Raw genomic sequence first — 60,436 nt, 5'->3', positions numbered from 1 at the left:
CAGATACCTGCACACGTATGTTTATCGCAGCGTTGTTCACAATAGCAAGAACCTGGAAGCAACCATGCTGCCCATCAAAAGAGGACTGGATTAAAAAAATGTGGTACATATACACGATGGAATACTACGCAGCCATAAAAAAGAACAAAATCATGAATTTTGCAGCAACCTGGATGGAACTAGTGTCTATAATACTGAGTGACCTCTCACAAAAACAAAGATCCGAGTATCACATGTTCTCACTCATATAATGGACCTTGAACATCCAATGTAATACTATATGAAAATGACTGACAGTAGTGGGAAACTATGGGGGGGTAGGGAGATGGGATTAATGGTAGCAAATATCTGTCTGGGGACGGGCAAACCTCTTATAGACAGGGTGCCTGAATGAAATGGATTTGTATACCTAACACTTAACTGTACCCCACAACATCGTAATAAAAAATATTGATTAAAAAAAAAAGATAGCAGAATCTAAATTGTATCTCTCTGAAACATTTGGAACTTGTTTACATGGCTAAACCTTGTTTACCCTGATAAGTAATCTAATAAGCTGTGGATCAAAATTTGGGTAAAGAAAAACAAAATCTCTAAGTAACCTTAACACTAGTAACTTAATAATAGCAGATTCAGCCGGACGCAGTGGCTCACACCTGTAATCTCAGCACTTTGGGAGGTGGAGGTGAGAGGATTGTCTAAACTCAGGGGTTTAAGACGAGCCTGGGCAACTTGGCGAGACCTCGTCTCTACAATAAATCAAAAATTAACCGTGTGTTATAGTACACTCCTGTAGTTCTGGCTACTTGGAAGGCTGAGGTGGAAGGATCGCCAGAGCCCAGCAGGTTGACACTGGGGTGGCCGTGAGCATTCCACTGCACTCCAGCCAGGGCAACAGAGTGAGACTTCAACTCAAAAAAAACCCCCAAAACAAAAAACCCCCCAGCAGATTCAAAGCAGGCAGAAAAGAGAAAAATAGAAAGCTTTAGGCTATTTAACCCTATAGTTAGTTGTAAGTTAATTGAGCTCTGGATTTTTTTCTTACTGTAATGTGACCATCAGCTGAAAATATGCACAAAAACAGACCATAATATGTAACTAGCTGGAGTCCTAAAAAAAATCTGGTATGGCTTTGGACTTCTCTGTGTTTTAAAAATGTGCATAGCAATGGTTGAATCCCCCTTAGTGCCTCAGGTTTGAGGGAGTATTGTATCCTTGATTTATTGGGGGAATGTTTAGGGTTTTAATCTCCTGACTGAGTGCTCATAAGCAGATTTTTTAAAATTTCCTTTTGGCTCTGCTTTAACCTGAAGTTTTTGCCTTCTAGGGGAAGTGGTAGCTCTAATTTCACTTAATAAGTCTCTACTTAATAATGTGGCAGGACATTTAGGGACATATGAGAATGAGTAATCATACTAGACCCGGCCTCTTGCAAGCCAGAGGGAAAGTAAACTGCCTTACTGTAGGCCTTACTTTAGGTCTGTTATTTCCCTTTACCACGTAGTCACAGCTGGAGAGGGCCAGCAGGCCACGTAGAGACAGGGCAGGCAGCCTGTGGCATTTGGCTGCCTGGTCTTTTGGGCCTCTAGGATCACCCTGAGGCAGTGTATTAATTGTGGCAGCCAATGACTGCACTTTCTTGACCAAACTCTTATCTTGATTAACTTTTCTGTCCTGTCTCTTTTTTTTGAAAGTCTTAAAGGCCTCCTCCACCAAGGCCCACAGCTGGTTCTAGGGTCCTGCCTCCAATTTCTGTAACTTTCTTCTAATATCTGGAGCAGACTAAGTAATAAATGTATGGCAAGTATTGCCCTGCCTATTGCTGGCTCTGGGTCAGTGTTGGTGTATTTTTTTTTAACTACAATAGCTTTAGGGGGTACAAATAGTTTGGAGTTACATGGATGCATTATATGGTGGTAAAGAAGTCTGGACTTTAAATGTACCACCACCTCCACCTGTGCACATTGTACTTGATAAGTGAAGCTTCAGAGACTCCTGAGGAAACCCTCTGGGTTTTTCTCTTTCTCCTGAGTAATCTCCCTAACCCTATCATAGTTTACAGACTTTATTATGATGCATTTCTTATTGCTTTTACAGGCAGGTAACGAAATGGCCTATGCCTTGTCAATAGCATCTTTAAAATCCCACTAAGGGTCTTGGTCTGCCCACTCAGAAGATAGTGTGGCAGGGATTTATGGCCATGAGGCTTTCTGTATTTTCCTTGACCTTCCTTAGGATATAGTCCTTTTTATCAAAATCCTCAATCTTATACCAGATCCAAGTCCTGCTGACTTGGAGCCCATACTCCGTGGTAACTGAGAGACAACAATTGAGGTGTTACACACGATTGGACTCACGTACTGTTAATTTTTTTTACAAAGACAACATACAGAACTGACAGGACTACACATTCAGAAGGATAAAACATCAAAAAAAGATCACCCGCCTCTGCCCCCACAAGGAGTGGCAGAGAGAAAGAAAGTGCCAAGGGGTTGTAAATAGAAATACAAAATTGAAAGCCAAAGCACCAGCAGTCATTTTTCTTGCAGGGGGCAGGTAGGGAAGGTACAACCTGTCCTGCTGCCCACTGGGTGATTAGTCCACCCAAGGCATCACGAAGCAAAAAAGTTGATGAGGCCTCTTGTCATCTGTGAAGGGGGTCCTGTCAGGTAATCCGTTGACTCCGACAATCCCAGAAAGTGGTAAAAAGCCCTAACTCTTCTTGCAGTCCCGACAGAGTCACCAAAAAATATGTTACCTATAGGTTTTTAGGCTCTCATGTAATAGAAATTGACATGAGGCCAAACATTCTCAGACAAGACTTTATTGGGGGCTTGTACAAGGGAGGCAGCTCAGGAGGAAGAGCTCTCCTGCTAGCTCCCTGAAAGGTGTTGTCTGGGGCCTCTTATTAGATAAGAGGAGAGGTGCAAGGGATTAGGGAGGGGTTCTAGCTGCACAAGCGTGTTGTAGGTTCCTACTTCTTCACAGGTTGCATGCACAAAAACTGGTGGATGAACTGCACCTGGGGTGGGGATTTTAGTATTATAATGAAGCAATCAGACACTCTGGTCCTTGTGCACACGCAGGAGAGGGATGGACAAGGGGCTATTGTCACAAGCAAAATATATTGTCACAAGATTTATGGTGAAACATTTATTTTAATGGGTTTTTTTAAGACTGTGGTCTGTAGGATAACTCCAGTTAGAATGTTGGTTCAGTCTAGTTAAAATATGTGAGGGAGGCCAAGTCCCATCCCTGCTCTGTCTCAAAGGTTGCAGTACTATTACAAAGAAATGAAATTATATTTTTCACTTATCTGAGTATATAACTGAATATTTCATGCCCACTAGAAATAATTTGTACATTTTTCTGGTTATAAAAATATAATGCACGCCCATGGTAAAAAATGTGTACAACTTTGGAAAATATAAGAAATAAAATGAAAGTCATCCATAATTCAACTACTTATACATATCATTGTTAACATTTTAGTATATTCCCCCCAAGTTTTTTTTTTTAATTTACTGCATATGGCTTTTCATTATTGGAATTATAGTGCATCAGGCCATGGCCAGGCCTGTTGTGTTAAAAATTTAGGGAGGCCGTGTGGCTTATGCCTGTAATACTGGCACTTTGGGAGACTGAGGTGGGATGATCACTTGAAGCCAGAAATCTGATACCAGCTTGGGCAACAGAGCAAGACCTTGTTTATACAAAAAAAATTTTTTCTGAGTAGCCAGGAGTCGTGTGTACCTGTAATCCCAGATACAAGGGAAGCTGAGGCAAGAAGGATCACTTGAGCCCAGGGGTTCGAGGCTTTAGTGAGTTATTATCACACTGCTGCACCCCAGCCTGAGCAACAGAGAGAGACCTTGGGTTATAAAAAAAATTAGGAAGACCCAACACCAGAGAAAGACATAAAACTAGGACTATGTGTTACAGTGATGTGGCAGGAGAGAGGTTGGTAGCAGTTGAAGGTATTTCCTTTTGAAAGCCAAGTGGCAAGCTCTAAAGACCCGCCAGGCTGGTTTTGTTTGAAAAGGCCAAATGGCTAGAGACTGATGGCTCCCATGGAAATGCAAAAGAGTAACTAATTCACAGACTTATCCCAAACCCCTCTTCTGAAGTTGAAGGTTTATAACTCTGCAGTTCCTGGAAACCATTTGTTTTTTGAAAGATCTGATTTTTCTGAACACCACCTTGTAAATTCCAAAGGAGATGTGTAATTGCTCAACACGACCCCCCTTCCTTACCTAAATGAAGGTTTAAGACCTCGCTTCTCCCGTTCTGCGGGGCTCAGTTTGGACGCATTAGCCCCTCAAAGCCCGCCGGGCCCGCCAGCATAATAAAGTGCCACTTCCTATAATAGTCTCAGTGTCATGATCTCTCTGTCTTCCCACTACAACAGCATGTCATGAGTTTCTTTTTATGATGAGAAGGAAGATTCTTGGCAGTGGTGTGCTGGAGCCAGCTCTGACCAGCTCACTAGAGCCAAATGTGCACCTCTCTAGTAATTTCCTTATGTTTCATCTTGTATGAGTTGTTAAGATAGACTAGAAATAAATTAATAATGAATTGTTGCCATTGCTGCTACTGCTTAAAAACTTGAAATTATCAGTGTCTCCCCCACTAGCTACAGAATAAAGTCAACGCTTCTTTGCCTGGCATCTGAGAGTCTCCATAACCTGTCTTTTCCACTTTCTCATCCACTATACCCCAATACAGAGTTTTGCTCCAGAAACTTGTCAGTTTACCATCCCTTGGCCGGGTGCGGTGGCTCATGCCTATAATCCCAGTACTTTGGGAGGCCAAGGTGAGAGGATTGCCTGAGCCCATGGGTTTGAGACCAGCCTGGGCAACTTGGCGTGACCTCATCTCTATGATAAATCAAAAAATTAGCCGGGTGTGGTGGCACATGCCTGTAGTTCCAGCTACTTTGGAAGGTTAAGGCGGAAAGATCGCCTGAGCCCAGCAGGTTGAGGCTGCAGTGGCTGTGAGCGTGCCACTGCTCTCCAACCTGGGTGACGGAATGAGACTCCAACTCAAAAAAAAAGAAAATTACCATCCCTTACTGGGCCTGCTCCTTAGTACTTCCTGTCTTTATCCAGGTTGTAGTCCCTCTCAGATGCCTCAAAACTCAACTTTCTACCTACTCATAGTCTTGCTATCCTCTAAAGGCCATCCATCTCACTATATTGCCTACTCCAAAAAGCCCCCCAACCAGCTCAGCTGGCTCTATTGTTTCTGAGGCCCTATCAGGAATGAGAGTACAAGGGAAGGTGGGGCCTAATTAACACTGGTTGGGCCTGTGCTACCTGCCAGGTGCTTTACTTATTCTGCACAACTTGAGCAATTGTTTTTAATTTTAATTTTTTTATTTTAAAGATGTGGGGTACAAGCCGGGCTCGGTGGCTCAGCCTGTAATCCCGCGCCTTGGGAGGCTGAGGTGAGTGGACTGCCTGAGCCCGCAGGTTCAAGACCCGCCTGGGCAACTTGGTGAGACCTCATCTCTACAATAAATCAAAAAATCAGCTGGGTGTGGTAGCGCGTGCCTGTAGCTCCAGCTACTTGGAAGGCTGAGGCGGAAGGATCGCCGAAGCCCAGTGGTTCGAGGCTGCGGTGGCCGGGAGCGACCACTGCACTCCAGTCTGGGTGACAGAGTGAGACTCCAACTCAAAAAAAAAAGATGTGGGGTACAATTCAGGGTCAGGTATACAAACGTTGATTATGCAGGTACCCAACCACAGCAATTTTAATGAGGTGGCTCAAATTATTTTCTGAGTCGCAAACAGCCCAAGTGTCTTGCCTGGAATCACTGTGCTAGCGAGCAAGACTTGAGACGAGGTCAATCTGATTCCAAAATCCATGTGGTTTTTTTTTTCCCCAGTAGAGTATAATTTCCATCAGAACCAATAGATGCTGAACCATGTAAAGCACCATTTTGTTGTTACCCTGCTGGACTCCTCGGAAGGCAGAGATGTTCAAGGTGCTGAGAAAACATAGGAAAAGGACAATTTATGCTCTATTGATCACTTCTCGGTTTGTTTCTTTTTAAAAAATTTTTTAATTTTAAATATTTAGGGTCAGGTATATAAATGTTCGTTGTGCAGGCACCCTTATTGATGAGCTGTGCCCCCCACCCCAGCAGTTTCCCACTACTACCAATCCCTTTCTTATACTATTATGAAAGTTGTTCAGGGTCCACTTATGAGAACATGTGATACACAGTTCTTTGTTTCTGTGGTAGATCACTCTGTATTATAACCTCTAAGTCCATCCAAGTTGCTGCAAAGTTCATAATTTTGTCTTACTTTATGGCTGCATAATATTCCATCGTGTATATGTAACACATATTTTTTTATCCAGTCCTCTTTCGATGGGCAGCACAGTTGGTTCCTTGTTTTTGCTATTGTGAATAATACTGCAATAAACATGCATGTACAGGTATCTTTTTCACAGAGTGATTTGACCTCCTCCAGTACTGGGATTTTCCCAGTAGGGGGATTTTCCCAGTAGGGGGATTGCGGGGTCGTATGGGAGGTCAATTTTTAGATCTTTTCGGAATCACCAAACTGTTTTCCACAGAGGTTGTACTAGTTTACACTCCCACCAACAGTGTAGAAGTGTACCCTTTTCCCAGCATCCTCTCCAGCATCTGTTGTTTTTTGTTATTGATGATGGCCATCCTTACATTTCTCAGGGTAGAAAAAAACCACATGTGGCCATAGTGGTTACAGAGTCATGGAGCAGCAAGGTCTTGGTGGGCCTGGATCTGGAGGCAAAAGAACTGGGCTCCATTTCTGCCACCAACCTGTCATGAATCCCATCAAGTCACCCCTCCTCCCAGGGCTCAATTTCCTTATCAGTAAAGTGAAATGATATCGCTTGGATGGCTGTCCCCTCCAAATCTCATGTGGAAATGTGATCCCCAGCGCTGGAGGTAGGGCATAGTGGGAGGTGATTGGATCATGGAGCAAATCCTCATGAATGACTTGGTGACATTCTTGTGGTAATGAGTGAGTTTTTGCTCTATCAGTTCTCACAAGGGTTAGTTATTTAACAAGCTGGCATCTCCTCATCTCTCACTTGCTCCTGCTCTGGCCATATGACACGCTGACCCCCCTGGCCTTCCACCACAAGGTGGTTCACATCTGTAATCTCAGCACTTTGTGAGGCTGAGGCAAGAGGATTACTTGAGGTCGGGAGTTCAAAGACTCATCTAGCCTCACAATCCAACAATCTATAGGCTTCATACCTGGGCAGCAAGATACCTGCTTTTAGACAGGTCATTAATTTAATAGCTGTTGATCTCTTGCTATTGCAGTCCTTGAGTGTATTAGTTTCCTATTGCTATTGTAATAAGTTACAACAAACCTAATAGTTTAGAACTATATTAATGTATCATCTTACAGTTCTGAAGGTCAGAATCCTAAAGTTAGTTTCACTACGCTAAAATCAAGGTGTCAGCAAGCCTGTATGTCTTCTGAAGGTTCAAGGCAAGACTGCATTTCCTTGTCTTTTCCAGCTTCTAAAAGTCACCTGTATTCTTTGACTCGTGGCCTCTCCCCGAACCTTCAACGTCAGTGGCATAGAATCATTACATCTCCTTCACAAACCCTCCAGTCTTCTTCTTAAAAAAAAAAAAAAAAGACGGTAGATTTATTTATCAATTGTTTGAGAATTCCTGGCCTCATGACTTCCCCAGGGTTGATCAAGAGCCCTTGATGGAAGGAGTTTGTTCTACTTTGGGTGCTGAGAATTGGTGACTCTTTTTTTGTTGTTGTTGTTTTGTGTCAGGGTCTCTGCCACCCAGGCTGAAGTGCAGTGGAACACTTGTGGCTCACCGCAGCGTCAACCTCCCAAACGCAGGTGATCCTTCTGCCTCAACCTCCCAAGTAGCTGGGACTACAGGCAAGCACCACCATGCCCGACTAATTTTTTATTTTTTGTAGAGACAAGTTCTCACTATATTGCCTATACTGGTCTTCAACTCCTGGACTCAAGCAATCCTCCTGCCTTGGCCCCTACAGTGCTAGAATTACAGGCATGAGTCACCACGCCTGGTCCAGCCTTTTTTTTTTTGGAGTTGGAGTCTCACTTGTGTCGCCCAGACTAAAGTGCAGTGGCATGTTCACAGCCACTGCAGCCTCCACCTACTGAGCTTAGGCAATCCTTCTGCCTCAGCTTTAAAAGTTGCTGGAACTATAGATGCACACCATCATGCCTAGCTAGTTTTTGTGGTTTATTGCAGAGATGGGGGTCTCACCAAGTTGCCCAGGCTGGTCTCGAACCCCCGGGCACAGGCAATCCTCTTGCCTTGGCCTCCCAAAGTGCTGGGATTACACGCTGAGGCACTGCATCTGACCTCCAGCCTTCCTCTTATAAAAACTTGTGTGATTACATTGGACCCACCCAGATAATACGGGATAATCTCCCTATATTAAAATCCTCAATTTAGTCACATGTGCAAAGTCCCTTTTGCCATTTAAGGTACACATTCACAAGTTCTGGATATTAGGACCTGGATGTCTTTAGAAGGGACAGCCTATCATACTGAGCTTAGCCTCAACCTTCATTTATTAGGAGACCAAGAAGCCCTCTTCATATCTGAGCCCATATCTGAGCCCATACTCTCTTCCAGATATCATGTGGGGGTACCAATAAACTTTTAAGGTGAAAACTGCCACTCCAAGCCGAGCTCGGTGGCTCAGCCGTAATCCCACGCTTTGGGAGGCTGAGATGAGTGGATTGCCTGAGCCCGCAGGTTGGAGACCCGTCTGGGCAATTTGGCAAGACCTCATCTCTACAATAAGTCAAAAATTAGCCGGGCGTGGTAGCGCGCGCCTGTAGTTCCAGCTACTTGGAAGGCTGAGGTGGAAGGATCGCCAGAGCCCAGTTCGAGGCTGCAGTGGCCGGGAGCAGCCACTGCACTCCAGTCTGGACAACAGAGTGAGACTCCCAACTCAAAAAAAAAAAAAAAACTGTCACTCTGACTACTGTCACTGTCACTGTCACCAACAAGCAATATCTAGGCACAGACTTTGTAAAACTCAATCCCTGTTGCCAGCACCTGACTTCCACAAAGGCATAGGCAGACAAAATTTATGTTCAAACCTGTCAACGGCATTGTCTCAACATGATTTGCAATTGAGATAACATGAGGACAGACATCCAGGAGTGGCAGGGCAGGGAGTAGGTGCTAAAAAGAGGCAGGAGTTTGGAGGATTTCTCAAAATTTCCTCTAAACAGCGAGTTGAAGGTTCAGATATGATTTCTTTGGTTGTACTACTTTGGTAGGTTTGCCACAGGCCAGATCCAGTTATGCCACAAGAATGGAGTATGTCAATGTCCTGGGCTACTCGATAATTAAACCAAGAGACTCTAATAACGGGCCACTTGAACAGGGTGGACCTCTGCACCTTTAGCTTCATGAATGAGAATTATCCACGAACGCACTGGGGCTTAGCCATTGTTTGGCACTGACCCATAAGAGGAGGTCGCTCCTGCAACTCCTCTTTCCAACTGCAACTTCCTTTCTCTCCTCCCAGCTGTGTCTTATAAGTTGCTGTCCCTTTAACCACAGGTTGTCCAGAGAAACGAAAACTCTCCTCCCAGGGGATTATGATCCTGCCAACTGCACACCAGAGACTCTGGGCTACAATGGCATAGATGCCACCAAAAGAAAAGAAGGAAGGAAACTATTTTCTGGCAGGCGCTAAAGGCCTTTCTGGATCAATAACACCATTTTCTGGTAAGGAAAAAATGTGTCTGGTAACATGGAGGTGACTCTAGTAAATGAGAAGTTAAGAAAGTATATTTGAATCCATAGCACAGCAGTAAGAGATGAGGCATATTATCTTGCCATCATTGGGTAACTGCAGGCCCAACTCGGATACTTGTCCTTTTTTTTTTTTTTGAGTCGGAGTCTCACTCTGTCACCCAGACTGGAGTGCAGTGGCCGCTCCCGGCCACCGCAGCCTCGACCCACTGTGCTCCGGCGATCCTTCCGCCTCAGCCTTCCAAGTAGCTGGAATTACAGGCTTGCGCTACCACGCCCGGCTGATTTTTTGCTTTATTGTAGAGATGAGGTCTCGCCTGACCAGGCGGGTCTCGAACCCGCGGGCTCAGGCAATCCACTCACCTCAGCCTCCCAAAGGCGCGGGATTACAGGTTGAGCTACTGAGCCTGACTGGATACTTGTCCTTTTGACAGGAAAATGGGATACTGACTTTATGAGGGTTGGTAGAGATGTAGCAAAAATCTGTGATGGCATTTCCTAGCATGTGCTTTGAAGGCAACAAATGCGGGCTGAATTTCTGCTGCTTACTAGATGAATGACCTTTGGGAAATATCTTACCTTTCAGTGCCTCAGTTACTTTATGTGTATAATTATAAATTGTGTATATATGAAATACAATATCTGTCTCTGAGGGAAGTTGAAGGAATTAAACAAGATATTACACGGAAGTACTTAATGTAAGTGCACACCAATCGTTATAAATATTTTCACCGTAAAGCTTTCCCTTAACACTCTGGAAATCACTAATGTTTGTTTCTTTTTCTTTTTTTTTTTTCTTTTCTGAGTAAGGGTCTCACTCTGTTGCCCAGGCTGGAGTGCAGTGGCATGATCACAGCTCACCACAGCCTTGAACTCCTGGGCTCAAGCAATCTTCCTAACTCAGCTTCCTAAGTAGCTGGGCCAACAGGCACAAACCACTGTGCCCAGCAGGTTTTTTTTTTGTTTTTTGGTGGTTTTTTTTTTTTTTGGTAAAAACAAATTCTTGCTATTTTGCCTAGACTGGTCTCAAGCTCCTGGGCTCAGGCAATCCTCCTGCCTCAGCCTCCCAAAATGCTGGAATTACAGGCATGAGCCACCACACCCCCACTGTAAAATTATTTTAAATCATCTATTTCAACTCTCTCACTTTTACAGATATTTTCTGGAGATATTTTGTTAAGCATATTTATATGCAAATTTCTACAAGGATAATGTTTTGAACCAAAAGAGTCAATGAACCTTAGATCTGACCCTGGAATCATATGAACTTTCCACAGAACTCCAATTTTGGTTCTGTTCCAATTGGTTCTGTTCAATGCAAAATGGCAATTCTTCAGAGTTTTGTGGTCTTCTTAAAGACCTATCCATATCAAATCTATTCTGAAAAGCAAAGGCAGATCAAAAAAACAGAAGTAACATTATTGGCAAAAACATTTTTTTAGTTGAATGGAAAAATTCCATTTTGTAATTTCTTGATCCGGATTTTATTACTAACTAATGATCAGGTTTGCATATGCAAGATTATTTACTTTATTTATGCACATACAGGAAATGCTGAAATGTATATTCAGATCATATCTGTTTGCATTTAGTTTTAGACTAGTTGGTATGTTAATTTGGTGATTTAGTAAGATGTGAAAAATTTATCCAGGGAGGCATGGGAGAAAAATAGCAAATCATGAAAAATCATTTTTCAATTTGGAGGAGGAGATGAGAGGAGATTTGCATTTAAAACTATCTGCTATATATATTCTCTTCAATATTCTCCTTAGGAACCAAAAATGTTCCAGGTGCCCTATGTCTTGGAAGTATTTCCATTTTATCATCAAACTGAGACCAAGAAAGGATAAAATGATAAAAGTGAAAGTTAAAATGCTTCAGATTGGTGGGGGATAGGGTGAGCCTGGAGCATAGTGACAGGGCATTAAAGCAGGCAGAAATAAAATAAATGTTAGCAGCTCCAATCCAATAGTTTTTCGAGGGTCTCTGTTTTTTGTTTGTTCTGTGTTTGCATTTCAAGCAGCTATAGCTTTCTGCCACCTGTGATTTCGAGCTTTTTTTTTCATTTTAAAAAATATAGAATGCTTCATGAATTTGCATGGTATCCTTGCACAGGGGCCATGCTAATCTTGTCTGTACCGTTCCAATTTTAGTATATGTGCTGTTGAAGCAAGCACAATTTCAAACTTTGATTTTTAATATGCAAGATTTATTAATTCCTAGCGACATACCAAGCATTGTGCTAAGGTACTCACTTAACCCCTCAACTAGCCATTGAAGATGGTATTATTACGCTCATTGCATAAATGGAAATGAGACTTGGAGAGGTTAAGCCACATGGCAAAGGACATTCAAAGAAGCAAGTGCGAATGCAAGTGAGGTGTGCGTGTGTGTGTGTTTTAGGAGAGGGGTGGGGGGGTTCCACTTTTGGAAGAATGTTAACTTATAAGCATGGCTCACTCTGCTTCTCTTTTTTCCCTTTTCTTTACTCCTGCTACCTCCACCACACTTCCAGATAATTGATCAGATAAGGCATGATCCCTCTTCTTTCTACCTTAACATAACAGAGTTAACACCAACAGTTTTGCCAGAAATAACTCTTCCTGGGCTACAGTAAATTGCATTCACTTTTCCAGGCAGCATAGAGGACTGGCAACAACAATGGGGAGATGGTATACTCTGAATCCTTTGTTCTATTGTTTATTTGTTATCACCAAGCTGCAGACCCGGGCATCCTTTGCACCTGCAGATTTTTCCACTCCATGAAAAACAGCTATGTAGGACTGAAAGGCAAAAGGGTGAAGGTGTTCACTATCAACATGATACCTTTGTTGAAGAAGGCAGCCCAAAGGAAAGTGAATAGCTGAGAAGTTGAGTAGGTGAGCTCTGAAGTCAGGCTATAGAGGTTCAAACCTTGCCTCTGTTACCATGAGTTGGATGATTTTAGGCAAGTTCCTTAAGTTTACATGAGCCTCAGTATCTTCATCTGTAAAATGGAGATAATGATACCACCATTGAATGATATCAGGAATGCAAAATGCCTGGCCTATAGCAAGAACTTAATAAACATGGTATTTTATTACTGGGGATCCTCTACGAGTCATGGTTAGTGCTAAGGATAGCCTCTACCCACATCATCTGGGTGGGTTAGTTTTCCATATACAGGGCATGTATGAGAAAAACTATAATAATACAAGATGGACAACTGTCACATGAGTAGCATGTGACGTTTATAAAATTTCAAAGGAAGAAGTAATCACAGAATTCAGAAGGAAAAAAGTTAGATTACATAAGGTAGTCCAGAAAGGGTGGACTTTCCTAATGTCACAAAGCTAGTTTTGAAAGAGGAGCAAAATACAAATCTCCTGATTCATACTGTTAGATTGTTTCATGAACTGTTGCCACAACAATACTAACGAAAATAATCTTAACAATAGCAATAGTTAGCACATAGAAGATACGTTTTACAAGCTAGGTATTTTACACGCATTATTTTTTTGAATCCTCACAGTAACCCTGGAGGGAAGTACTATATTTTTCCCTGTTTTACAAATAAGAATATTGAAATGCAGGAAGATAAGTAATTTGCTCAAAATTCTTTAGCTAGAAAGTGGCTGAGCCAGGACTTGAACCCACGTTTCTAACCAACCACAATGGAGGACTGGGGGCAGAAAGAAGGCGAGGTAGCCAGAAGCAAGCTGAATGACAGCCAACTCTCAGTGGTGGAAATAGACATTCATGAAAAGTGAATGAGCTGCATTTACTGAAAGAGAAGATTCAAGTAAAGGAGTTAGCAGATACAGCTAGAGCAGAGTATAAGGCAAATGGAAGGAGGCTTTGAACACCAATCCAGGCAGCAAACTCCCTGTTTGTCTATTGTTTAGTTGAGGAGAGGGTAGGCACATAAGATGGGAGCTTGACATTTCTGTGGTTGTGGGGATTTTTAAGCTCATCTGATGACAGAATGAAGAGGAAGAGTGCAGTGGCAGGGAAATCTGTCAGTGGCTAATGGCAGCAGCTCTGAAGAAGAATGGGGTGTGTTCCAAGTGTTCTCCAGTCACAGGGGCACACAGTCACAAGTTCACTTCCCAGTCTCACCACAGGGCTTCGGGAAAGACTGACACTCTCCACTCCTCTCTCCCCACAGACTGCGGTACTTTGTCCATAGCAGTAGACAAAGTCCTCTGGGAATCATGAAGATTTTTTTCCGCTTCCAGACATTTAGATTTATCTGGCTCGCCAAGCCACCTGGCCAGCACTTTCACAGAGATCACCAGCTTTGGACACTGACTCTTGCTGACTTTGAAGCCATACATCGCTGTGACAGGTCGTTGCCTAAAAACTTTAACTTTGCTGGGGATGTGCTGGATCAATGGTCCCAAAAGGAGAAGGTATAAGATGATGGGCTTCCATTAGATGCTTGGTATCCACTTATTTCTCAATTATTCATTCCCTTGTTCTATGTCCACCGGTCAATTTCAATGCAATTCTTTCACCCTCTTGGTTTCCTTTGTTTGTTTTCCAATTGCCCTCCTCTCTCCCCAAGGAAGATCTTTGGTACTCAACTACATATGGCTATCTTCCTCTGGAGCATCCTGAGTTCCCCGTCTCCTCATTGTGGTTTCTCATAGAGTTATTACTCTTTTCCTTCTTTTTTCTCCAAGTCCTATACAACAGCTCTTTGTGTTCGGGCTGGTCACAACCTTATCCAAAAACTAGTAATTTGAGCTTCGGTTTTATGAATATAGTTATCATTGGAATAATTAGAAGAGAATCAGAGGTTGAAAAGAATACAGCAAGTCAGTCCTACAGAATGTTTGCAGTGCAGTTGCAGAACAAGTTTCCTGCTTAATGACCCCCCTACCCCATGCCACACACTGAGCTAAATACTTTACTTATCAGTACTTATCAAAGTACACTATAAGACCCATAGATCAGAAGATGATGTAAGGTACTTGATATATAACATTGAATCAATCCTTCCTGATAAATAGAGGGGGCCTTCCTTGAAAGCCAGTGTCTTTAACACCTAACACTTGCCAGACTCTCTTGAACAGAGACAGTAAGTAGAGGTGAATAATCTCTAGGTAAAATTTAAGGGCATAGTTTTTGTTATCAAAATATTCATTTTTCAGTAGGCTATTTTTAGCAAATGGTGCTGATTTTCCAATTATGGTGCTGATTAAATGCATCTTCCTTCTTAAGTAAATGTATACAAGTTAAAAGTGAATCAATGGCTGGGCATGGTGGCTCAAGCCTGTAATCCCAGCACTTTGGGAGCCAAAGTGAGAGGATTGCCTGAGTCCAGGGTTTGAGACCAGCCTGGACAACTTGGTGAGACCTCATATCTACAACAAATAAAAAAAATAAATAACCAAGTGTGGTGGCATGCACCTGTAGTTCCAGCTACTTGGAAGGCTGAGGTGGAGGGATTGCCTGAGGCCAGCAGGTCGAGACTGTGCCTCGTTTCTACAATCAATCAAAAAATTAGCCAGGCATAGTAGTGCAGACCTGTAGTTCTAGCTACATGGAAGGCTGAAGTGGAAGGATCGCCTGAGTCCAGCAGGTCAAGGCTGTGGTGGCCGTGAATGCACCATTGCATTCCAACCTGGGCGACAGAGTGAGACTCCAATTCAAAAAAAAAAAAGAGTGAGTCAATGTAAAGAAATATACACAGTCAAAAACAATAACACAGGTGTAGACAGACCTGGTAGAAATAGTGATACTCTAATGACTGAAGATTGAAAAATACTGACCTATATTATTTCAACAAATCCCCATAACCACCTTGGGGGTTTGCAAATATGAAACTTAACCTCATGGAAGTTAAGTTAAGCTACTTATCCAAGGTCACATGGGTCTAAAAGTACATAAACCAAGTTCTTGGCCTTACACAAGTGACATGAGAATTTAATGCAGTATAACAGAGTCACCTGGAGTGTGAGCACAATGCTGAAGGATCACACAGAAGTCAGGGGAAACAAAGAGGAAGTTAAGAAAAGTCCACAGATGAACTGAAATGTCAACTGGGCTTTGAAGTATTTTCCAACCAGAGAAAGTAAAAGGAGCACTCCAGATAGGGAGAGATGGGGATGGCCATTTTTTTTTCCAGGTAATACGTTAAAACAAAGAAGTTTTACCGTACAGATGACTCACTTTGTAGAATGAGGGGTGAGAAGTTTCCTCTAGAAATCAATCAATCAGTCAGTTGACACCCTCCTCCACCCTGCTCCTTGTGACTCATGAAACCCACACCTTAGCCTTTGGGTATAAACAGATGTCAGTTTCCTACTCAAACTGAGTATATCAATTAAGGTTATTCAGATAGGATGGAATTTAACTTAAGGAAGAAAGAAATGTATTTGAGGTATATGGAGGAGCTCACAAAATTAGGCTGGAATCTGGGGAGTCTACCCCAGTGAGGACAGGAACCAGGACAGCTCCCTGGGGTACATGAGCACCAATATCTCATAGACAGGCTTAGTTCCATTATTTTCTATCTGTCTTTTGGTTCTTCTCCAGAAACTCAAAGTCCAGAGAGAAAGTTTGATTGGCCCAACTATGGTCATATACCCACCCACTGACCAGGGAAGGGTAAGCAGCTGATGGGTTGTCTCACCAAGGTTGTATTCAATAGGAGAGGAGGAAAAACAAAGGAAAGTGCTATTCCTACAATGCACAGAACAGGCACTGAGAGGGAGAAATAGCAGGTGCCCATCTAACTTGTACCCAGTCATGTAAGCATACTCTTCTCTTTCCCATATGTCCCTGGCCAGACAGGAGAAAGACCAGCTAACCCAGCCCTCTGGTGGGTGAATGGCAAAGGGGACGAGGTGAAATGGAGCTTTAGAGAACTGGGCTCCTTGTCCCGGAAGGCAGCCAATGTGCTCACCAAGGCCTGTGGCCTGCGGAGAGGAGACCGAGTGGCTGTGATTCTGCCCCGAATCCCTGAGTGGTGGCTTGTAAATGTGTCTTGCATGCGAACAGGTCAGTGCCTGTATTTTACATTTCTAAATAATTAAGAAACATAGAGACTGAAACGCAAAGGTTTCTGAAATGTTAGCTCTGACTTAAGCTGTGCTTACAGAGAACAGAAAAAGAGTTGAAATTAAGACAATAATGATGTAATAACCACTAATGTATCCAATCCTGACTTGTACCCCACAACTTTAAAATTTTTAGAAATGATGTAATAATAATAACCATAAGACGTAGGTATTATTGTGATAACCATTTTGCAGGAGAAGAAACCAAGGCTCAGAGAGGTTAAGAAGTTTGCCAACAGTCACACGGCTAGAAAGCCATGCAATTAGGATTTAAACACAAAGCTCTATAAAAGCAAATGTGGGTATCTACACCTCTTTGCATATGACATCTTCATCCAGATGATCCAGAATTTACTTCTCTGAATATATTTGGATTCTCTTTAGCATGAAAATACAAAAAAAAGAAAAAGTATTTTAGAACACTAGGATTTGAAGAATCTGACTACAGCCCTGCACAGTGACTCATAACTGTAATCCCAGCACTTTGAGAGGCCGAGGTAGAAGAATAGCTTGAGACCAGGAGTTCAAGATCAGGCTGGGCTGGGCAGCTTAATGAGACCTCATCTCTACAGAAAACCAAAAAATTAGCCAGGCATGGTTGTACACACCTATAGTCCCAGCTACTTGGGAGGCTGAGGCTGGAGGACTGTTTGATGCTGCAGTGAGCTGTGATTGCACCACTGCACTCCAGCCTGGATGACAGAGTGGGACCCTAACTAAAAACAAAACAAAAAAACAAAAACAAAAACAAAAAGACTATTACTGCAGATAAACAATAGAAAACTTCTACCTCTTTTCAGACAAAAAACTTAATGTATTCAATGATACATTTTCTCCCAAAGTAGCAATTTATAATGTACCCCAAATAAAAACTCCAACAGAATTTTTTTCCCTCTCTAGGACAGGAGTTAGCAAACCATGGCCTGCAGAGTGGCCATCTGTTCTGTTGAATAAAGTTTTAATGGAATACAGCCATGTTCATTTATTCATATATTGTCTATGGCTCCTTTTGTTTTACAGCAGCAGAACTGCTCATTAAAACAGAGATACTCTGGCCCACAAAACCTAAAATATCTACTATCTGGTCCTTTATTGAAAAAGTTTGTCAATCCCTGCTCTAACATGCAACATAAGCCGGGCTCACTCAGCCTGTAATCCCGTGCTTTGAGAGGCTGAGGTGAATGGATTGCCTGAGCCCGCGGGTTCAAGACCTGCCTAGGCAACTTGGCGAGACCTTATCTCTACAATAAATCAAAAAATCAGCCGGGCACAGTAGTGCATGCCTGTAATTCCGGCTACTCGGAAGGCTGAGGCAGAAGGATCGCCGGAGCCCAGCAGGTCAAGGCTGCAGTGGCCGGGAGCAGCCACTGCACTCCAGTCTGGGTGACAGAGTGAGATGAGACTCCAACTCAAAAAAAAAAAAAAAAAAAATGTGACATACGTATTTATAAATCAATTAAAATTAAACAAAAATATCAATAGAATACCATAGAGAACCCAAAGATTTTGTTGCAATACCATCAATAATAAAAAATCATAGTAAAAAATTGGAAACAACTTAAATAGAAATAATTAAATTATAACAAAGTTTAGTTGAAGCATGTTTATTACTGATTGAAATTATGGTACCTCAACTTGATGGAATATTGCTAACAGGATAATTACAAGGATTTTGTAATGATGCTAGAAAATATTCTTAATGCCAATATTAAATAAAAACAGCAAAATACAAAATTCTTTTTGTACTCAATATTTTTTAAAAACTTGCAAATGTGAAACCAATTGTTGGTTAAGTGAAGATTAAGGGTGATTTGTCATAAAAATGTACTTAATGTTACTTAACATAAACTTATGTTATTTATGAAACACTAAAGCTGAAGTTTTTAAAAACCACTGTTAATTAAATGTAAAGCAAGAGCTAAGAATTATGTTTTCTAACTCAGCATTATAAACACTTTTGCGTGAATACTGAGATTGCTTGTACTATATCACATGGCAACATATTTTGGTTTTTATTGTAACGTGTATTCAGTAAAGCCTAAGGTATTCTCTACCTGAAATCACAAGAAGAAAACTTCCCCCCAATCCCCAAGTTAGAGGTCTACTCATTGAACACATTCACATCAAAAATATACCAAGAGCACTATTTGCAAGTCATTAAGATAAGTGGTTTGTCAAATAAATAATTTTATGTTTTTACATTGAGCGAACATTTTAAAATTCAATTTCCTTATCATCACATATGTACTCATTGTCTTAAGGGGGGATGACATTTAAAATCTTTTAAAATATATTCAATAGTTTGGACACGGTGGCTCACGCCTATAATCCCAGGACTTTGGGAGGCCAAGGTGAGAGGATTGCCTAAGCCCACACGTTTGAGACCAGCCTGGGCAACTTAGCGAGACCTCATCTCTACAATAAATCAAAAATTAGCTGGGCGTGGTTGGCACACACCTGTAATTCCAGCTACTTGGAAGACTGAGGCAGAAGGATCACCTGAGCCCAGCAGATTGAGGCTGCGGTGACCGTGAGCAGTGTGCCACTGCACTCCAGTCTGAGCAACAGAGTGAGACTCCAACTAAAAAATAATAATAAAATAAAATATATTCAATAAAATAAAGTATCCTTTCTAGAAATTCATCTTTACATCTCCCTATTTAGCTAACTTTAGGGAACTTACCAAGAAATAAGTAGTCTGGTATACAGCACAGGTCTTGGGAGTCTGAGAAACGTATCTTTGAGTCCTGACTCTGGCACTTATTGACTTTGTGACCCTTGGACAAGTTGTCATGTATACACTGAGATTAATTTTAATGAGCCATCAGGCACATAATAAGTGCTCAATAAATGGTAGTGGTTATCTGTAATATTATACATACATTCCACTTTCTTCTCATTAATTCACTTTAGAAAGTATAAACTTTCTTCTCATTAATTCACTTTAGAAAGTATAAACTACCTTCTCTCTTTCATCTAATTCTGCCATATATGTTCTTCTCTTAAAAAAAACAAGTACTTTAAAATCAGGCTCATCTCTGGCTAGTGTTTAGAATGAAGTGAGAGGGTGAGATAAATTAAGCAATGACAAAGTAGTCTCAGTAAACCTCAATGATGCCAGGCACTGGGCTCTACAGATTTGAGGGCTGCTTCTGCCACTCCCCAGCTCTGGCCAAATCTCATATTCCATCAGTGGCAACAATCACATGGACCAATCAGGGTTGCTTAAAACAGTATCTCCAGGCATTTTTGGCTATATAATCTATCAACAAAAATATGTAGGACATATAACCTTCCATCTAGCTATAGTTATTTCTGTTATTCTACCCTACTAATATAGTATGCATATTATAAAACATAAACAAAAATTAGATCAAAACATAAAAAGAATCTAGTATTGCAATAATTTTTAAATTCTATGTTCTTTTCTTATTCCCAGTGGAATGTCTTGAAAAACTCACTTTGGAGGCCTTTGGTTCAGAGGATCGAATGAGATAATATTCATGAAAATGTGTTAAAAGCTTAAGAGTACTATTTAAGTGTTACATAATCATGTTTCAAATATTACATTGAAATGTTTCACAATAATAGCCCATCATTATAATGCCTACTATGTGCCAGACACTATTATTATTCCCATTTCACAGATAAGGAAAGGAGGGCACAGACATATGAAGGTCACAGTCAGTATGTTGCAAGGCCAGGATTAGACCCGTGATCTGTCAGATTCTGAAGCCAGTACTCTAAAGATCTCTTAATGGTTGGGGTCCTGTGCCATGTCCCTGGGGATCAAGGTAAGGGTAGCTGAAGACTGGATCACAGTGCTTCTCCTCACCCAGGCACAAAGTCCAAGAGTCTTACCCAATGGACAGCAGTTCTGTTCACCTCTGTCCTTCCCAGGGCTTGTCTTCATGCCGGGAACAGTCCAGCTGACAGCAAAAGACATCCTCTATCGGCTTCGAGCATCCAAGGCCAGGTGCATTGTGGCTGGTGAGGAGGTGGCTCCGGCAGTGGAGTCCATTGTGTCAGAATGTCCTGACCTGAAGACCAAACTCCTGGTGTCTCCACACAGCAGAAATGGGTGGCTCAGCTTCCAGGAGTTATTTCAGTGAGTACTTTTCCCAGACTATCTGCAGCACCAGCAACCACATCAATTACAATTGTCTCTTGGAGTTCTTTGTTTTCAAGAACTCAGCAACACTATGAGTTAATCTGGGGTCCTTCCCAGAAAAAAATTACCTAATAAGAGGGTTTAAGGGCAGAAGGAAGGGATGTAACTCTTTCTCCATTCTCTTGCTTCCTACTGTGGCCTGTGATGAGTATCCTGCAGGGCTTAGTCTTTGCCTAGCTCCTGGACAACATCTCCCACCACTCTCCCTTTCATTCCTCAAACATGCCCTACCTTGGGGCCTTTGCCTCTACTGTTTCTTTTTCCTGGAATGCTCTTCCATATTCCTTTCCACAGCTGACTCCTTCCTGTCAGATTTCAGCTCACATATTTTATCCTAAGTGAAGCTTTCCTTGACCACCCTATCTAGAGTAGACCTACAAGCTACTCTATCATATCACCTTTTTGTTTTCTTGATATCACTCTTCACCATCTGAATTACCAAGTCCATACATTTGTCCCTTGATTTAAAGTTTGCTTTTCTCCTGTAGGGATTGACAAATGAGGGCCCACAGGCCAAATCTGACCCACCACTTGTTTTTGTAAATAAATTTTTATTGAAATACAGCCACACTGATTTGTTTCTACATCATTTATGACTGTTTTCCTGTTCCAACAGCAGAACTGAGTAGTTGCAACAGAAACTGTGTGGCCCACAAAGCCTAAGATACTTGCTTTCTGGCCTCTTACACAAAAAGTTTGCCAACTCCTGCCCTAAACTGTGAGCTCTAAGAAAGCAGAAACTTTGTCTGCTTGGTTGATCACCCTATCCCCAGTTCCTAACACATAATTGGTGCTTAATAAATATTTACTGAATGAAAGAATAAAACAGATCACTTAATCTCAGTTTTCTTCATATGCAAAATTAGGATATATGTGTGAGAATGTTCTTCTTAAGCAATAAAAAAAATGAGTAAAGTGTTAATAGTATTATCCTTCAAAGAGGTGTTAAATAGCTTATGCTTTTAAAAAATTCTCCCAGAAAAGTTTATAGAAAGAGGAAATATGTAAACCCTGTTGAATAATTGAGCAGTTTCCTTTGTTGGAATGAATTTTTATCCTACTAAATAATGTAAGCCAAATCCTATTGTCCAATTCCAAAATTCTCTCCCAAGGGCAATACCAATGAATCCTGTTTGTGTCTTCTATAAGCTGTGAAACCTTGAATAAGTCAAGTTACATTGCTGAAACTCTGTATCTTATACATAAAATGGAGATAACTATAGTATCTACCTCAGGGGGTTGTAGAAGAATAAAATGTGTTTAAAACATGCGAACTGCTGGGAAGTGTTCATAATGAAATACAGAAAAATGGAAGAAGCAAATAATATTTCTAAGCAGAATAATATTTCTCTTTTGCTATCCTAGTATAAAGGACCCTAATCTGTGAGTTTAGAACCTTGGATTCTGAGCTTGTGGGATCAAGATGGTGTTCCAGACACAGGATCAACATGAGCGAAAATATGAATGCAAAAAATACCCTAAGATGTGCAGGGAATGAGCTACAAGCACTTTGGGTCAGCAGACAAACAAAATACAGTCAGAGGGAAAGCCGGAAGTGCAAGCGGAGGCCAGATTTGTGAAAGATCTCTTATGCCATGCTAAAGTCCTAAACTTAGCTCTGTAAACAAAGGAAGCTGTTGACAGTTTTTAAGAAGGGAAACATCAAGGTCACATTGGATTTTAAATAGATTTCTCTGGCAGCTATATAGAGGATGAATTTGAGGAGGACCAAATTGGAATCAGAAAAACCATCTTGAAGCCTAATCTAGGGAAGATGACAAGGATCTAAATTTGGAGGGAAGGGGGCAAACCAAAGAAGTAGTAGGACTTGGAGACTGCTCGACATGAAGGATGAAAGAGTCAAGGCTGATCTTCAGCTTTCTTACTTAGATGATTGGGTGGGTGGGATACTATCAGCTAGAGAAAGAAACAGTAGATGAGGTTAAGATAATGAGTTTACAGTAGGACATATTGAGATTAAGGGGTCTGTGACCATCCAAATATCTAGCAGGTGCTAGATAAATAAGTCTCAGGTTCAAGAAGTAAAGATACAAAACTGGATGACATTACTATATAACCAGCTCTGAAAATCTGGAAAGATGTAACTCAGAACTCAGGTATCCAAGGAAAGAGAGACAAGTCAGAAAGTAGAATGTCTGCTTGAAAATCTCCATGTCACTCACAGATTGTTATGTCTCATCCTTTTAGTAAAAAAAAAAAATGAAAAGAAAAGAACAAAAAGGAAAAAATTAATAAATAGTCTTATATCAAAAGGTTTCCCATACACTGGTTTGAAAAGTATTCAAATATAAGAAGTTCCCCACATACACACCCAGGATATTAGATACTGTGAAGAAATCCTCCTATCGCTAATCCAACACATACAAATTTTACCCTAGATATCTACCGGAAAAAAAAAAAAAAAACCCATACAAGTAAATGACCTTTTTTTCATTTTAAGGGAAGGAAGTTACTAAGAAAATCATGTTAGTGTATTATGAAATTATTTTTGACAAGACGGTATATGCTTATAGGATTAATCTTCACTCTTTTTCAGTTGCAATGACAATCTTACTCATTTATCATGAAGATGAATTAAAATAATATCCTTAGCCCTGTTCCCTCAACAAGGGAAATTGAGGGGATTGCCTGAGCCCGCGGGTTCGAGACCCGCCTGGGCAGCGAGACCTCATCTCTACAATAAATCAAAAAATCAGCCAGGCTTGGTAGCGCGCGCCTGTAATTCCGGCAACTCGGAAGGCTGAGGCAGAAGGATCGCCGGAGCCCAGCAGGTCGAGGCTGCGGTGGCCAGGAGCGGCCACTGCACTCCAGTCTGGGCGACAGAGTGAGACTCCAACTCAAAAAAAAAAAAAATGATACAGGAGTCTCAAAACTTCTTAGATATTGTATCAGTTATCCATCATTGACTGTCAAATCATCCCAACACTCAGTAGCATAAAACAACAATCATTTCACTTGCTCATGATTCTGCGGGTCAGAAATTTGCTGAGGGCTCAGCAGGGGCTGCTGGTGTCTGCTCCACATCAGCTTAACCGGTGTTAGGGTATCCAAGGCATGTTTACCCACAAGTCAGGCTTGAGGTACTGGCTGTCAGCTGAAGTGCCTCAGTTCTCCTGCTGCCTTTCTCTCCAGCAAAACAATCTGAATATCTTCACATGGTAGCTGAGTTCACCTCCCATCCCCCTTCAAAAGTGAAAACTACAGTCTCTTGAGGTCAGGACTGAGAAGTCCCAGAACTTCTGCCACACTGTATCCATCAAAGTCAGTCATAAGGCCAGCCTAGATTCAAGTGAGAGGATGTAGGCTCCACCCTTCAATGAGAGAATGGCATACATGTACAGGGATGGAAGAAATTGTTGGAGCTATCTTACACAGAGGTTGTTATCAGTTGGAATGCTTTTGGCTTTAGTAACTCAACCAAAAATGACTTAAACAATACAAACAATTTTACTATCTCACAATTAAAAGAGGTAGGGTAGACTGACGGGAAATTTAGTGGTTCAATGAAGTTAACAGGGACCCAGATTCATTCATCTATCACGCCATTCTCAGTGTGATCGCAACATGGCTAGAGTAGCTCCAGGCATCCAGCACTTGCACAACAGGCCATGCAACAGGAGGAGTGGCGTGGGAGAAGGCCGCACCCCTTCCTCATGACTCTTCTTAGAACAAAGCAGTGTCTCCCATGAGAGCCTTACATCTCATTGACCATTACTGCATCATTTGCCCATTCTTAAACCAATCACTGGTAAAGGAAGGAAAGATCATGACTGGACTGGCCTAAGTTAATCAAGATTCGCCTCCAGGAGCTATACGGAGATAGTTTCCCCAGAAACACATAACTGCCTGATACCAGAACAAAATCAGAGTTCTATTAGTGCAAGGATGAAGAAGGCTATAGCTATTTCATAAGCAACTAGGTGTGTCTCCCAGAGATATAGAAGTTAAGGAATAAAAACGATTTAAAAAGTTTGATTCAAATGTCAACAAAATTTGTGTTTAAATTATAAAGACACTTGAGGTACTAATAGTAATTTACAAAGATTCAATGCTGACTTTTAAAAATTCATAGATCAAAAAAAGCACTTTAAAAAAAATGTTTAAATAAAATGCATGTCCTTTTGTTATTAATATCGAAAGTTATCTTGGCTATCTATTTGGTCTATTGGAAGAGTAAGCTTTAAAAAAAGATTTGATACTTCCTGTTGAACAAGTGTGAGAAAAAAAAGATTTGAGCTGTAAAATCTTCAGTGTCTGTCCCAGATTTTTTGAGGAATTCCTTTCAGGGAAGTTTTGGATTAGGTTCAGTTCTATATACTATCTCCTGGTAACAAGAAGGGATAAGTAGACTAGCAAAAGAAGTATTAAACTGGCCTGCAATCTTCCACCACTGTCTTGGGATCCATATTTTGCAGATCTGCCTCTGAAGAGCACAGCTGTGTGGAAACAGGAAGTCAAGAACCAATGGCCATTTACTTCACTAGTGGGACCACGGGCTCTCCTAAGATGGCCCAGCACTCTCAGAGCAGCCTCGGCATTGGGTATACCATTTGTGGAAGGTAGGGAGGAAAACTTCATTTGTTTTTGGTGAACTCCCTTTGAGCTGCCAATATATGTATCCAATTGCCTAACTGACACCTCTCCTTGAATAGTTATAACATATCTCCAGTGTAACATCTACAAAACAGAACTCTTGATACCCCTACTAACCCTAGCTTAGTAAATGGCACCATCTAACCAAATGATCAAGCAAGAAGTTAAAAATCAACCTTGATTCAATCCTTTAACAATATGTCTGGCTCCCTCTCCTTATTGCCAGGTAAACTTACCTAGCCAGAAAGGCCTTCCTCAAAGAAAGGCTACCCTAAAGCTGTCACATTACTCTTTTATTTTCCTCATACCACTTATCACTATTTGAAATTGTGATATTTATTAATATGCTTAATTCACTTTATTGTGTACTTATTCACTGTCTCCCTAGAATTAGAGCAGGGAACTGGTCTTTCTCGCTGCTGTAGCACAGTGCCTAGCACAGATTTGCTCGATAAATATTTGTTGCATTGATGAACAAACTCAGAATATCATGCCTAACCCAGCCTCCCACTCCACTCTCAGGCCACTTTATCAGGATTCTGAAAAAATCTCTCAAAGAAGAGCGGAAGTAAAATTCCTCACCCTGCCTGAGGGCTTCTTTTAACCCTTCTCTGCAGTCCTTGAGGTTCTAGGGCAAGGCCATTCTTCAAAGACACCAGTTTATTTGCTTTTCTGTTTTGTTTTATTTTTAATTCCTATTTATTTATTTGGAGTCTGTTTTGTTGCTTCTTTATATCACTTAGATATTGGCTGGACTTGAAGTCCTCAGATATCATATGGAACATGTCCGACACAGGCTGGATCAAGGCTGCCTTTGGTAGTGTGTTTTCTTCCTGGCTTCAGGGAGCTTGTGTTTTTGTACATCAGATGACCCAGTTTGACCCTGACACCTTCCTAGATGTAAGTCATGACCTACAGCTACATATGTCTTTAGAGTTCTTCCTTGTCTCCTACAAAACTACAAAAAAGAATTTCCTCAGAATATAGGCTTCCTGGACTTCCAGTAATCATTTCTTTTGAAGAAGCAGTCTCTGGGGATTTGGCCTTTGAAATGAATTTGACAGTGTGGAGGGGGAACACTCACAACACTCTCAGGCATGAAATTCAGATTTCTGCTTCAAAGAGCTCAAAATTTGCTAGTATCACTAAATCTGTAGCTGACAATAGTCTGGTTCTCAACAAAAGATTATGAGTCTCAAGTCTAAACAAAGATTTCATTTCTGATTCAGTGAAACAAAGACAGCTGAAAAATCTGAACTCCTGTATGGAGATTAAAGGCAGGTCACCTTTCTCCCAGAGCAGCTCCTTCCATTCTCCTCCCACCCTATGCTTCTCACTTCATTAATTTTCAGAATTTAATCCTCTTCTGGAAACCAGGCATGTCCTCCTGCCTTCTCAGCCAGAGGTGGCTAGATTGAGATAACCAATAACTCCAATTACATTAGGCTTTAGAAAAAATGTGATTGGGGTCAATTATTTTTCAGTCATGAAAAATCAATTAAATTTAACAAAAAACATATTATTAAACGCACACCTGTGTGTGAATAAAAGCTATGTTCACCCTATTATTTTGCTAACTGGTCTGACAAGATGGTTTAAGGGTCTGAACAGAAATACAAGCAGACTAACATGAGAACTGGGATCTCTACAGCAGATTAATAAAGTGCCCTGAAGTTGGTAAGTTAACTTTGCAGTTTCAAAACCTACATTTGTAAAGTAAGAATGGTATTTTCATTTACAAAGAAAATGTGTATATTTTAAGTGCTATAAAAAACCTTTGTAGGCTGGGCACAGTGGCTCAGCCTGTAATCCCAGCACTTTGGGAGGCCAAGGAGAGAGGATTGCATGAGCCCAGGGACTTGAGATCAGCCTGGGCAGCTTGATGAGACCTCGTCTCTATAATAAATCACAAAAACTAGCCGGGCATGGTGGCATGAGTCTGTTGTTCCAGCTACTTTGAAGGTCGAGGCTGTGGCGGCTGTGAGCGTGTCACTGCATTCCAGCCTGGGCAACAAGAGTGAGACTCCAACGCAAAGAAAACAAACAAACAAACAAAAAAACGTTGTAGACTTATGCTATTCTTAGATATATGTGTTATACTTTGTAAAAACAACTAGATTGTAGGGAGCAGGTACACACATTAGAAATGCTTACTTACATACCAAAAGTTATTCTTAATCTATGAAAATCCAGGTTGCCCGGACACACATTTTGAGAGCCTTTTCCCAAATGCTTACATTTAATACAATTTATCAACAATTAAGCGAGATAGTGGAGCTACTTCAGAAAGAGGATCTCTAAAACATTAATATTTCTCCAGATTTAAGATGCCTAGGTCATTATTTGATGTAGGGAACTGGAAGTATAATGAGCCCAGAATTTTTTTTTTTTTAGTTGGGGTCTCACTCTGTCCCCAGGATGGAGTGCAGTGGCAGTCACAGCTCACAGCATCCTTGAACACCTGAGCTCAGGTAATCCTCCCTCCTTAGTCTCCTGAGTAGCTGGAACTACAGGCATGCACCACCATACCTGGTTAATTTTTTTTATTTTTGTAGAGACAAGGTCTCACTATGTTGCCCAAGCTGTCAAAAAATTTTAAAAATTAAGAAAAGGCCTGAAAAATGCTGATTTCTGTATTTATTCAATTCACTCAAAAGGACTGATGTTTTCTAAAGGAATGGTGCTGGACAGGTCTCAGTAGGTTAGCTTATACATTCAGAGCCTGTACTATACATGAATATGTAGGCAGGAGGTTATAAGATTCCACCATTAAAAGTAAGTTGCACCAGCCTGGGCAACTTGGCAAGACCTCATCTCAACAATAAATCAGAAAAAAAAATTAGCTGGGCATGGTGGCGTCTGCCTGTAGTTCCAGCTACTTGGAAGGCTGAGGCAGAAGGATCACCTGAGCCCAGCAGGTCGAGGCTGCAGTGGCTGTGAACGTGCCACTGCACTCCAGCCTGAGCGACAGAGTGAGACTCCGACTCAAAAACAAAACAACAACAAAAAAACAAAAGTAAGTTGCAGTCCGGAGGTACAATAAACCAGTGCATACTTTGGATTGTTCTCATATTCAACAATTCATTTGCTTAATTTGATTGTGTATGTCAATTTCCGTAAAATATATTCTTTCCAGTAATTAGAAATCTCCAATAGACACACAGTCACTAGTGACAACTGATAAATATTTGGCTTCTAACTCCAAGTAGTGACGTGACCATGAGATGGACACATGTTAATGAAAGAGAAAGGCGCCGGGTTCGGTGGCTCAGCCTGTAATCTCGCGCCTTTGGGAGGCTGAGGTGAGTGGATTGCCTGAGCTCGCAGGTTCGAGACCCGCCTGGGCAGCGAGACCTCATCTCTACAATAAATCAAAAAATCAGCCAGGCGTGGTAGCGCGCGCCTGTAATTCCAGCTACTCGGAAGGCTGAGGCGGAAGGATCACCAGAACCTAGCAGGTAGAGGCTGCGGTGGCCGGGAGCGGCCACTGCACTCCAGTCTGGGCGACCGAGTGAGACTCCAACTCAAAAAAAAAAGAGAGAGGCTACAGATAACAGCTTTAATTACAGCCTTCAATTTACCACTTTTGACATCTATATCTTTCTCCATCATCCAGACGCTTACCACTTATCCCATCACGACCCTGTGCAGTGCTCCCACTGTGTACCGGATGCTTGTGCAAAAAGACCTTAAAAGGTACGTGGACAGAAACTTCCATTTGAATCACAAATAAAAGCTACCATCCAGCATCACATATCTTCCCTTTTCAGCATAAGGTAGTCTAGGATTTCTCAGCCTTGCCACTACTGCCATTTTGGACTAACTGTATCATTGCAGGTTTGTTCTGTGTATTACAGGAAACCGAGCAGCATTCTTGGCCTCTACCTACTAGATGCCAGTAGTACCTCCCACCCTCCCAATTTGTGACAATCAAAAATGTCTCCTTAGACATTGCCTAATGTCTCCTTGGGAGTAAAACTGTACATGAATTTAAGAACCAGTGGAAGGCCGGGTGCAGTGGCTCAGCCTATAATCTCAGCACTTTAGGAGGCCGAAGTGAGAGGATTGCCTGAACCCATGGGTTTGAAACCAGCCTGGGCAACTTGGTGAGACCTCATCTCTACAATATATCAAAAATTGGCACATTCCTGTAGTTCCAGCTACTTGGAAGGCTGAGGTGGAAGGATCACCTGAGCCCAGAAGGTCGAGGCTGTGGTGGCAGTGAGCGTGCCACTGTACTCCAGTCTGAAAGACAGAGTGAGATTCCAACTCAAAAAAAAAAGAAAAGAAAAGAAAACATGGAACCTACCATGCTGCCGATTGAAAGTGAACTAGATTATTTTTAAATGTGATACATAACACGATGGATAAAGTAATACAAAACTATGGACTTCACAGCAACTTGGATGGATTTAAAGTCTGTAAGAACCAGTGGAATAGCTTTTAGGGATAACTGGGCATTTTCCCAGGGACAACAAGAGTCCTATAGTCCCAGAACTTCCACTCAAAAAAAAAAGTGTCCTCTAGTACCAGTTTTAGAAACACTGTTGTTTAGAACCAGCCCTATAAAAAAGGAAAGAAAAATAAAACCAAGTACATTGATATTACTTTGATGAGAGGCTAATCAAGTTTATCACTTGAAGGTTATATTCAATTTAGCCAAATCACCTGAACTTCCAGTAGAGTTGCAACACATATTTATTTAATTAAGTCAAATTCAATACATAGAGAGAGAAAGAGAGAAGCAATTTAAGTAGTGCAGGCTTGCCCATCCTCTGTTGCCACTAAGGTGTGGATGCCCTGGAGGAAAAGTGCTGACAGATAATAAAATAGATAGGAATTTTCTCTTTTTGCCGTCAGTGTTGTCTCCTTTTGGCCCTCAAGATGTATCTTGCTCATAATTCAAGAGTCATTCAAGAACTATTCAAAGATTATTTTCAATGTGTATGATTTGTGTTCCACCTAGACCCTCCCACCCATTTGGGACCTCACTGTATGAGACTCAGGCTGTTCCAGGCTTTCTCACCTGAGTCCAGTAAGGCCAGTGGTTAAAAGCTCAAGCTCCAAAGCCAAACATGCAAGGGTCTGCTACTTACTAATAGCATGACCTCAGACACTCAAGATAACCTTGCTAAGCCTCCCTAAACTCCATTCATAAGAGAGAACTGAAAGCCACCTCATGGGATTGCAGTGAGAACTCAATGAAAGCAACATGCTTGGTGAGATCAGCCTGACAAGTGGGAAGTATATGGTACAGAGTGTCAACTCAGCCCTTTAGTGAGAGGTTTTGGGCAAGCTCTTTAGCCTCTCTGAGCCTCAATGTCCTTATCTGCAAAATAGGGGCTGCGAGGATTCTAAGAGTGCTTCTAAAGCCCTTACAACATAGCAACTGCTTAATTAATATTAGCTGTTATACCATTTATTAGCATTTTCTACCTTTTTCCTTCTTTAATAGCGATGTTCTTCCCCACTTGCTAAAATGTAAGCTCTGACAGAAATCTTTGTTTTTAAAACTAATGTGCACGGCATGCCTGGCAATATACTAGGTGTCACCAAATATTTGTTGAAAAAATTTTCCTAAGACTTGCGTCTCCTAGCTCCTTTGCTTGTTGCTCAACTGTCCTAGCTATCTTGCAATGAAAGCACTCAGATATCTCTGTGCTTCCAGATATAAATTCAAGACGCTGCGGCACTGCGTAACAGGAGGAGAGCCACTCAACCCAGAGGTGCTGGAGCGGTGGAGGGCGCAAACTGGGCTGGAGTTGTATGAGGGCTACGGACAGACAGAAGTGGTACGTTAAAAGGGAAAAGTTTATGTTTAGTACATTTGGGAGCCTTTTCGCCCTAGGACTGCCATCCAAGCCTCTGAAGTGCCCCCATCCTGCTCTAAATGTTTATGGAGTTTCCCAGAACACCTTGCCTTGCCAATAGTTCCCAAAACTTGTGAATTACTCATTTAGATTTGGCTGAAGGGGGATGACAATTATTCCATAGTCTTCCTGCTTCCACCCTAGGCAGGAGAAATCTCAGGGGGGCTAGGGGTGGGTGAGGTTCCGAACTGAGCAGTTCTCTTTCCATTGTCCTGGGAAGGATGCTCTGAGCCTCCATGGGAAATTTATTCCAAGGTTCACCTAATGTAATCTATAGGAGTGCTTCTCACCTGGATGGACTTAGAGTCTATAATACTGAGGGATCTTTCACAAAAACAAAGAACTGAGTATCACATGTTCTCACTCATAAGCGGACCTTCAACAATTGGCGTAATACTATAAGAAAAGGATTAGCAATAGCAGGGAAACTGCCAGGAGTGGGGGCGGGGAAGCGGGATGGCAGTAGTGGGAATCTGCCTGAGGAAGGGGGGCACACTTCATTAACAAGCGTACCTGCATAATGAACATTTGTATACCTAACCCTGAATTGTACTCCACATCTTTAAAATATAAAATTAAAATTTAAAAAAAATTTTTTAAAGAGTGCTTCTCAGGATGTGGTCTTCAAACTAGCAGCAGCATCATCATCTGGGAAAACTGATAGAAATGCAAATTTGCAGACCCCACCACACACTTACTACGTCAGAAATTCTGAGATGAGGCCAAGAAGTCTGTGTTTAAACAGTGCTACAGAATCTCAAACTTGATTCTGAAACACTGTCAAGTTTGAGAACTATTGGTCTAAAATAATGTATTTCAGAAGATGAGCTTGCATACTAGAAAAATCACTCAAAGCTGAACCTCAAGTTTCATTGTGATGATATAAAAAGGTACAGAAATAGAATTTTTACATATATAAAACATGTTCGCTTAACAGGGAATCATCTGTGCCAATCAGAAAGGACAAGAAATTAAACCAGGCTCGATGGGAAAAAGAGTACTACCCTATGATGTTCAGGTGGGTTGAGAAAATATCTGAGTAGTTCAATAAAGAAGTGAGACTGTTTTACAGTTTTCTTCTATTTACTATATAACTATTCACAACCTGATTTTATTTTGTGAAAACTTGAAGAACATGAATTGTTTCTTTCACTCCAGATTATAGATGAAAATGGCAGCATTCTGCCACCTGGCAAGGAAGGGGACATTGCCCTCAGACTAAAGTCTACATGGCCCTTCTGTTTCTTCTCTGAATATGTGGTATGAGAACATAGAAAATGCTATTCCTACCTTAATAGAGACCTGGGTCCAAATTTCATATCTACCATGTCTTGCTATGTAATCTTGGGCAAGTGACAAAAATCTAAGTCTATTTCATCAGATGTAAAATGGGGAGAATATCACTAAGTCCCAAGAATACTGTAAAGATGAAACTGTATATGTAAGAAATTGGTTGCAATGGTCATCCTCAGAAGGGAAAACTGGACAGGCAGGAGGGGGAGAGGCTAGAGATAGGGGGGCACTAGTGGTAGAAGAGGGGCTTACTTTTTATTATACTTTTTTAGCCCACTTGTATCTTATACTAGGAACTACCATTTTTTTAAAAAAAAATAATTTCTTTTAGAAGAAGAATGTGTAATGTACTAGTCACTTAATGGGTGCCATACCCTTGTCTCTATTCTGACCAAACTAATCCTAGGACAATCCAGAGAAAACTGCTGCCACATTAAGAGGAGATTTTTATGTCACTGGAGACAAAGGAGTGATGGACAGCGATGGGTATTTCTGGTTTGTTGGCAGAGCTGATGATGTCATTATAACCTCTGGGTTTGTACATTTGCCACTCTTAAACAGCAATGATTTGTCAGGGAGGGATATCTCCTTGGAGGGTGTGCTGATCAAAGCCTTCTGTCCCTTTTCAGGTACCGTATTGGGCCCTTTGAGGTGGAGAGTGCGCTCATTGAGCATCCAGCAGTTGTCGAATCGGCTGTTGTCAGTAGTCCAGACCCAGTCCGAGGAGAGGTAGGGTGAATGTTGCCAATTAAAGTAGCAACTTCACATTTTCAAGTTCCATCCATTTGACCACCATAAAGAGTTAATCAAGAGTGGTCATTTACTTCTCACTATGAGGCACATATGTGGTAAAAATGTATACTAGGCAACCAACTTTACAAACGACTTGTGTCCTTATGGTGGGGTGTGGGGATAAGGATTCTTTTGGTGGCAAGTAATAGAAATTCAACTCAAACAACCTTCAGTTAAAAAAAAATATGGGGAGGGTGCTCATATACATGAAAGGTATACAGGTACAGCTACATCCAAGCATCAATGTGAAATTAGCAAGACAGTCTCCATGTTTGTGGGCTCCTCTTGAGCAGGTTCTTCAACCAACTCCAGATCTACACAGCTAGTGATGCTCTTACCCCTCTAGGGCAGGATCAGGCTCTTTTCAATCATTTAAGTATCTCTCAAGACTGCATTTACTATCTTAGATCCAGGGAATGGTGTAGGCTTGACTGGCCAGAACTTAAACATATGTCTGACATCGGAGGTAGGGAGTTGGTGTCAACTCCCCCAGAGAGAAGTCAGGATAATACTTCATAGGAAAATCAGAGTACTGATAATAAAAAGGGGGACCAGATACTGTATAAGCAAAAGCAGGTTTCACTGAGTATACAATTGTCACAGAACTCATAAGACACTTTTTCACAGAAACAATGTAATAAAAAGATCATGGCCAGGTTCCCAAACAAGTCTCATGAGTCTATTTAGGAGATAACGAAAGCAAACTTTGGCAATGACTGTAAAAGCCTTAGTTATAGGAAGGAAGGCCTATGGTATGGAAGGGAGAAATTTCTTTTCCTCGGGAAAGTTTCCTACAGACTCAGCAAGTGGCAAAATTTCAGTAGTTTGTCTCCCACATCTTTCTGTGCCTCCCTCTGCAATGACACTACAAATCCCATGCTCTCATCTCCTGTATCCACTCCAGTCTCAATCTATTTCATTCTCAAAAAGAGTTTTCCCTTGTCACCATAGTCTCATTCTCTCAATATAACTGATTTCAACTGAACAGCAGAAGTAAACACTAACTAGAAACAATGCAAAGGTCAGGTGCAGTGGCTCAAGCCTGTAATCTCGCACTTTGGGAGGCCAAGGTGAAAGGATTGTCTGAGCTCAGGAGTTCGAGACCAGCCTGCCAACTTGGTGAGCCCTTGTCTCCACAATAAATCAAAAAAATAAGCTAGGCATGGTACCGCACGCCTGTAGTTCCAGTAACTTGGAAGGTTGAGGCAGAAGGATTACCTGAGCCCAGCAGGTCAAGGCTGCAGTGGCCATGAACATGCCATTGCACTCCAGCCTGGGTGACAGAGTAAGACTCCAACTTTAAAAAAAAAACAACAATGCATGAACAATTAATAATTTAAACTATGCTTACTAACCTTAGTAATTATTTAATTGGTGGGTTTTAAACAGTATTACAGAGAGAAGCAAACAATACAAAGAAAAACCAACCTCAGTGATAGATCAATCCTTCCTGAGAACTAATCTCTCAGGATACACAAACTTTCCTCCATTAGGATTCCCCAAACTCCCTTTAAACCACATATTCTCTAGAACCTGTTTGTCCCCCTACTGTATGCTTCTATAGCAGTCTGATGGAGTAAGTGGTCATCTGTAAACCAAGGATTGCCTGTATAATAAATAGGATCAGTCTGATATTTACATGTGTGAAATGTAAATAAGATTCAGCTTCATTGAACCACTGCACTCCTCATACTCATAAGTCATTTATCTGGAACTAGATCTTAAAACTTCATTCTATCATTGCATAACATTATCACTGTGTCCAAGCTTTGGTCAGAGGTGATCTCTGACATTTGCAGTCATTATTCAAACTGTTTAACAAACAGTAAATACCTGTGTTCAATATTCATTCCAAATTCTTGATGTGCCTGAAAAACAAACAGAGCAAGATAAATTGACGTTTCTGTTGCAGGTGGTGAAAGCTTTTGTTGTCTTATCTGCACCTTTCAAGTCCTCCAACCCAGAGAAATTAACTCTTGAGCTTCAGACTCATGTAAAAAACTTAACTGCACCTTACAAATATCCAAGAAAGGCAAGTATTTTGCCCAAAGTTAAGTCTGCGTTATACAACTAGAGTCTAAAATAGTATACAGATTTTATTGGATTTTGACTTTATAGTCATCATTATATAGGAGGAAGATACCTTATCAATTTGTTTAGCCCTAAGAAAATTTTGCTTTAAAATATCTTGTTTTAGGACACTCTGAATGCATGATAAACTAGATGTTTTTATCAATGCTGCAATATTGAGTAACTACTAAGACTTTACCTAGCACTAATTAGTCCCATTCTGTGGCAGAGAAAAAAATGGTAGTAAAGAATTGCTAAGTGGCCGGGCTCGGTGGCTCAGTCTGTAATCCTACGCTTTGGGAGCCCACGGGTTCGAGACCCACCTGGGCAACCTGGCGAGACCTCATCTCTATAATAAATCCAAAAAATTAGCCGGGCATGGTAGCGCACACCTGTAGTTCTAGCTACTTGGAAGGCTGAGGCGGAAGGATCGCCGGAGTCCAGCAGGTTGAGGCTGCCGTGGCCGGGAGGATGCCACTGCGCTCCAGTCTGGGCGACAGAGTGAGACTCCAACTCAAAAAAAAAAAAGCATTGCTAAGTGCCAGTATATCAGAACAGCAACTGCTTCATCTGCTTTAGTACTCTTGGCCCTAATACCTCTACAAATTCAAAGTACATGGCTTTATGTATCAAGTTACTTCATTTAAGGCTCAGAAGGTAGTCTTCACATACTCCATGGAATATTTCCTGAAACTTTCTTCAAAGAAAGATTTAAGAACAATTCTATTATAAAGACACAGGAGATGGCACTGCAGTTTCTTTCTAGCCCTGGACTCCTTTTAGTTAATACTGACTGATCCTCTGCATGAGAATTCATTTCAGTTGTTACCATTTCAGTCAAAGGTAGTTAATTTCAACCTAAGGACTATTCCCATTTTCTCCATTAAATTCACCAAGTTAGTGACCCTTTGACTTTCAGAAATGTTGTTTGTGGGCATTTTAAAGGCGAGAAAGGAACAAGAGGATGTTATGGTCAAGCCAGACAATAAAGGAAAAATTGTATACAATCCAAATTATCCCTAAAAAGTCTCCCACAAAAACCTTCAAGACTCAGCTCTCAAGCTTAAAAGCCAAGAACTAACTTCTATTCTTTTTGCATTTACATGTAGTCTCCATTTCCCCGAGGGCAGTAGAAGCCTAGGTCTGGTTTGAACTAGTGGAAAGCAATGGAATAAAGGGATTCTTTTCCTCTGTCAAAGCATATAAGTGAATTTGCACTAAAAACCATAAAGTGAGGATACATTTTCAGACCATCTTCTAATGTCCAGGAAATTCAATCAGCTTAGGCTAAAATAACCTCCAGGCTTTAAATTCAGCCTCAGAGTTTCATGACCGCACTCTCCTATTGTCCTGACAATTGAAGTCAGAATGGAATCAAGTGTCTTTTTTTTCCCTGTCAATTAGGTGGAATTTGTTCAAGAACTCCCAAAGACAATTACTGGAAAAATCAAACGCAACACTTTAAGAGATCAAGAATGGGGACGAAAATAGCTTGAGAAGAAAAATAAGGGATGAAGTAGTAGCATGGTTGTTTTTTTTAGTATTTGCTTCCTGATAATTCAGTGAATACTCTCGTTGAAAATGCAACTGAGTTTTGTTTTGTACTTAGCCAGAAAATTAAATAAAAATTTTAAAATATAGGGATGAAAATTGCTATAATGACCAATCTGACAAAGATAATAATCATAATGATTTGCAATGTTTAACATAGTGGGGATCAAATGATTACTGATAAAAGGAAAGCACACAATGAATCTGTATTTCATCTATCTTGTGCCTGATTAACTGAAAATAAAGATCCAAGAGAAATGTTCAAGACAGAATTTATGCTTAACATCTTTATGAGACCAATTATTTTTGATTAAAATACTAATGTTAAAATGAGTATAAAACAATTCAAAAATCAACAAGTGAATTTAATAAAATTTAGTACTGTATTACTGTGCCTCATTTTAAAGCAAATTCATTGTAAAATATCTGAACTTGGATTATTTGGTATTAATTATTCAGGGACAATTAATACATTAAGTTAATATCTTTACTTTTTAGGACTATGACTTTTGATACATAAGTTGATATACAGGCATCTTTTATGACACTGACACACACCCACCCCACATAAAAATACCAAGAGACGTATAAAAAGGCAGAAAGAAAGAAAAAGTACAGACCAATCTTTAGGGAGCACATTTATTTTGATTTTTCTGAAAATATCAGGAACTATGAAAAACAAGCTGAATATCTGGCTGTACCAAAAGCAAAATACAAGTAAAAATAACATTTGAAAACCATGTTTAACCTTAGAGAAACATGTTTTAAAATACAAAGTTTAACACTCTCCTCCATAAAGCAAAATTTACATCACAACACTCGAGTTTTGTTTTTTAACTGACATCATTTTTCACAATAAAAAACTAAAAAAAAGCACTCAATTTCCATCCTGAAATCTCGTCATTTATAAAATAACATGCTCAAATGTCAGTGAAAATAAAGTTGATAAATCTGAAAACAGATCTTTTATTGAATGAATTCAGATTCCAACATAACAGTATTTTATAGCTGGGAAAGAACAGCTTGTATCACACTCAGACCTTACCAAATACAAATAAATATAAAAGGCAATTAAAGACAAACTATAAAATCAAAATCTTTCTATAAGTAGCAGCTTTCACAAAATAAAAGGGACCCAGTTCCATAGAGTTGTATGTTCTATAGGTACATGGCCAAGTTTATTCCCAGAGTCCTTTTGTCTTGCACTACCAAAATAAAAGCATCTTTGTCTTGGAGCAAGACCACTGAAGGCACCAAAATCCTATACTCCCTGTTTCCCCAAATAATACACTAATACTCTTATCAATCCTTTCAAGATGACTTCCACTTCATAAAGAATTAACATTCTGAACATCTGAAGATACACAAGGAAGGTCCTACCTATTTTCTCTTTGCCCCCCTCAAACCCTTCTAGTCTGGTTTAGCAAGCAGAACCACTAGCTAGAAGGATAAAAATATACTCCCATGTTCACTAGCCATTAAAATAACAAAGCCACTTCTGTGGGAAGACAACATTTACACTACTTCCTAGCTTTTTAAAAGAATAAACCCATCCCCAAAAGCTAATTTTATAGCCCCTTAATATTCTCAATTTGGACAGTTTCACAGACTTTGTTGGTGTGTCTCTTCCAGTCTTTTTCAATTGTTTCAAACAGGAGGAGCCTTTGAAAAACTTCCAAATTCAAGAAACTCCTGTAGGGAACTCTCATGGTATGTGAGTGTGAGCACTAAGTTGAAAGATACTCTTATTTCACAGAAATCCACCACAACTGTTGAGACCAGGGCTGAGTTCTTTCTCTTCCTTAAGAGACAAAATCTCAGGCTGAGCAGATTTAAAGAAAGCATTCCTCATTTATTGTTACAGTAGTGCTGGGAAAAGCAGAGTGGCTGTGATTTATAGTTACTAGTGCTAGATTTGTAAATTACATGCCACAGACAACGCACACTGGAATAGAATAGCTTGGATTATGAGTCCATATAAAACCCTTGAGAAGCAGTTTTCATTATAAAGACAGAATTTGTGTCCCTTGTTGCATTAGTATACAGAAGTATCTCAGAAGAATAAAACTCATCACCAACTTTATCAGAAATGTCTGCAGCTCTACGTCTAGAATGGTCCTCTTCTCAGTTTGCCTTCAAAAATTGCGGTACCTGGCTGGGCATGGTAGCTCACACCTATAATCCCAGCACTTTGGGAGGCCAAGGTGAGAAGACTGCCTGAGCCCAGGGGTTTGAGACCAGCCTGGGCAACTTGACGAGACCTCACCTCTACAATAAATCAGAAAATTAGCTGGGCGTGGTGGCACATGGCTGTAGTTCCAGCTACTTGGAAGGCTAAGGTAGAAGGATCACCTGAGCTCATCAGGTCAAGACTGCGGAAGCTATTAACTGCCACTGCACTCCAGCCTGGGCAACAGAGTGAGACTCTAACTCAAAAAAAACCCCAAATTGCAGTACTGGACTGTCAGATTTGTTACACACAAATGTTAATAAAATATAAAAACAAATACAACCAAACAAGAAAATCACAGAAAATACTAAAACACCACAAAACAATTCATTTCTAACCTACACAATCCACATTTTTTGCAATGTTTACAACGAAGTGGCAGGGGACAGCTTAATTGTGGCATGTAAAAAAATCCTTCCTTAGAATGAAAACTTCCCTCTGATCTTCTACTTCAGAGTCTGTCCAGTCCCATAAGTCAGTCAGCAGTGCATAAGGGGAAGCCAGGAAAGGCCAACGTCCTCCTCCTCCGCAGTGCCCCTCCCCACCTCACCCCGTGCAGCAGCTAAGTGGGCCTACTCAAAGTGCCATACAGGACTGAAAGATCTTTAACAAAACTGTTAGCGGGGCTGTGTGATCATTGTTCACTAATATAGAATGGTATTATGCAGCACACAAAGGTCAAGACAGTATTTTCAGCCACAATCTTAGGTGGGACTTCAGCAACAACTCATAGAACCCCAGCTGATAAACCCACCTCCAACACCAAACGACCTCCTATGAGTGGTCATTTTCATTTGACTTGGATCCTTCTGTGACTTGACTTACAAGCTCAGGTTTGGCTACACCCTCATTCACCACCTGCATCTCAGATGTTGGTCTGGTCTGCCCTGGCTCCTCACTATGCTCCGGTACCACCTGCTGGTTTTTTCCGTCTGCTGAGTCGTTTTTATTTGATTTGCCACCAGATTCCAATTTAGCTTCATTCCCAATTCCCTGCTTTACGTTGTTAGGCTGTGATGGATCCTTAGCACTCTTCACCACCTCCTGGAGATTGTATTTTCTGAACAACATGTAATCTTTCACAACACTCAGGCAACAGACAGCTTTGATGATTTCTACTACCACCGTGTACTGTGGATTGGTGAGATCCACTTTATTTTCTGAATTGAGGCTGCCCACTATTCCTGTAACAAAAATAATCAAGCTGAGAATAAACCATTAAGTTCAAGGACTACAAGAAATATTTCATCCCTTTCTGTTTGGAATTAACTAAAACAAAATATATACTAATTCACTTTTTTTTTTTTTTGGAGTTGGAGCCTCACTGTGTCGCCTAGGCAGGAGGGTAATGGCATGCTCACAGCCACCACAGCCTCGACCTGCTGGCCTCAGGCAGCCCTTCCACCTCCGCCTTCCAAGTAGCTGGAACTATAAGCACGCATTATCATGGCTGGCTAGTTTATTTATTGTAGAGACGAGGTCTCGCCAAGTTGCTCAGGCTGGTCTCGAACCCCTGGGCTCAGGCAATCCTCTCGCCTCAGCTTCCCAAAGTGCTGGGATTAAAGGCTTGAGTCACCATGCGGGGCCTAATCCACTCTTCTATGTGGACTTCAAAATCAAATTCCCCGAACCCTTTCAATAAATAAATACAAATGAAACCCTGAGACATTTAGTAAGAATACTTTTTTCCCAAAGAAAATTCTATTTCAATCTGTCAAAGACTTTACCTATTAGAAAAATCTCATACCCAAAATAATGAAATTAGCTAGGTTTGACATTATTTTAAAGATATTTTAATATACTTGTTCTACATTCAAAAATGTAAGCCTTAAATCTTTAAAAAAAAATTAAAAACAAAAACAAGTGTTTACCACTGAACACCTAAAATCACAAAGAGAAACATACCTGCCAATTCTTTGATAACTTCTTCTCTATTCATGTGACTGTTATTTCGAGATTTGTATACAATCTGAAATGTCCCTTTGTTTGGAGCTTTAAACCAGGGTTCCAAAAATGTTTCTGCATATTTTTTCATATCTTCTAAGAAAGCCTTGCAGGTGCCTGAGATGGGTAACATTCGTAGAATAACCCGAGTCTTCTTCTTCTTGGTTTTGTACATATCCTGGAGAATATGATGCACCAATTTCTCAGGTTCTAAAAGAAAAAAAGAAAATCAACACAAACAAGTTAAGAAGATACATTCTCAGGCATTTCAAAGATTCTTCAAACTCTAATATGAATTTTCATTGGCAGTGACATAAGTTGATTGTAGAAGAAATTCTCATGAATTTTAAATGAATCTACCTAGTCATTTTTTTCTATTTCTTCTCTACTATATACTAATACTGTATTTAATATTTTAAACTGCCATCATTATCATTGCTTTCTCTAAAAACAATTTGTTCATGTAGACACTGCAGTTAACATTTTTGTAAAAAAAAAAATTGTGATGTTCTGATTTATCCAACTGTAACACCATTCTATTGTTTTCCTATAATAGCAACTATCATAGTAATAAGCATTAAGCAGCACATGCCGTTTTACAAAAACAAAACAAAAATCTGAAAGTCACTTAAAAAGATGAAATCAATCCATTAGCTAAGTTAGTCCAGAAGTCTAGATCTCAGACCTGGAAGAAATCTCAGAACCATGCAGTACACAAGTTCATGAAGTGGTGGTCCTCATGCAGCATCCTACCAACGTACAAGTCTATTTGGGGCTGCTCAGTATTTTAAATATTTTTAAATTAGTTGACCACATTTAAAAAGCAAACTTCTCCAGATTGCCAACATCTTCTGAAAAATTGGAAAATCTGGCCCTACATTCCCAAATGGCGACACCTGGCTGAAGCTGAGTAGCAGGTGCCCCTTTTAGACAGAATAAGCCCTCTTATTCTGCCTGAAGCTGTATACAAAGGAAGTGGCAAAGCTAGGTTTCTACTCTTAAGCCAATGCTATGTCCACCATCCCATTCTACCTCTCCATATGGCTACTGTGAATACAATGTAGAAAAGGTGCAAATGATTGAGCCATGTCCATGAAGCCATTTTGTAGGCAGTGTTCTCTGAGACAGGAAGATGTCTCAATATTATGGGATAAATACTCTTAAGGGATATGTCGCCACACCTATCCCAAGTGTTCTGATGAAGACGACGTTATTTGCTCCACTCTCCACTGACTGGAATCTTCTTAACTTCATCTCTGTAGATGCCTTAATTTCACCAACTTCTCTCTTCAAGGCAGCCTCCGCATCATCATCTTCTCCCTCACTTCCAGAGAGCTGTTGATCCTTGTCTGTAAACTGTGTGCATAGAACTAATGATCAGAAATGACACAACAGCTCAGGTTTAAACACTATAATTAACTACTTATGTAAAATCTCCAGTGGCAGATAGCTCGATATTGACAAGCTTTTTATTAAAAGACTGAGACGTAGGGCCGGGCGCGGTGGCTCATGCCTATAATCCCAGCACTTTGAGAGGCAGAGGTGAGAGGATTGTCTGAGCTCACAGGTTCAAGAACAGCCTGGGCAACCCAGAGAGACCTCATCTCTACAATAAATCAAAAAATAAGCCAGGCGTAATGGACCCTGCCTGCAGTTTCAGCTACTTGGAAGGTTGAGGCAGAAGGATCACCTGAGCCCAGCAGGTCGAGGCTGCGGTGGCAGTGAGCATGCCACTGCACTCCAACCTGGGCAGCAGAGTGAGACTCCAACTCAAAAAAAAAAAAAGACTGAAACACTGTTCCTCCAGAATGTGGAGAAAGAAGGGATTTCCTTCAGTCTATGATACACATAATTTGAAAATGTTTTCAAAAACAGAGAAATATGCTCACCAGATTATGTGCTCATTTCAGGGTGGACCTTAAAACCTTCACTAAATATCTGTGCCTCACATGACACTCTCCTTTTGGTGAGATTAGACTAAATACTTACAAAATTTAAAACCCTTATTCCTGGTCTACTGAGAAACAGGGAACAGAAATAGTGTAAGAATTTGCTCAAGGAATAAGTGTAGACAGGACATACACCTGTTGCCCTGTTCTCTTGCCCCACCAATGGGGTTGCCAGTAAGCCACTAATAGTACTTGTATACATTTATGGAGTCTTTATTATATACCACCAGGACGAACTTCATGCACACAAGCAACTCTTTAGCCAAATCCCATCTGTACTATCCTTCTTTAATTCTAGGGCTGTGCATGTGTGTATTGGTTCAGATTCTAAGGAACTAATATAATGATTTCCAACTGTGATGATACAATGAGATTTTAAGAGTTACTGGTACAAAAGTGTTTACTTAAAATATATTTTTACATGCATTTGAAAAGTAACTAGCAGTAGTACTAAATCCACTTTTTCTTTTTTTTGAATCAGAGTCTCACTCTGTCGCCTCGGCTGGAGTGCAGTGGCACGCTCATGACCACCGCAGCCTCGACCTGCTGGGCTCAGGTGAACCTTCCGCCTCAGCCTTCCAAGTAGCTGGAACTACAGGCGTGCGCCACCACGCCAAGCTGTTTTGTTTTTGTTTTTTTGTAGAGACGAGGTCTTGCCATGTTGCTTAGGCTGGTCTCGAACCCGTGAGCTCAGGCAATCCTCTCGCCTCAGCCTCCCAAAGACCTGGGATTACAGGCGTGAGCCACCGCGCCCGGCTAAATCCACTATTCCAAAGATACTGCTTCAGACAAACACGTTACTACAGCCAGCTTCACAAAGCTGTCGTGAGAAGGACACGTTTCTGAAAAGTTGCGACACACCACCAGGCCCGCAGGAAGCAACCAGGAAGTAGGAGCTACCGGGATTAATCACGGAAAGAAAGCAGGCAAGCACTTTCAGCTCAAGACCCACTCCGCAGACAGAGTCAAGGGAGACCGAAAGACCTGGCGGAAACACAGGCGAGACCACGCCCCCGTCGCCACCGAAGCGACGGAACGCGCGCATGCGTGTCAAGACAGCCAGCCTTGCAGGCTTCCCTCTGCCCTCAAAGGCCTGCCAGTCGACCCGCCCACCCCGGGAGGGGTACCTTTTCAGGCCCGTACATGTCGTCGCCGTACTCGTTGAGCAGGCTGTAGGCCTCCTCCACGCACTTGCGTTCGTTCATGTTGCAGGTGATGAGGATGCCCTGGAGCCCGGGCTCCAGCTGCCGGGGCCCGCCGGCGTCGCAGCGCCGAGCCCGCTTGGCCAGCACGTACTGAGCCTTGCCTTTGCGCTTCCCGCCGCCAGGCTGAGTAGGCTGCTGGACCGGCGCCGCCATGGTGCGTTCGAGCTGAGACGAACCAGTAACGTGGCTGCGCGCGGTTCTCGGCGTCCTCTCTCCGCCGGCGCGGGTTGGTTACGTCAGGCGTGCGCGACGGCTTCCCCTAGCCCGCCTCCGAGCCTCATTCCGCGCTGCGCCGGGTCCTAAAGGCGATCGGCGACTGGCCGAAGAGGCGTGGAGCCAGGCCCGCCCCTGCTCCGCCTCTCACGATGATTGACAGGCACTTACTTGAACGTCACCACCAGAAGTAGGGGTTTCCCTGGAGAAATGGACTGAGGATGGAACCTGCTTGTAAACTTAGTTTCTGGACCCCAGATGCTTGTAAACCGTGCCTGCAAAGAACCGTTTCACTTTCTCCATTCATTGATTCGTTCCGTAAATATTTATTGAGCACCTATGTGCTAGTCATCGTCCTAAGTACTGAGGTTGGGGCCACAAGCAGATCAAGACATCGTTCATTGCCATGCTAGGCCAATGTTTCTTACAAGTAAGTGGGGCCTTCCAGACCTTCCTATGTATTTTTTGTTCCTTCTGAAATGCATATAGTCAATAGACTTTAATGCTTCTGTTGCAGGACTCCAGATGTATACAGCAAAACGGGATGCAAGGTACAAGCAACTCAGGAAGTCAGAGAGACCTGATTATCAGAATGAGATACAATACATTAAAATACAAGGACACTTGGCCAAACTTCTTAATATTAAATTGTCACTTGGGCAACATTATATATTTTAACTTGTAAAATGTAATTACACCAAAAATATTGTTCTTATCAATGTCTTCATACAGTGTCACTGATGAAGTGAAAGGGACGTTTTAATGGATTGTCATTGTGCACTTGGTTTGGACAGGAAAGTCATACCCCTTGCTTCTGAACAAAATCATTAGGAGCCAAAGGAGGGTTTGTCCTTTGTTGCCCTAGAATGGATTACCTAACTCAGTGACCCAAAATTCTGAAATGGTTTATAGTAGAAAGTTAGGAATAAAGAAGTTATTAATTACAGAGTTCCATTCTTGTGACTCTTATGAAAAAGTAGTGTTGATATGAAATAGCCTAGAAATCTGTATACATATAAATAGAAATTTTATTAGTAGTAAAGGAAAATAGCTCTTCTCTAATGAAGTGTAACTTCCCATTTTTTCTCCATACCTGTCTCCAAAATGTTTAAAAACGCACTCATTTGTCTAGATAGGCAAGCAGTTTCTTCAGAGTTAACATTGTAATAGTCCCCACACCCTAAAATCAGGAATCATCTCAAACTTTATAAATCCCTTGTGTTTGAGTTGCACCTTTGATAGAGTCAAATGTAGGAACGCTGTACATTTTACTGACTAATTATTTCAATATCACATTCTGAGATGTAATTGTTACATTTGAAGCAACAACCTATTAGGAGGAAAAATAATTATCCTGATGGCTGAACTTCATGGTTAACTGTTTTTTTTTCATTATATGTGTGATTTCATAAATATATATATATATATTGTGTAACTTTATCTTCCCTAGGTTCCTTTGCTTAAATTACTACAATTAAGTTCCTGATAATGAGTTGTTAACTGTCCTATTCCACCTGGGGAGTAGGACAAAAGGAAAACATTGGTTTCCTTTTTAGGTTGCCCCCTTCTGGCCAAGTATGGAAATGATTTCATAAGAAACGATACTTGAAGGGTTTTCCAAACATATCTTATTTAATACGACTGCTATTCTAGGAGGCAAAGGCAGAGAAATAGATTCTATCACTAACAGAGAAATATTGAGGTAGAGCACATATCATGAATATTCATGACCACTTTCTCTGTAGTTTTATTCTAAATTATGGTTAACAGTTTATTTTTGTTTGTCCAACAAGTGAACCTCCTTCCTTTTTTGAGAGAAAATCCATCACTGGGTGAGTCTGAGCGGAAGCTCGAAATGCCAGATATCCCTTCTTCCCACTCTGTGGTGTAGGTACATCAACTCAGCTTCAACCATCAGATACTCCTGTCTGGGACTGAGAATTGGAAGTAAATGTATAAAGAAACAGGGCCTGTTTAGGATTCATCCTGCTTGAGGCAGGCTTGGTAGCTCACACCTGTAATCCCAGCACTTTGGGAGGCTGAAGCAAGAGGACTGCCTGAGCCCACGGGTTCAAGACCAGCCTGGGTAACTTGACAAGATCTCATCTCTACAATAAATCAAACAATTAGCTGGGTATGGTGGCACACACCTGTAGTTCCAGCTACTTGGAAGGCTGAGGCAGAAGGATCGCCTGAGCCCAGCAGGTCAAGGCTGCGGTTGGCCGTGAGTGTGTCACTGCACCCCAGCCTGGGCAACAGAGTGAGAGTTCGACTCAAAATAATAACAATAGAATTCATCCCACTAGTGGCAGTGACATCCTGAACCTAGTATTAGCAGCATAGCAGTCATTCCAGAAGTAATGGCAGTGGCACAGTTCCAGCCTCCTTGCTTCTTCTCTTGTCCTTGGCACTCATTTCTCCAGCCTTCCCTATAATTCTGTCAGATACCCAAAACGCTTCCAGCAAATTCCATTTCAGCCTCAATTGGCCAGAATATGTTTCTGTTTGACTTATAACCAATAATGTTAGCTGGTGTTGTGTTTCACACTGCTGTCCCTTTGGTCTTTTTATCCATAATCTTGGCAACTATCATGTTAGTATATTTTAAAAATCATAAACAGATGCTACTTTTAGGCCAGGTGGCTCACGTCTGTAATCCCAGCACTTTGGGAGGCCAAGATGGGAGAATTTCTTGAGCCCAGGAGTTCAAGACCAGCCTGGGCAACATAGTGAGACCTCATCTCTACAAAAAATCAAAAAATAAGCCTGGTGTGGTGTCTTATATGTATAGTTCCAGCTACTCGGGAAGTTAAAGCTGACGAATCACAGGAACCCAGGAGGTCAAGGCTGCGTTGAGAGATGATCATGCCACTGCACTCCAGGCTAGGCAACAGAGTGAGACCTTCTCTCAAAAATAAATATAAAATGCTGCTTTTGAAGAATATGTTCAGGAGAAGCAAGTTATTTCCATACTCACTCCAAATACTCTTCAGGTACAAAGTTGTTACCAGATGTGAGTTCCTACAAAGTCCTAAAAGAGGTAATCTTGTTATTGTGAAAGAGGCACTGAATTCACAGTTAGTAACTTTATGTTCTAAACTCAGATCTACCACTATTTCAAAAAAGGTTATCCTCTTGTTTTTTTGTTTGTTTGTTTGCTTTCCCCTGTGTATCAGCACAAACTTTACTTTTTGAGATTTCATTGGTGGAGAGTGTATAGCACAGCCTTCCGGAAGTCCTCGGTCTCTCTACACTTTCATTGCTGTGGTGTCAGCAGGCTTAGAGAGAGCTGGCTGAAACTCTGTCTTGACTTCTTTTCATCCTCAGTACCTAGCATAGTGCCTGATTCATAGCAGGTGCTCAGAAAATGTTTTTGAATTGAACTGAATCCAAAAAATGGAAAATAAAGAGAAACAGTTAAGACTCATGCTGTTTAAAGGGAAAATATGCCCATGTCCTGCTCCCATTGAGCCAGAGGAGCTGGAAAAGGGTGTTGGCCTCCCCCCAAATCTCCTCCTGTTCCACTGGCTGGATTTCAGTTGTCCTCACACTTCCTCCTGTCCTTAGGATCTTAGGATTAAAAGTTAAGATATATAGTCTGAGACCCAAACATGGTAGAGTTGCAAATCGAAAGGCAAACTTGAAAAACTAAAACTCAGTTTTGTTAAATTAAGTTTAACCTAGAGCTGCCTCCTTACATATTTTAAGCTTGGCCTAAAGGTTCCTTTGTACATAGTGAACTGTACCCTAATTGAATGTGTAAATGGACTGTAACCTACTTCCTCTAAGTAGCCAAGTCTCAGCCAATCACAGAAGCCATACTTCAACCACTCACAGGCAACCAATTGTTCAAGCTTTTTTCAAATAAGGCAAACACCTAACTGTAACCAATCAGGCTGCTCCTGTACCTCACTTCTGTCTTCTGTAGGTCGTTTTCTTTTTCTGATCATAAACCTTCTGCAACCATATGGCAGTACCAGATTCTTTCTGAACCTATTCTGCTTAGAGTGGTGGTGGGGAGTTGCACAATTTGAGAATCATTCTTTGCTCAATTAAAGCCTGTTAAATTTAATTTGTCTAAAGTTTTTCTCTTACCAGTTTGTTGTATTTCATGGTTGCTGATTATGCTGGGAATATCGCAATGAGGTGAGAAAAATATGCAAACCTGTAGCCCTCCATCTAGATGTTAGAATTGTCTAAATCACCCCCCTCATCCTGTGGGACCAAGAATACTTTCCTCTTGAACCTACTGAACCAGAGAAGCTAGAAAAGGCATTGGCCTTCCCCCAAATCTCTCTCTGTTCCACTTACTTCCTCCCCTCAACTAGGTCCTTGTCCACTCTAAATAACTTAGTCTTTGTTTATTCTTGATTATTCTTCTTTGCTTATTCTTTCTTATTTATTCTTTATTACTACATCATCATTTCATTATGAGAGATGTCCTTGGCAATGCTGGACCACATCTGTATAAAGTTTCTATTGTGTGAACTTCCACGTCCTTAGTTACATACCCTTCATGGACAGTGCCCGAGTGTCTGTCATTGGGCGCCAAGGACTCTCTGATGTGGCTAGTAAACCTCTCTTAGAAAGGACCACCTGGCAAATAGGTTAATTAGGATAAAAAAACAACTTAGAGTACCTTCATTTACTCCACAAGGTGCCCCCAATTAACCTATTTGCTTCACATATTCAGAGGGCCTGTCATGGCCCAGCATTTTAGATACTCTTTCCTTTTCTCTTCCTAACCTTCAAACTTACTGCTCCTGAAGTTCTACTTATATATGCAGTACAGAATTCACCCTGGCCCCACACATAGGTAGAAAACACTCTTAGATACAACTCCTATTCTGGCCTTGCTTTCCTTCCAGGATGTCCTGCCCTATTCTCTTGTTACCCAGCATTTTCAGGGAATGGATGTCCTGACACCGAATCCCAGTCTCCTTCTGACTTGATTCCCAATATCTGCTGCCTTCAGTTAGTATGTACGATTAAGAGCCCAGATTCTAAAAATCAAACCAAGTTCAAATCCTGATTTTGCCATGACCTGGCTGTGAGATTCTGGATAAGTTACCCAAGCTAAATTTCAGGCTCCTCATTCGATTTTTTTTTTTTTTTTTTTTTTGAGTTGGAGTCTCACTCTGTCACCCAGGCTGGAGCGCAGTGGCATGCTCCCGGCCACCGCAGCCTCGACCTGCTGGGCTCAGGCAATCCTTCTGCCTCAACTTTCCAAGTAGCCAGAACTACAGGTATACATTACCACGCCCGGCTCATTTTTTTTATTTATTGTAGAGACGAGGTCTCACCAAGTTGCCCAGGCTGGTCTTGAACCTGCAGGGTCAGGCAATCCACTCACCTCGGCCTCCAAAGTGCTGGAATTATAGACTTGAGCCATCGCACCCGGCCCTAATTAGATTTTTTTAAAGTTAATGGAGATAATTATACCCACAGATCGGCAGATGCTGGACACATATAGGGGAGGGAGGAAGGGAACAGGAAGTGGGGCATATGGCAACACACTGGGTACCAGGTTCATTGTCAAGGGATAGAGGGCCAAACTTCACCTGCCTGCAACTTACTTATGTAGTGAATCCCTCACTTGTAACCCCACAGCTCTAAAATAAAAGAAGATATTTTGAGAATACCTACATCATAGGCTATTGGGAAATTCAGTAAGACGAGACACAAGTGTTGAGCTCATTACAGTTCAATCAGTGTGGACTTAAAAACAGCTCATAGGCCGGGCTTGGTGGCTCAGCCCGTAATCCCAGCACTTTCGGAGGCCAAGGCGAGTGAATTGCCTGAGCCCACGGGTTAAACACCAGCCCGGGAAACTTGGTGGGACTTCATCGCTACAATAAATCAAAAATTAGCCGGGTGTGGTAGCGTGCGCCTGTACTTCCAGCTATTTGGAAGGCTGAAACGGAAGGATCGCCGGAGCCCAGCAGGTCAAGGCTGCGGTGGCCGGGAGCGTGCCACTGCACTCCAGCCTGGGTGATGCAGTGAGACTCCAACTCAAAAAAATAAATAAAATAAATTTTAAAAACAGCTTGTTTAGGGCTCAATTGTGACTCACAGAAGCCTGTTTTTTTCTTTTTGCTATGAGTTGTCCATCCCTCAATCTGATCTTCTAACTTCACTATCTGTCTCTTAATCTCTTATTTAAATGGCTCTTTTATATGTGACTTATTAAAAATTAAGTTTAATCTTTTTAGTAAGGCAGCAAGAAGGAAACTTTTTTTAAAAAGTGTAGAAGTAAAATAAGATGAAATATGTAATACTACAAGTCTTACCTCTGCCAGCTGGTTTCTGCCTCACATTTGATTGAATGACATCCCTAGTCTTTCACTAGTTATGTGGCTCCACTGACAGCAATTACCACACTTGTGCTTTCATCACACCCACAAGCTGTGTAAGAAACTCACCCAACAGGCTGATCTCGCAGGTTGAAACGTAACTTTGAACCCACATGAACGTGAGTCTATCCCTGGAAAAGTTATTTGCCTGGTTCTTGTGCTTCTACATGCATCCGACTCAGCTCTGCTGGGTGTCCTGAACTCCTGATCCCTGCCACCTCTGCTTTGTTCTATCCCACTATGGCCTCAGTTCCCATTTTTCCATATGTGCTTTTCTAAGGCAAACTTGGCATTTTGTGGGCCTAGGTGTTTGAGGGCAAAAGTGAATGAACCTCTTTCCCTCCAATTTTCTTCTCCAGTTCTATATTCTACACATGCATGAGTCTTTCTCCTTAAACTTCTTCTGGTGTTTCATGGGTACTTCCTTCCCATTTCTTTGAGATTTGGTTGAATAATCTGTGTTCAAATTTAACTGTTTTATTATTTAGTTCTACTTTTTTGAGCACTTCTAGGTCATCCTCCTGCTTCTTGCTTCCACTTTAGCCAGTGCTCCAGAAAATGAATCCCCAGTGGTGGAATCTCAGACAGTGTGATAAGCTAGAAAAAAAAACACTTCCATTGACAACTCAAATCATACTATAGACTATATACTCCACCAATGCATAACACTAGTCTTGGATAAAACACTAATATTAAAAAATATAAATTTCAGGTAGGTACAGAATATATTTAATTAATATTTAAGCTAAAAATTGGAGGAAAGTTACTTCCTCAGTGAGAATACAGCATTCAATATATAGGTGAACAGAGAGACAAATTGACTAAGAATATACTTTGGAAGTCAGACAGTCCTGCGTTTAAATACTCAGTCCCCTGCTCTGTTAGTTCTGTGATCCTGGGCAAGTTCACTATTCTAACCCTCATGTTCCTCGTCTGTAAAATCGGAATAGCCATAATGTATATCTTATAGATCATTGTGAGTATTGAATAAAATAATTCATGTCAATCACACATATGAGGGAGGACCCCAGAAGTGAAATTTATTTATAAAAAATTGTGTATTTATTCTTATGTGTTTAAACTTTAGTCACCTTCAAAGTACTGTCTGTTTGATGCAGTACACCTATAGAGATGCTTTTTCCACTGCTCAAAACAGTTTTTGAATTTGTCAATTTTGATGCTGTTTAGTGTTTTTGCCATTTTTTGTTTCACCTCTTCCACTTCAGCAAAACATTTCCCTTTGAGGACTTTTTTCATCCAGTGAAACAACAACAAAGTCAGGGTTGGGGATGGTGGGACATAGGGATCATGCTATTTTGGGTCAAAAACTACTAAACACTCAGTACAGTGTGGGCAGGTGCATTGTCATGGTGGAAGAACCAGTCACCTGTTTGCCACAACTTATCACCTATTTGCCACGATTTGCTGAATCATAATATAACCGTCTCAAAACTTCTAGATAAAAACTTTGACTGTTTGGTCTGGAGGAATCAATTTTGAGAGCACTACAGGGGGTCTGCCCTCCAAAGGATAAGTCTAGGGGTTTTTTTTGACACCCCCCCCGTACATATATTCAATAAATGTTCGCTGCTGCTGTTTTGTTTTAATTGTTACTAACTGGTAGGTTTGGAGGAGATAATTTTTATCAAAAAGGGTTGAGGTTGAGACCCAAGTATTTGTGTTTGTCAGTTTGCTTTGAAGTGTTTTCAGTCACTCCTTACTACTGGTTCCCAGTACCCAAGATAAACTTTATTATATCTAAATGTGTGTAGCCGGGCTCGGTGGCTCGGCCTGTAATCCCGCGCCTTTGGGAGGCTGAGGTGAGTGGATTGCCTGAGCCCGCGGGTTCGAGACCCGCCTGGGCAGTGAGACTTCATCTCTACAATAAATCAAAAAATCAGCTGGGCGTGGTAGCACATGCCTGTAATTCCGGCTACTTGGAAGGCTGAGGTGGAAGGATTGCCGGAGCCCAGCAGGTCGAGGCTGCGGTGGCCGGGAGCGGCCACTGCACTCCAGTCTGGGCAACAGAGTGAGACTCCAACTCAAAAATAAATAAATAAATAAAAAAAATAAAAAATAAATGTGTTAATATAGGCCAGGCATGGTGGCTCAGCTTGCAATCCCAGCACTTTGGGAAGCTGAGGTGAGAGGATTGCCTGAGCCTGGGGGTTCAAGACCAGCCTGGGCAACTTGGTGAGACTTCATCTCTAAAATAAATCAAAAAATTAGCCAGGCATGGTAGCGTGCACCTGTAGTCCCAGCTACTTGGAAGGGTGAGGCGAAAGGATAGCCTAATCCCAGCAGGTTGAGGCTGCAGTGGCTGTGAGCGTGCCACTGCACTCCAGCCTGAGCGACAGAGTGAGACTCCAACTCAAAAAAAAAAGTGTTAATCTAAAAAGGTCTACAAATTGTAAAGTGGAGAAAAATTCAAAGTGAGGTATATGTAGACTAAACCTATTTACGTTTTAAAGGGGATATATGCACATTTATATACACATATGCACATATACTTGTGTACATATTTTAATTCTATATGAATATCAAATTGATGGTCAATAAGACTTCTGTTATTTCTACACATTTCTCAACTAACGCCCAAAGCTAAGAATTAAGAGGTACTAAGCCTCTGCCCTTTCCATTCTAAAGAGAACTGTCAACAAAGACTAAGTGAGGCACCTGTCTTCGGGTTTGCCAAAAGGTGGCTCAACTGGCCCTGCTTCCTCCGTCCAATTCCCCAGACTCACTATCCTGTTTCTCAGCTTAGGTAAGAAGACTGGGGAGGGAAAGAAGAAAGTGTTTTCAGCTTCTTTGTGGAAAGGGACACCAAAACAAACCCCCCTAAAGACAAGAGGTAGCTATAAGCAAAGGCTGGCCGGGCACAGTGGTTCATGCCTATAATGCCAGCACTTTGGGAGGCCAAGGCAAGAGGACTGCCTGAGCCCAAGTGTTCAAGACCAACCTAGGCAACTTGGCGAGACCTCTCTTCTACAATAAATCAAAAACTTAGCTGGACATGGTGGCACATGCCTGTAGTTTCACTACTTGGAAGACTGAGGCAGAAGAATGCCTGAGCCCAGCAGGTTGAGGCTGTGGTGGCTATGAGCATGCCACTGCCTCCAACCTGGGTGAGAGAGTAAGACTCCAACTAAAAAAAAAAAAAAAAAAAAAAAACGAAAAGGAAAGGCTGGCATCCCATTCCTTAGTTGATATCCCCCTTCTGCCTCATGGAGTGAGAAAATAGGACAGAAAGAAAAGTAGAAGCCGGGCTCAGTGGCTCAGCCTGTAATCCCGCACCTTTGGGAGGCTGAGGTGAGTGGATTGCCTGAGCCCGTGGGTTCGAGACCCGCCTGGGCAGCGAGACCTCATCTCTACAATAAATAAAAAAAATCAGCCAGGCGTGGTAGCGCATGCCTGTAATTCCGGCTACTTGGAAGGCTGAGGCAGAAGGATCGCTGGAGCCCAGCAGGTCGAGGCTGCGGTGGCCAGGAGTGTCCACTGCACTCCAGTCTGGGCAACAGAGTGAGACTCCAACTCAAAAAGAAAAAAAAAAAAGAAAAGAAAAGTAGAGACAGATGGCAGGCAGAGAGAATGAGGTAGAGGTGGACGAAAACAGAGGAGAGGCCCGCAATTCAAGATAGGGTGTTCCAATGATATGTGAGTATCTGCTGCATCAAATGAGCCCCCAGAAAGTACTGGGGCTTGAACAGGTAGACTTCCAACACACAGAGATTTAAAGTCATATTCAGCATACCAACCTGTCTTAAGGAAAACCCAAATAAATTAAATGTACTTTTCAGTCCAGACCAGGTTTCAGAGTTTCTAATATCCCATTTTCTCCAACTGCTTTCTCTCATCATAAGACAACAACAAGGAAAAAAGAACTAGCATTGGAACCATCCCTTACATGGAGTAGAAAAGAATTGCCACTTTTTGAATGCTTTCTGTATTCCAGGTGTTTTATATAGCACATATAATTTATTTCTTAAAAGCAGCTCTGTAAGCTTAAGTAACACTATGTCCATACAGATAGAAGTTACATACAGGTAGCTGGGCATGGTGGCTCATACCTATAATTCCAGTACTTTGGAGGCTGAGGCAAGAGTATTGCCTGAGTCCAAGGGTTTGAGAACAGCCTGGGAAACTTGGCAATACTTCGTCTCTACAATAAATCAAAAAATTAGCTGGGTGTGGTGGTGTGTGCCTGTAATTCCAGCTACTTGGAAGGCTAAGGTGGAAGGATCACCTGAGCCCAGCTGGTCAAGGCTATGGTGGCTGTAAGCATGAAAAAAAAGCAAACAAACCGAGGTATAATTAGGTAGGTATAATTGACAAAATCATTAACCACTTGATTGAACTTGCTCTCCAGCACCACTCCTGAGTCATCTTGTTAGCATAAACTCAGTCTAAGGAGTCCATGGATAACAAAGACACTCCTATTACTCAGAAATTCCAAGCATTTGGAGTCTCTAAGGACTTGGGTTCCTTTTAAAAACAAGGGATAAAGGTCAATTTTTTTGTTATACAACAGGCATAAACCAGGAGAAATTAACTTGGCTGACTTTTGTTGATGAAAAGATGCCAAACTCTGTAAACTTGTTTTTTTTTAGTTGAAGTTGCACTTTGTTGCCCAGGCTGGAGTGCAGTATGTAAACTATTTTAAGATGGTTTACTCTGACCCAAACTTGAGTACTTAAGCCCGGGAACACCCATCCTCAGAAGGTTCTGAGAATGTGTGCCCACTGTGGATGAATGGTGGCTTGGTTATATACACTTTAGGAAGGCAGAAGTTACAAGAAACCACAAATCAATACATATGAGATTTTCATTGGTTTGACCCAGGAAGAAGGGATATTTCCAAGTGGGGCCTTGCAGGTCATAGGTGGATTCAAAGATTTCTTGACAGGTGACTTGTAGTTTCTATCTAAAGAATTTTGAAAATCAGTAAAGGTATGATTATTAAGATAAGGGAGTGGAAAACTTTAGGTTTGTTGATATGTAGATGAAGTCCTATATGTGACAGACTTCAAGGAAGACAGGTAAGAGTCTTACAAGGCTCCCTAGAGTCTTGGAATCCACAAGAGATGGTCTTACAAGGCCATAAACCTTCTTTATTTGTTATGTGGTGTTATGCCAGAGTTAGGCTGGAAAGCAAACCTTAGGATATAGGGTAATAAAACCCTGTCTGGTGAGTCCTTATAAGACAGTGACTCCCCAAGCCTTTTAATTAAGAATTTGAGTAAGAAAAAAAAAAGGTCAGGTTTAGTCCTCACCTTAAGCCATAAAACATTAAGTAATACTTAATGCCAGTTGACAATGGAACAAGGTCTACAGTTTTCTGAGGAAAAGAAAACTTAACACAAGAAACTTATACACAGTCAGTTGTTTCCATATATAAAGTCAATAGACAGGCTGCTCGGTAAAAAATCCCAGCAGGGCCTCCAAAATGCTGGATCAGACCCACTTGGGGGTTGTGTGATCTGGTGACATGCAAAAGATGCAAAGAATTGCACAGAAGTTAGATTGGAAAATATAGTTTATTCAGAACATAAATTAGAGAGAGGAGATTCAACTCCTCAAGGTAGGGAAGGAGGCTAAAGCTAAGAAAATATGGTGACCATAGTTCAAAGAGCACATGGCCTGGTCAGTGCTTAACAAAACAATAGTAAATGGCTGCTTGAGGTAGAATGCTTTTAAACCTTCCCTTTGGTATGGGGCAGCTCATTAAGGTGACTAGGTGGTAGTCTGTTCCACATAACAGATGGGACAGGTAAGCATAGGTACTGATGTCAGGTGATAGGTAGGCTAGTCACATGATTGCTGCCATGGTGATGGGGTCTGTGTCATGAAAAACTGATTAGGTTAAATTGTTTACAAAGCAAGGTAGGGAGGGGGTGGAAAAACAATCATCAATAGCAACCTCTGAGAAACCAGTTCTGTCCTTGGCTAGTGATTAGAGGAAAAGTTAAAGTGAACTACTAGAAAAACATGACAGAACTAGGCAGTGTTAAAATGGCTGCTAGGCTGGGTGTGGTGGCTCACACCTGTAATCCCAGCACTTTGGGAGGCAGAGGTGAGAGGATTGCCTGAGCCTAGGGGTTTGAGACCAGCCTGGGCAATTTGTTGAGACCTTGTATCTACAATAAATAAATAAAAATTAGCGGGACATAGTGGCATCTGCCTGTAGTTCCAGCTACATGGAAGGCTGAGGTGGAAGGATCACCTGAGCTCAGCAGGTCAAGGCTGCGGTGGCCATGAGCGTGCCACTGCACTCCAGCCTGGGCAACAGAGTGAGACTCCTACTTAAATAAATAAATGCCTTTTTAAAATATGGCTGCTCATTGGGTATATTGACTCCATCTTATGTCCTTTCATTTTCCCCTCTTGATATTTTAAAATATTCTTATTTGTACCTGGGAATAGGTCTATCTTCTGTAACTGCTTCCTGCTGGATAGAGGTATATAGAGATGTTCCTACCTGTCTAGAATATGAGGAGGGGAAGAGAGGACAGAAGCCAATGGAGTTGTTAGAGTATTTTTACTACTTGTATATAAAGCACTATGTACAAGCATATACTATTAAAATCAACACTACTATACTAAAGGCCATTATAGCTGCTGTTATGATATGTTATGATACAGTGAGGCTTTGATATCTGGTAAAATGTATTTTTTTTTTTGAGTTGGAGTGTCACTCTGTTGCCCAGGTTGGAGTGCAGTGGCACACTCAGGGCCACCATAGCCTCGACCAGCTGGGCTCAGGCAATCCTTCCCCTCAGGCTTCCAAGTAGCTGGAACTACAGGGTGTGCCACCACATCCGGCTAATTTTTTTTATTTACTGTAGAGAAGAGGTCTCACTGAGTTGCCCAGGCTGGTCTTGAACCCATAGGCTCAGGGAATCCTCTCACCTCGGTCTCCCAAAGTGCTGGTATTATAGGAGTGAGCCACCACATTCAGCCAGTAAAATGTATTTATAAATAGTTACCCCAGTGGGCTTGACACCCACTACAGGAGTCCAGGCAGTTTTTACTGTTGCACCAGTGAATTCCTTTGTCCACATGTAGATGTTCTTACCACTTGTTTTCAAGTTTTTGGGGGTTTTGTAATAAGAATTTATAGATGGTTATAAGGGGCTTGTTAATAATGACTTTAACAAGGAAATACGGTTACTCTGAGAAAGTCTGAAGGAAAAAAATTGGAAACATTAGAGACGTAGTTTAAATTGTAGGAAATAATAATGACCAAGAGAGTTTAAAACAGGTGGCATGGGCAAAAGAAAATTGCCAATCTCCCCTTTTTTTCATGTTTTTTTTTAAGTTCAAGTCTCGTTCTGTCGCCCAGGTTGGAGTGCAGTGCCACGCTCATGGCCACCGCAGCATCAATCAGCTAGGTTCAGGAGATCCTTTGGCTTCAGCCTTCCAAGTAGCTGGAACTACAGGTATGCACCACTGCGCCCAGCTAATGTTTTTGAATTATTGTAGAGATGAAGTCTTGCCAAGTTGCCGGGGCTGGTCTCTAACGGTGGGCTCAGGCAATCCTTTCATCTCTGCCTCCCACAGTGCTGGGATTACAAGTGTGAAGCCACCATGCTTGGCTCTCTTTTGTTTTTTACATACCTGCACAATGATATGTTAAAAAGGGTGGGTCCCAGGTAACCTCCACTCCACAGATGTGAGATGAACATCTCTCTGCTTTCTATGGGAGGAGTTTGAGGAGGGGCAGTATTGGCCTTTTGCCTTGTCAGGGAAAACATTACCTTAAAGTTTAACAAAAATAATTAGTAATACTTTAAACAAAAAATTTATCCTGTTATCCATCCTTATACCTGGAGGGAAATTTTGAAGTTGTTAGCAATTTGGCACTGAAAAGCAATATAGCTGATTATAAATTGCAGCGGGTAACTGAGATACCATTTTAGGTTTTTACAATTAATGTTGTTTACAGAAACAATTTACCTGGTCTGCAAGCAATTTAGGAGAAGGGTGTGGAGTGTGTGGTTCCTGAAACTTGTGTCTTGCCTCACCCTAGAGAGACTGAATGGAGAACCAGAAGAATTTAAGTATTAAAGGTTTTTAAAGCACAATTTTTAACACAGGATTACAGGCCATTGTGAAAGTTACTTATTTAACCAAAGTGATAGACTAAAGATTTTGAATTTTAAAAACCTTCGCTTTTTTTTTTTTGAGTCGTTGTCTCCTCTGTCACTCAGGCTATAGTGTAGTGGCACACTCACAGCCACAGCAGCCTGGACCAGCTGGGTTCAGGTGATTCTTCCACCTCAGCCTTCCAAGTAGCTGGAACCACAGATGTGTGCTACCACACCCAGCTAATTTTTTTATATAGTACACAGACGAGGTCTCCCAAGTTGCCCAGGCTGATTCCAAACCTGTGGGCTCAGGCAATCCTCTCGAATCTGCCCCCTAAGTGCTGGGATTATAGGCATGAGCCATCGTGCCTAGTGCAAAACCTTCGCTTTTTAATAGAGGAGATTTTAAACAACAAAACCCAACAAACACGGTTGAGGGGAGGCTAACTGAATTTGTCTTCTTCTCCCCATCTCTGTTGTTTTTAGGATAAAATTCTTTTGAAGATTGTTAATTAAGAGGCTCCTGTTGGGCTGGGCGTGGTGGCTCAAGCAGGTAATCACAGCACTTTGGGAGGCTGAGGTGAGAGGATTGCCTGAGCTCAGGGGTTTGAAACCAGCCTGCACAACTTGGTGAGACTTCTTCTCTACAATAAATCAAAAACTAAGCCAAGTGTGGTAGTGCACATCTGTAATTCCAGTTACTTGGAAGGCTGAGGTGGAAGGATCACCTGAGCCCAGCAGGTCAAGATTCCAGTGACTGAGAGAGTGCCACTGCACTCCAGCCTGGGCAACATAATGAAACTCTGATTCAAAAATTAAACAAATAAATAAAGAGTCTTGTGTTGTGGTGCCCAAATAGCATTTTGGCCTAGCATTAGAGCAATTGATGTTAGTGATAAATTCATAGAAATACCTAATTTTTTGTATCCTTGATTACTTATAGAGTTTCTTCCACATATTTATTTCCACAAACTTTCTACATACCATTCTATGACACGGTCGGGGTCAGTGGCTCAGCCTGTAATCCCAGCACTCTGGGAAGCCGAGATGAGTGGAATGCGTGAGTCCGCGGGTTCAAGACCAGCCCGAGGAACTTGTCGAGACCTCATCTCTACAATAAATCAAAAATTAGCCAGGCATGATAGTGCGCTCCTGTAGTTCTGGCTATTTGGAAGGCTGAGGCGGAAGGCTCACCGGAGCCCAGCAGGTTGAGATTGTGGTGGTAGTGAACGTGCCACTGCACTCCAGCCTGGGTGACAGAGTGACAGGGAAG

General features: G+C 41.5%; 2 protein-coding genes across 2 annotated transcripts; one reads left to right on the top strand and one right to left on the bottom strand.

Moving 5' to 3' along the window:
- The first annotated feature begins 13,971 nt into the window (after positions 1-13,971).
- Positions 13,972-37,125, top strand: ACSM4 (acyl-CoA synthetase medium chain family member 4). Its single transcript, XM_008061202.1, has 13 exons — positions 13,972-14,169; positions 16,555-16,765; positions 20,725-20,932; positions 25,432-25,575; positions 26,353-26,509; positions 29,226-29,305; positions 31,278-31,401; positions 32,417-32,497; positions 32,638-32,739; positions 33,179-33,306; positions 33,402-33,501; positions 35,477-35,596; positions 37,039-37,125. Exons 1-13 carry the CDS (start codon positions 13,972-13,974, stop codon positions 37,123-37,125), a joined length of 1,740 nt encoding a protein of 579 aa, XP_008059393.1.
- A 2,363-nt stretch (positions 37,126-39,488) lies between these two features.
- THUMPD1 (THUMP domain containing 1) lies at positions 39,489-44,872 on the bottom strand. Its single transcript, XM_008061201.2, has 4 exons — positions 44,436-44,872; positions 42,541-42,715; positions 41,321-41,569; positions 39,489-40,599 (listed from the first exon to the last, which is right to left on the bottom strand). Exons 1-4 carry the CDS (start codon positions 44,664-44,666, stop codon positions 40,190-40,192), a joined length of 1,065 nt encoding a protein of 354 aa, XP_008059392.1. The 5' UTR covers positions 44,667-44,872; the 3' UTR covers positions 39,489-40,189.
- Between the last annotated feature and the right edge of the window lie 15,564 nt (positions 44,873-60,436).

The sequence above is a fragment of the Carlito syrichta genome, unplaced genomic scaffold (assembly GCF_000164805.1).
Source record: "Carlito syrichta isolate Samal-C Ts95f unplaced genomic scaffold, Tarsius_syrichta-2.0.1 Scaffold305142, whole genome shotgun sequence".
In the NCBI taxonomy this organism is placed as follows: domain Eukaryota; kingdom Metazoa; phylum Chordata; class Mammalia; order Primates; family Tarsiidae; genus Carlito; species Carlito syrichta.
The sequence above is the reverse complement of the archived record's forward strand: the minus strand, read 5'-3'. Positions and strand labels throughout refer to the sequence as shown.

Bases quoted from the DNA above. Each gene is read 5' to 3' on its own strand.
- ACSM4 (XM_008061202.1), top strand. From the start codon at position 13,972: ATGAAGATTTTTTTCCGCTTCCAGACATTTAGATTTATCTGGCTCGCC. The intron at 33,307-33,401 runs GTTTGTACATTT...GTCCCTTTTCAG, and splicing joins GATGTCATTATAACCTCTGG to GTACCGTATTGGGCCCTTTG. The intron at 35,597-37,038 runs GCAAGTATTTTG...CCTGTCAATTAG, and splicing joins CTTACAAATATCCAAGAAAG to GTGGAATTTGTTCAAGAACT.
- THUMPD1 (XM_008061201.2), bottom strand. From the start codon at position 44,666: ATGGCGGCGCCGGTCCAGCAGCCTACTCAGCCTGGCGGCGGGAAGCGC. The intron at 41,570-42,540 runs GTGTGGCGACAT...TTTTTCTTTTAG, and splicing joins CATCAGAACACTTGGGATAG to AACCTGAGAAATTGGTGCAT. The intron at 40,600-41,320 runs GTATGTTTCTCT...TTTTTGTTACAG, and splicing joins AGTTATCAAAGAATTGGCAG to GAATAGTGGGCAGCCTCAAT.